The sequence below is a fragment of the Dermacentor silvarum genome, chromosome 3, assembly GCF_013339745.2.
Source record: "Dermacentor silvarum isolate Dsil-2018 chromosome 3, BIME_Dsil_1.4, whole genome shotgun sequence".
In the NCBI taxonomy this organism is placed as follows: domain Eukaryota; kingdom Metazoa; phylum Arthropoda; class Arachnida; order Ixodida; family Ixodidae; genus Dermacentor; species Dermacentor silvarum.
This window is the reverse complement of record NC_051156.1, coordinates 94,089,936-94,152,573: the sequence shown is the minus strand read 5'-3', so window position 1 is coordinate 94,152,573 and position 62,638 is coordinate 94,089,936. Positions and strand designations below refer to the sequence as shown.

General features: G+C 48.4%; 1 pseudogene; it reads left to right on the top strand.

Annotated features, from left to right (window-relative positions):
• Window positions 1-9,959: 9,959 nt before the first annotated feature.
• Window positions 9,960-10,085, top strand: LOC119446949 (U2 spliceosomal RNA; annotated as a pseudogene).
• Window positions 10,086-62,638: the final 52,553 nt, after the last annotated feature.

Here is a 62,638-nt window from a genome sequence, read left to right as displayed (position 1 = left end):
TTGGCCTTGTTGTTCCCGGCCGGCCCATGCAGTGCTTGCGTTGCCAAGGCACGGGACACGTCCGCCGTAAATGTAAAGTCCCCGCTGTTCACGGTGCAGACGTTTCGGCCATGTCGACGCTGACTGCGTGAAATCGTACGCCACCGTGACGGGTCCAGCTGCGACTGACGTTGCGGCAGAGCACGTCATGGACGTGGTGGAGGCGGAGGACGCTGCCAAAGGAGCCGGAGAACCGGTGCCACTAGCGACAAGCAGTGATTCATTGTCCGTGAGCGCAGACGTCAAGGTGGCTGAGGCTGCTGCGAAGCCGAGTGCGTCGGCACAAGTCGCGACTGCAGAGGGTCAGGCGATGGTGGGCGTTAGTAAAAACAGACCCTTTGATGACACGACGGCAATGCAATAGGACGAGGCCGTCAACGACGGCGACTGGACTACGATTCTTGGTGCTCCAGTCAAGTGCCCCCACGACGAGACAAAGGACCGAGAAGAGGGTGCAACGAGCTCCAGCGAGGGGCTGCCGACGAAGACGCCTCTTGGGAGGCGAAGGGGCTTCAAGCCAAAGCCGAATGTCCCGCCGGCGAGAACGCCTGGCGACAAAGCACCTCCCACGAACAACGCCGGCAAGCCGGAAGGTCCCGGAGGCTGCTAGCCGTGGGCTAGTCGTGAAACGTAAGCACCATGCTCCGGGCCTACATTTACTTTAGTTCCCGATGGCTCCAATACCGTCACTTATGGCATCTTCGAGTGGTCGTTTCAGAGCGCTCTGGCCGTGCTACAAAAGTGGTGAAAAATTACTCTAAAGCTGTATTACGACAATAATCGGGTATGGAAGTGATGATCCTGCTTCGTTATCATCAGAGGGACCCGTTTCTGCAAACAGTAATGCTTAGTAACCGTTTCACACGACCTTTGTAGCGCTACCAGAGCGCTCTAACACGACCAGCCGAAGATGCCATTAGTATAGCCACGTTAAATGTGAGAGGCTTTGCGGCTAGTCGTAGGCAAAGTCAGGTCCTACGGTTGGTCACTGACCACGACATAGACGTACAAGCCGTCCAGGAAACTAAAGTTACGCTAGTTGCAGTTAAACTAAACTAAACTAAAGGAGGAGACCGGAGCATGGTGCGACGTTTCACGACTGGGTATTTTTCTGTGAGTCAGCCATGCGATTGGCACGTCTGGGGGCTGCCTTCTTTTTGTAGAGAAGCTGCCTGGACTGCAGATTCAAAGTGTATTTTCGTGTCCGTCTGGAAGGATTGTTTTTTGTGATTTTGTTATGAGTGATGTTGAGTTCCGCGTACTATGCGTATATGCGCCGAATTCAGTGGATGAGCGTTTCCTTTTTTTTTTTTTTTGAGCCTTGAACAGTATGTCCGAAGTGATAAACGCGTTATGCTATTAGGCGATTTCAATTGTGTTTTAAGTGCTACGGATAGAGTCAACAATACCGGACTACGTGACAGAAGTAGTGATGTGTTGTCTAAAATAATAAGCGAAAATGAACTTGACGTTTTTGAGTGTCTCGAAGGGGGGCGTGAAGTGACTTTTACGCGCTATCAGGGCAGTAGCCACGCGCGATTACATCGCATGCACATTTCGTTGGATGCGGTTCCAAAATTTCATGGCTATTGCGTTGTACCTGTGTCCTTTTCGGACCACTGCCTTGTAAAATGTCATCACATATGTATAGAGAAGAGGGGACATGCCTTTAGTTGGGATCTGTGTAAAATGAATGCCAAGTTGCTTAACGACGAGCCATTTGTAGATGCAGTACGCGATATGGTTACTCAATTAGGCGAAAGTACATCGAAAACAATGCTAGAAAAGTGGGAATCCTTCAAACAAAATGTTAAAATGAAAGCCTTAGAAAGATGCAGCTGCCTAAAATATGACAGGGAAATGAAAGAAAAGGGTTTAAGAACACTACTTAAGCTGCTGATAACGCTTGAGTGCAGAGAACCTGGTGCGTATAAAGGTGACGTGCGAAACGTCAAAGATAAACTCGAACAGTTCGACAAGGAGCGATATCAATGTGCCAATGTGCGAGCATGTGCCGATGCACTAGCGGGAGGGGAGACGCCCACAAAAAGGGCGCTTGGAATAGAGAAGGTGCACGGATGACGAAACAATGTTGATAACATTTTAATGAAGGGCACTGTTTTTGACGACAACGAGAGCATAGGCCGTGCCTTCTTGGAGTACTACCAGTCGCTCTTTGCATTTCAGGCAGCCAATGTAGAGGGGTTTAAAGCTGATTTTCTTCATCGTATGCCGCGATTAGATGATGACACCAAAGAGCGACTAGAAGGCAAACTAACAGAAAGGAAAGTTGAAAAGGCCATCGACGATTTGAATCTGGGCAAGCCGCCGGGACCTGACGGTCTCAGTGCTGGGTGGTATAAGGGTTTTAAAAGCGAACTGGCTCCTTTATTAGCTGAGACATTTAATGACGCACATGAGCAGAAATACTTGCCACCTTCCTTTGGAAAAGCGAACACCATGCTACTACCTAAGGCCGATCAAATTGACAAACTCAAACTCGTCTCATCCTACAGGCCCATATCATTAACAAACAATGATTATAAAAGATTTATGACAGTTATAGCCACCAGATTGCAAGGTGTCATCAAGGAAATAGTCGCTGACTACCAAACTTGCGGCATCAGGGGGCGATCTGTTTTTGCGAACATCCATAAGATGCGGTGTGTTCTCGAGTGCTGTGACGTCACCTATGGCGGTGTTGCAGTCCTTCAGCTCTATCTCGAAAAAGCGTTCCATTGTGTCGCTCACGTTATTTGATTTGCCATATTGGATCATGTTACTGCCGGTTCCATCATCACTGAGGGCGTGGCCTTGGCATACCAGAACTGCACAACAAGATTAATTGTTAATAAGTCACTGGGGGGCCCCATTAACATCATGCGTTCAGTGCGCCAAGGCTGCCCCCTCAGTCCGCTTCTGTTTGCTGTTTATACCAAAGCAATGTGTATGGCGATTACAGAAAATGAAAAAATACGTGGTTTTAGACTAGAAGCGACAGAAGTGAAGCTGCTCGCGTATGCAGATGATATTGCAGTGTGTTGTACAGACATACCAAGTATAACCGAAACAATAACTGTAGCGAAGCACTTCTGTGATGTGACGGGCAGCAGCGTAAATTGGGGCAAATCCCTTGGGCTTTGGCATGGGGAGTGGTCGTCAGCTCCGGACAACTTCGCGAACGTCAACTGGCTAAAAACTCCGACGAGGTATCTCGGTGTTCCCCTCGACAGCTACAATAGCAGTGAGGAGTACTGGAGGAGCCAGACCAAAGAAACCAAAAAAAAAGCAGACAGATGGGCAGTTACTAACCTCTCCATTTTTGCAAGAGCGACTGTTTGTAATATATTTTTTATATCTAAGTTGTATTACGTAATGTAAGTGTTGTATTGTTCTCGGGCAAACGTGCAAAGGCTGCACAGAGTGCTTGCGGTTTTTATCTGGGATTCGACATGGGAAAGGTGCAGCCGAACAAACATGTTCAGAAGAGTGAAGGACGGGGTCTAGGCTTGGTTCGTCTTTTTGTTAGACAGCTGGTAAATCGATTTTTGTTTTTTCGCGATGTGTGTGACCCTTTTCTGCAGACTGTGTGCCAGCTCAGGTTGAGCGACGCATTGCCGGCACATGTTGTTAGTACGGAAAGCATGACCGGAACATTGCGTGACTATCTTAAAGAAGTGGTCGATAGTGTACGCTTCCTCTCTGTGCGTTTTTCAAATGATTATTTTTGTGAACTGAAAATGAAAACACTGGATCTAGATCTTTGTGATGCACTTTTCCCAGTGCCATTATACAGAGCTATATACAGTGGAGGGCCCGGACAAGATGTACTTAAACGGGTGAAACGCATGCAGGTACCACCAGGGGTAAAAAAAACCTTTTTTTTTTTCAAACTTCATACTGGAACGCTCACCGTCAAGGCTTTCTTGAAAGAACGCGGTTGTACCGTACCATTGGGATCGCACTGCTTGATCTGCAAGCAGCCCGAAACTATAGACCATGTTTTTTTTTTTGTTCTTTTGCACTGTTGGAAGGGGTTTTACTTCTGGGATGTGTTAAAGCGAACGCTCAAGAAAGAGTTGCCAGTGGACCCCCATGGGATCAGGTATCTGTCAATTAAGGATGATAACGGGGTTCCTTACGACAGTACTATGTTGATTCCACTCCACTGTTTATGGCGGGCTCTTATGGCAGGGTACCATTGGGATCCCGACGCGAGGACCGCGAGGATTTATTTCAAAGAATCAATTTTGTGGTTTATTAAGGTGTAGAAAATGCATGTTGATGTACCGGAATGGCTGTCAAGGCTAGAATCTCTGACAGCCATGAAGGAATTTTAACACGACAACGTCGGTCCTATACGGACGGACGACTTTCTTGTGGTTTATTTTCCTGTGCAACAGCTTGTATTTGTGTTATTTGAGTGTGTAGAAATTTGTATGTTCTGTGTTACGTCGAAGACGGGTAATAAATAAAAAAAAGTAGAGCGCTCGCTTTGCATGTGAGGAGCCCCGGGTTCGATCCCCGGTACCTCCACTCTGCTGCAATTATTTTTCTTTTTCGCTTCAGAGGTGAATACGTCAAGCAAGTCAATTACATAGGACTGCGCACATTACGGCACGCATCTGGCGATAAACTAATCGCTTTCCTTGCAGTCACGTCCTGCGCCTTCTCATCGTGATGAGTGTACATTTTAGCGGCTCAAGCGATATCATATGTGATTCGATACAAGTAGCGCACCTTTCAGTATAAACACTTCATTACGATACCGCATGAAGTAAGTATTGTCCACGCTTGCAAGCATTGTGGAGGTATGCTCAGAGGTAAAGCGCTCGATTTGCAGGCGAGAAGCGCCGGGTTCGATCACCGGTATGTCCACTCTGCTGCAATTATTTTTCTTTTTGACTTCAGAGGTAATTATATCAAGGAAATCAATTACATCCGACTGCGCACATTACGGCAAGCATTTGGCGCTAAAGTAATCGCTTTCCTTGCAGTCACGTCCTGCGCCTTCATATCGTAATAAGTTTACACCTTAGCGGCTCAAGCGATATTACATGTGATTCGATAGAAGTAGCTCATCTTTCCGTATAAAAAGAATAAACGTCATGATCAGGAAAGCCTATAAGCAAGCTCTGGGGATCCCGGTCTCGACTTCGAACGAACATTTTGAGGCACTGGGCCTCCATAACTCCTTCGAAGGATTGATAGAAGCTCACAGAACTGACAAGATGGAGAGGCTCTTCAAAAGCCAAAGCGGAAGACATACGGGTATTCTAAAACCACTGCGCATCAGCTATGGAACCAGAAGTGACATCAAGACAGATTTACTAGCAGATATTAGGAGACACCTTTACCCAAACACACGTATCCTTCGCACAACGAAGAAAAGAAAGAGCCAAATCAATAGGAAAAAGGTTTCAAAATTCTAAAGACGTGCTCAATGTAGACGCTGCCGACTACGAACAGCGAGACGCGATGACAGTGGCAATAGTGATTAATCAAGGAGATGCAACTGGCGTCCGGCACAGTGCTAACAACCACGCCAGAGGTAGAAGAGGTGGCCATTGCACTAGCAATGAAACTTCTTCCAAATACAAAATAATAATACGTGATTCCAGGATCGCCATAATAAATTACGCTAAAAGACGCATCGTGCAAAAGGCGCAAAAAATCCTGCGGGCTGGTTTCCACGGAGACCGAGCCAGGGAAATACAAATCATCTGAACACCGGCCCACTATGGCCTGCCAGGTAACGCGAATGCGCATGAAGCGGTTCGATGTGGTTTCGCAGACCGAGACGACGTCACCAACACGGACGCATTCGCAATCCGCCGGTCGGGCAGAGACAGGCTGGTGTACTGTAGAGAAATCGTAGATCATTACAGGCTAGCCAGGGCTAGATACCCGGCAGCACAGCGCTCGTTAAACAATTGAGAATCGGTGGCTGGGCTGCAAATATAAACCAACACATTGCCCAATCCCATTTCCTTCAGTCACTATCACCCACGCGTATACACAGACATATGTAAGCGCTGTAACAACAGAGCAGACCTTCTACACATAATGTGAATATGCCCAAAGAAACAATATAATAACAATAACAAGTCAGAAACATAATAACCAACTTTAATAACAAGAGATGAGGAGCAATGGGAGACCGTGCTGCTCAGTTCGGACCCGAAAGTTCAAGCAAGGCTCGTCCAAATGGCGTAAGAAGTCGCGGCGGCCTAGGGGCTGCCGGCCACCGTTTAAAGGGAGGGGCTTCAATTCGTTACCCCCCTCCACTAACCACATTTTGGTCAAAATAAAGTTATTGCGCTCTCTATCAAGGTTTTGTTTTCTGCGACACAAAGTGATGTTTTTTTGCGCGTTGTTATACACGTGAGACTGTGCGATGATATTCCCGAATATATATTGTGGCGTCATGCGCACCGAGACGTGGAACACTGAGTGGCTTTCAGCGCGAGCTGTATATCAAATATTGGAGTTGAAGGTCGAGGCTGCGCCGTCTGTCCCAACGTTACTAGACTATACTGGCTTCAGTTGTAAAACTCTCCGCCTTTGCGCTTACCGCCGCTGTCGCCACTCCTTGGGCAGCCGCCAGATGGCGGCGTAGTTCCATCGCGCTCCACTGCAGACGCCTCGCCGCAGCCTTGAGCTCGTGCGGACGAGCAGCTTGCGCGTGTGTCATGCTCGCTGGCGTTCTCCATATAGTCCGAATTAGTGATACCATGCGAAAGCGGTGTCCACCTACAGCGATAACATATATCGGGCTACTTGGTTCATACTCAAAGAACGGTAAACTGCACGATAAACAGAAACGCATACGACGAAGCGCAGAAGCTGCGTTTTTAAGTATCGTGTGTTTCTTCCTGCCGCCTAAAACTTTCACGCAGTTTACTTTTCCCATACAGCAGCTTGGCACGTTTTCTCGCTGCTTTTATTTGCTTAACGCTTTGGCCTGGGGCAGTTATACGCCAGCTAGCGAGTCCAAATTTGTTCTCCACAAAAATAACAGCACAACTTTCTTGTAAACCAATGAACGCTTTATTAAAGAAAACGAAGTTAAAAACTGTATGCCCCTATATATAGCTAAGACTTAAACTGTCACAAGGGACATAATCTAGGCAAATGATTTGGACCTACGTGGAAACCAACACCTACAGCAGCTTGGCACGTTTCCTCGCTGTCTTTACTTCAAAACTGGATCCCCGCCGCTGCTCCAGGAACCTTGACTAAGAATGCATTTTTATGCAAGGTGTGCGTGTATGCATGCGCGTGACTAAATATAAATTAGCGTAGCTTGCACAAGTGGCGCAAAGCTAAAGAAACAGCAGAGCTGATCGTCACCTGTACATGGGTTGCACGGACGTCATCACGGACGCCATATTGGGGTGCCAGCAGGTCGAGACAGGGCGTAAGCAAGGAACATCACAGCCTGACAGCAACAAAAAGCGCGTCTTCTGTCGAATGTCAGAGCGATAACAATGATAAACCGGGGAAAAGCAATCGCCGTGAAAAAGCTAAACAGTTTGCGCGTGATAATACGTTTCACTAACGTCAACGTAGTGGCCATCTTAGGGTACCAGCGCGGTGAGATATGGCTGCGTGACGTCACATGAATACTATCTATAGCTGGTCCTGGCCTTATACGGGTTATTCTTTTCCGGTATTTATGGATTATTCATCAATTATCTATTGATTGGCTATCGCAATGTATTGGCCACGTATTTGGGCTAGGCTAAGCACTTATAGTAACGTTGGTCCATCCGTCTGGAGGTGTCATTTAGGTCGCTTGACCAGAAAGAGGATGAGAGCAGCGCTGGAGGAGGGCAGGTCACGTGACCAGCGAAGGAGGAGAGGTGCGCTGGAGGAGGCGGTGACCAATGCGAGGGCATGCGCTGGGGGGAGGAGGAGAGGCGATGGGTATAATACTGTTTCACTAGTTGCGCGCAGCACTATGGAAGGTACAGGCCTTTTCAACCAATCAGGACAGCGAACACATCTTAAATGTGTCCTTCCGTGCCCTGTCGTCTGCTAGCGGCGAGTGCTGCAGCGCGGAAGCGGCCGGAGCATCTCCGAAGACTGTTGCCCTTACCAATCTCTTTCGACGTGGTGCAACGCTACGTTAGTCGTATTTGGCGACTTATCGCGTCCAAGTTAAATTATTAGTCTTTATTATTATTGTATAAGTTACGGACGCAGTGTTCTCGCTGGGCGTTCAGAATCGCAGTGCGGATACCTACAACACTTGGGCTCCAGCAGCTCGCGCTCGGCGGCTCGCGGTTCGAGAGATTGTGGTTCTGAAGAGGAAGAGGCGCTATTTTCTGCAGCCCTTTAGGGAGCACGACTCAGCGCTTTGGGGAAGGGGCAGGATCCGGTGACTCAAGCTCATTGCGACGCGATAAATGACCCTCCGAGACATGGCGTAGTAGAGCTTTCACCCTAAAGCGAAGCAAAATCGCTAATAAAATTGCAGTTGCAACATGCAGAGAAGCCTTCAAGTAAACATGTTCCGACTAGACCACTTGTAAAGGCCATTAAGAGAAGTAACGGTTTACGAACACTGGCACTACATCTCGCTTCGCAGGAATCTGCGCTCGATGTCACGTAGCCTTGGCTCTGCTGCATGGAACTACTGAAACAGACGTATAAGAGAAGGCGTTTCTGTGCGGCGCACCCTTTCGGATAACGCGCACAGCTACTGCCGATGCCGTCCGCGTTTCACCGCGTTCGCGCCGAACGCGCGCTGTGTCCGTGCATAGCCTCCTATATTTTTTCTATGGTCCGTGACTGCAGCTCTGGCGGCGGCTCGGCAGGTTTCGACCAGAGAACTGGACACTCGTCGAGTAGCGTCGGAAGTCGCTGCCTCTTCCCGCGTTGCAACGCTTCAATATAAGTTCGTGTTGTAGATCTGTGTTTACGCAATTGCATCACGTGCAACACATGCACATGTAACAATCGTAACACTCGGTGTAACTAACACAGCTTCGCTGTTCGACCATCTTCACGGAGTGGAAGGGAGATATAATCTTTTACAATAGCTACGCACAGTTCGCGTTAAGGATTATACAAGGATGTAATTGGTGTATTTTTGGGGCGAATGCCTGAAATCTATATGTTTCAAGGTCGCTGTGAGGTACAGAAAAATTGAGCGAGCTCGCCTCGCGCCTGCCTGGCGCTCGTGCCACCGCTCGCGCGTTCGTCGTTTTCCACAGCTGGCTCCGCCGCCGATCATTATGCCAGCGTTCCCATACTGTCCATCACGCTCAACGCCTGGAAAGGGCAACAACGGCGCTGGGAAGGAGGAGGGAAATTGTCAGTGGTGGCGCGGGAGTGCGTTGACGGAAAGGGCAACGGCGGCGCTGGGGAGGAGGAGGGAAATGTCAGCAGCAGCGCAGTAGGGGCGTTGTTGGCAAGCGCGGTGGCGGCGCTGAGGAGGAGGGGGGAAATGGCAGCGGCGGTGCCCGTAGAACTTCCCGGAAACGGCGACATCAAGCTCGCGTGCCTTGTATACGTCGCCACGTGAGATTAGAGCCTCATTCGACATCGTTATGGGTTCAACTATGCTTCCGTCTTCATATTCTTAGAAAGTACTAAGCATACCCGGCAATATTGCCGGTACCATTATACCGCTCCATGTATCAACTAGGACAAGAACGTGACATTTTAAAACGGGTTGAGGAAATGCCAATAAGGTCGTCATCAAAATCTTTATTTTTCCAGCTTCACACAGGCACCCTCACTATAAAACTGTGCACTGAAAGTAAAGGTATCTTTGTTCCGCAGCGTTGCACTGCATGATGTACCACAAGACATCTTCTTCTTTCTGGGGTTTTACGTGCCAAACCAGTTCTGATTATGAGGCACGCCGTAGTGGAGGGCTCCGGAATAATTTTGACCACCTGGGGTTCTTTAACGCTTCTCGGCCTTTTGGCTAAGATCAATGATAGTATCCGTTCTTTTCAGCTTAACCAGAAGAGAGAAACAATAGAACACATCTTTCTAGATTGCCACGATGCGGTTTTCCAATGGGACATTTTCGGCATACAGTTAAAAAAGAACTGTCAGTATCACCCTTTGAAATAAATCTCCATCAATCCTTTGGATCTCCCTTCATTTTAATGAATCGCCATCCTGGAGATTCATTTCAAGTGCATACGTCTTGCAAACTCACGGGCTACAATTCGTAAATGGCAATATGCGCCGAGAAGCAATTAGGAAGTTCATTTGTGAATGTTTTCGTAATAACGGGAATACGTGTTTCGATTTCACGTGCTAGCAATTCCCGCCCCTTCGAATAATTCAGCTCAAGGACAATAATTATGCCATCTGCCACAGGCAATTTTTTTTAAATTCGGGAAAGCGTGAAAATGATCACCACGTATATGGTTACAGAAAACTGTCGCCTCAGCAGCGTTGAAGCAAGCATCACGTGTTATTGAGGGTGACTTGCTATATAAATTGTTTTATTCTGAGGCTGGTTGAAGTCAATTCGTGTTTTATCGCAAAAAAATTACACGTCTAGATTTTAGCGCGCATTGAAGTGGTGTTATATTATTGGTCAGTGCTGTTGAATGGGCTCGTGGTGGTGCTGGTGTGGTTGGTGCTCCATTGGGCGTGGAACTTCGTCTTCAACAGACGCGCCCGCCTCCTAGCTCTGGTCGGGATGTCCTTGGACTGCGTGGAGGAATCCTGCGAAAAATCAAACAACGGCGAAAAATATACGTGTCAGTCACACACATGCACTGAACTTGTCACGCATTGCACGGCACGCAACAGAACCGCTTTTAAATGCGCAAAACATTGCTCGAGACCGCACTTCACGACCAATCCCAACGTCTCCGCATTGTCAAAGCTGTTGCCTCTTTTACTGCTCATTGAATTCTCCCCGGGCAGCATACAGATGTTCCTCCGTCAATCTGTGCCGCGCAATCTTCTAGAGCTCGAAATAGGACTGGCAAGACACAAGATACATTTCTGCCGTGAGAATGGTTTTAATGGTTGATGTGAACTCGGGCCCGGGACAACAATATTCCAAGCCATTCGTAGCAATGTGTAATGCAGTTTCTCATACATCTTACAAGTAATACATATATATCACTTTTTTAGGAGTTTGTCAGTCAAGGAACTATGCACGCTATCCAGAGTTCGATTTCAACGAGAAAGGCGAATAGCTTTCTTAGGTTCTTTCACCCGTTTCATGGTCGGTGGTTAGAGCAGAGGCGCCGGGCGCGTTTGTTGGAAAACGCCAACTGTAATAGCTCTTTGAGACGCACGTGCCTGCCCACCTATATTACCGCTAGAGATGTTCTGGTTGTTGTTGAAACGTATTTTGTTAAAGCACATTCTCCTCCCCTCTTGACTACCGTAATCAGGGGAAGATGTGCTGGTTAACGGCTCTGTTCTGTGAGGAATTATGCCATGACACAATCCACGCTACTTGAATATCCTCACTGCAAATAATGTATGCAGTCAAGCGCGCCATTGCTATAATAAAGCGAATAGCTTTTTTGAAGCGGTCGGCAATTGGCTTGCATTGACAATCATCGTCGATGTTTTCCGCGAATGTCCTTTTCAGATCCATGCATCAAACAAAACGTTAAAACATAATTTATGCGCCAAATATATTTTCATTTCGAACGAGCTAATTTTTCCAAGTATTTCTTACGCGATGTATTCAGCCTAGTTTCGCGCTTTTCTTTTTTTTTTTTTTTTTGGACCTGCTTCACCGGTTGCCTTCGTTCGAATTGACAGCGGTAGTGGTTTATTCCGCGAGGTACATCTGGTCACATCGGGCAGTGCGGAAAGTTCACCTCATCGTCGTCGGTGGTGCTCTTGACGACATGCGCTCGTGGCTTCTGTAAAGGGAAAAAAGGAGAGCGAATGAAAGTCTACGCAAATAACTTGAGTACGGGATTTGAAACGTCTGCACGAAAAAAAAATCGACGTAGCTTGCACTAGTGGCGCAATGCTAAAGACACAGCAGAGCTGATCGGTTCCTAGCTGGTCCTGGCTATACGAAGTGATGGTAAGTTATACGCTCTAAGAAGTATTCCGGGGAAAACGGGAGTAACTGCAGAGTTAGTCCAAAAAAGGGCACTTTCGTCCCTCAAGGGAGTAACTGCAGGAGTGTGGGTGGCGTGTGCAAATTTTGGAGAGTAAGTGTACGATCCCTGGTCCGAAAGAGAGCAACGGCGAGGACGAACTGCAACAGTTACTCCCCATGCACTCTGTTGTTTTCGTCCGTCTCGTGAAGTGATGCGGCGAACGCGGTATTGTCTATATATCATGAATAGTTGGAAGTTCGTGTACTGTCTACTGAACTAGATGTAAAGCAGCACTTTGCATCTTCGTGAGAAAATTGCCTGAAATTTAAAACGTGGAATCTGAAGAGCCGTGCACTTCGTGTGCGTGCACCCCACAAGTGAACGATACACATTAAGCGCGCAAGTCATAAATAGATTGCCAGATTTTCTTGGCCAATAGTACCTAAGGAGTTCCTTTCGTTCCAAGAAGATTATAAACTTAACTGAAGCGATGTGTAGCTCAAAAGGGGCACGCTAAGCGATAGAGAAGTTGTCCTCTGTCGTCTTGCGTTCCCCGTTTGCGCTCGCTACACGAAGATCACGTAATGTCTCAGTTTAAATCACCGTAAGAATGATCGGGCAGCTTTCTTTATGTAGTCACTTAGATTTGTAAGTATGCGCAACGTTAGACTATCCCGGCATAGCATACACCAAATGCCGAGTCTCTTCTGTTATTGCAGCACCTGCGTTAAGGTGGTTAACCCATTAATTCCCAGTCTCGGTAACCTGACTTGACAACCGACCTGCCATGGTGGAGTGGCTAGGGTACCCGTCTTGTGAGCGAGAGGACGTGAGTTCGAATGCTGCTTGCGGCGCGTTTTTTTTTTTTTCAGCCCAGTCATTTTTTTATCAGCGTATAAATGGCTAATTGAATTAATTCCATCTTCGAGAAGTATCGGAAAGAATAACCGTTACTTCCTTGAGGAGCTTCGGAAAAGATTAACTGTTAGTCCTCCGCATGGGGAGTAACAGTTCATCCCCTCTCACTTACCCCCTAAAGCCAACAAACAACGACACCAAGGACAACATAGGGGAAATTACTTGTACTTACTAATTGAATTAAAGAAATGATAATTAATGGAAATGAGAACGGATGAAAAAACAACTGTCCGCAGGTGGGGAACGAACCCACGTCTTCGCATTACGCGTGCGATGCTCTCACCATTGAGCTACCGCGGAGCCGTTTTCCCATCCACTTTCTGAGGTATTTATGTTTTACAACTAGAAATAACCCTGGGAGTGTTAGCCAGTGCCATCACCCACAAACCTAGGGGCGGATGTGGAACAGCCTTTCTGCCGCAGGCGTCACGAGCACGTGATCTTTTTGGGTGATGGCAACTGGTCAATAAACCCACATATGCTACCTGAAGGCATCAATGTTGCCGGATTCGAGCCCTCGTTATGTAATGAACGAGAAGAAAGGGAACCGAGGAGCCCGATTTTTATTATATCATAAGAAGCCAACAAACAACAATCACGTACATAGGGGAAATTACTTGTACTTACTAATTGAATTAAAGAAATGATAATTAATGGAAATGAGAACGGATGAAAAAACAACTGTCCGCAGGTGGGGAACGAACCCACGTCTTCGCATTACGCGTGCGATGCTGTTCCACATCCGCCCCTACCTACCCGCGGCCTACCCATGGAATGCATTGTGTGACGCGCGTAATGCAATTGCAGATATATATAGCTCGTCTGGGTAGGGTGGCGTTGCAGTTCTCATTGTTCTTATTGGTATAACTGCGAATGTAAACTGTAACAGCGTTTAGGAACTGCGGGAATTTTGCCAATTAGTGCCGAGCAACAATCGCTCGTTTAAAACTTATTTACCAAATAATCAACCGCCAGATCAAAATATATCTTCAACTATGAAACAACGCCAACTAGACACAAATACGACCAAGTGCGAACAAAATATTATTTCGCACCTAATATTTGAGGAATTCTTTTTCCTCTTGCTACTAGAGAATGGACCAGCACACTGTGACATATCTTTGGATCAATTTTTGGCAGCAGTCCAGGGTTACCGAGATAACGAATAGCGTGCACGTTAATTAGAAAGTATGAATACTTGTATCTTTTATAATTTGGCATCATTATTTTAACCTTTTTCTGTGTTTATGTCGCTCCTAGTATTATTCTTTCTCGTATTTTAACCTTCCGTTTACCTTCAAAATTTCTCTTTTTATTATGACATAGTCTCGTTATCTTGTGCAGCTGCTAATATACAAACAGCCATTTAATATTTGAGGCACTGTTCGTGTGGATTTAAGCAAGATTAGGGTTTACAACAGGTGGCCTGAATGATACACATGGTAACCTTCCACAGGAAGTATTTAACGAGGGCGAAACAATCAGATTGGTACAAGCTTTTATACTCGGCACGGTGACGTACAGCCTACCTTACCAGCACCCTACAAACACTGAAATACGAGCCATCAACATACTGATACGCACGGCGTACGCAACTGCCCTGGGACTACCTAAAAATACCGCCACAGATCGACTGGAGGCCCTAGGTTTGTACAACACGTACAAAGAGCACGCAGCCGCAGTGATAATATCTCAAAGGGAAAAACTCAATATCAACACAACAGGCAGTTCATGTACACTGTTCGTGTACATGAGCCTGCTGCTAAAATAATGTATAGGATTAGCAATGCGTAAAAAAAACCTAGGACACCGAAGGTATTCCCTACAACCCAGTACCTAAAGAAGGAAACCACCCCAATGCCCCGGGAAATGCGGAATTGAATAATAGCTTCTCCAATACCAAAAAACATGAATCCTAAATATCATCAACCTAGAAGGCAGGCAAGGAATAAGTATCTACAAAAGCACTTCGGCTCGCATCCCGGAACGATCTACATGGACGTAGCTAAAATACAAAATAACAAATACTGTCTAGCGGCTGTAAGCCAACAATCGACCATAACGGCCTCTACCAAAGCAAAATCAACCAGTACGGTAGAGGCGGTAGCAATCTTCCTAGCCACTAAGAATAAAGAGTGGAGAGGAGAGTCATCCTTGCTACTCACAGACTCCCAAGTAACTTGCCGCCTATTTTTAATTGGAAACATTCCCAAGGCGGCCTTAAACATTTTGGGACATGGCTTAGAAGAACATCATGCCATCTAGTGCTGCCCTGCACACATGGGCCTAGGGGGAAACGAAAGGGCGGATCGGCTAGCTCGCGCATTTCAGATCCGAGCGCCGACGAGTCCTACGACGAACTTCTAACAAACTCACGTGACGTCTTGGAAAACCAACGACGTGACCGCCAAAAATATAGTTATCCGCACCCGGACCTTACCGGGGAACAGACTCGTGACTGGCGCCGACTACAAACGCGGCCCCCAAATATCAATTCACCCAAATTGGAGCAGATACCCAGAAACAGGCAATGGGAGACCTGGCTTGCTAGCACGGAACGGGAGATAAAACTGGCTCTCCTCGACCAAGCCCGGAGAATCGCTTAGGCCAGTGGAGCCCTGGACTAAGGGCCCCACCCACACACCCTTCAATTTCCTTCATGGAATAAACATTTACTACTAACACTACTACATTACTACTACTACATTACTACATTACTAATACTACTACTAATACTACTACATTACTACTTGCTGCTGCTGCTGCTGCCGCCGCCGCCGCTGCTGCTGCCGCTGCTGCCGCTGCAGCCGCTGCTGCTGCTGCCGCTGCTGCCGCTGCTGCCGCTGCTGCTGCTGCCGCCGCCGCCGCCGCCGCCGCCGCCGCCGCCGCCGCCGCCGCCGCCGCCGCCGCCGCTGCCGCTGCCGCTGCCGCTGCTGCTGCTGCTGCTGCTGCTGCTGCTGTTGTTGTTGTTCGTGTGCATGAACCTCCTGCTATAATCATGTGATTGGCAGTACATAAAAAAACCTAGGACAACTAAGCCCTTCTTACGAGTTGCGAATGCGAAAGCATTCAAGTCCAATTGAGTGCCGCTGAGCGGTCCTTCGAGTTATGGACTCCTCGAGGGCACCGAGTTCGTAGAGACGCTTGTCGAACGCCTCCTAGATAGCACAGGGCCAGTGCACTTCGATCCGTGAAGTCACGCTACCTTGCCCTATTGCCATAGAGTCTAATGGGGAAGCTTCCGAGTAAGCCGCGTTGATTTTGACGTTCCCGATTTCGTCATACCAAGATTGGCAATGGAAATTTCGGTCCAAGATGCGTGATGCCATAAAGCAGAGTGCACTGGTCTTCTATGTAGGATCTGCTGGTTTAGCTCAGCGGCTAAGACAGTCGGCTTCTGAGCGTGGGGTAGTTGGTTCTAAACTCACTTCTGCGAACGATTTTACTTTAGAATATATTACTTTTTTATTCATTTATTTCTGTATAGCGATTGCCGATGTTAAGTTAGAAGGCAGACGAGAACTTGCGCGGACAAGGAACGCGCGGATACCACAGGCTTCCGCGAACGAGATTTCGCCCACTCTGCTCCGTCGAGGTGCGCACGTGGCGTGGCGTCGCAGCTAATGGCACTTTAGATGCCGTTTCGCCACAACAGACGCCGGCTTTTTCCTTCAATGGCCCATTTGATGCTTTCCCATCAATAAATAAAATCTTGAGCAACGCGCTTCGCAGCGTAACGTGCCTGTCGGGCAAGACGCGGAGACCCCCCAACGCACGACCCATGAGACCGCAGGTTACACTGTGTCCTAGATTAGCCAAGCTTTCTAACCGCGCTATCTTCCGAACAGGCCCACCTTGCTCGGTCAGAAGCCGACCGAGAAGACGCACCAAAGCGTGGGAAAAAAAGGCACAGAGAGCTTAGCTTTATTTCAATAATTGTTCTATTGAACGCGTATATTTGTAGCAAGCGACGATATCTAGGTACCGTTTGTTCCGTGGAGAATTGAAGCGGTCACCTGCACAAATGTAGCAGTTAATACAGATAGCTATCTATAAGCCGACTCGTTATACACGATTTTATATTAGATTCATGGGCGCCGCCTACTTGGGCTGTTACACAAACAATTTTTCAGTTTTATGAGAAGCGAAGTCATGTACCATTGGTCATGAAACGCTGAACACATTTATGCAACTATTTTCATGCTTGCGAATCAACTATAGTGACGTACACTTCGTTAATAAAGACAGAAACCAGTAGCGTTAACAGTCCAAGATGGCGGCGCATAAATGCTTCCGTACAATAGTCTCTACGAGTGCTGTTATGTGTGCAAGCTACTCGGCAAGACAGCAGCAGCAGTACGCAGGAGCCACGGTCAGCGATGTTCAGGAGGGTTCCTGAACATCGTACATTCTAGCCACAAGCATTAAAGTCTCTCGTTGCAAGTTGAGTGCAGAGCTGGAAGCTCTCACCCCACAGCGTGAAGCCCTCACAGCGGTTAGGCCAATACAGCGCGGCAGGAGATCCGCAACGACAATTAAACTTCGGCTTTGACCTGATGAGAAAGAAGCGTTCTCTGTAGTATTCTGGAGTACGAAACTGGAGTACCAGTTTCGGCAGCGCCCTGGGGTACAGTGTCGGTGTTTCAGACGAACACTAGCCACTTGTCGGATGATTTTCGTTTTGGCTGTTTCAACATCCCAAAAGGCAATGGAAATTCACACTGAGGCTATGTAAGAGACGCCATGTAGTTGCGTGCTCCGGAATAATTTCGAACACTTTTGTTTTTGTGTTCTTGCTAAAATTTATTGTATAGTCCCCCTCACATAATACTCCTACGTGGAGCCTGTGAGGTATCTGTAAATAAATGAATAAAAAGTAAACACCTGGTGTTCTTTCACGTGCAGACAAATATGAGTATGCACGAGCCTTTTTTCACTGCAAATCCATCGCAGTACGACCGATGGAGCCGGGAATCAAACAAACTGCTTAGCAGCGCAACGCCATAGCGACTGCGGCACCGCGGCGGGTTCCCTTTTGTAGCGTTAGCTACACTGGCCTAGCCAAGCCCGTTTCGCGCGGCACATCAAGAGCCGTGCTGCGCATGCGCAAGGATCAGTGATGTCACACGGCTTGCGCACCGGAGCCGGCACCTCTCGCGCACTCCGCCGCCGCCGCGCGCGACTCACCGCCGCCGGTCTGCGCATTCCAGAGGAGTGACGTCGTAGCCGTGGTAGACGCACTGGCGCCGGCCCGCGCTCGCTGTGGAGTCGCCGTCTGACACTGCGCTGGAGCCGCTGCGCTTCTGACTGGCGTTTGCCAGTGTGGTATAGCCATGGAGAAGGAGAGCGCAAATGCTGCTCAACAGCGCAGAAGAACGGAGAAGCTTGACTCATCGGATCCCGAAGTAGTTGCCTGGCAATTAGCGGTTGAGCGTAGGAGACAACCAGGAAAGCTAAGAATAATCAGCTGAACCTTTGCTAACGCTACGTATATCCTGGCATAGCCGAGCTAAGCCACTGCAACTTTTTTTTATTTATTTTTCATGGTTTTTTTTTTGTTTTTTTTTTGTTTTGTTTTTTTAGAAATTGACCTCCACATTCTGAATTGTCGATGTGAGCTAATTACGATTCGGCGGAAAGCGAGATTTTGAGGTCAGTGTAGAGCGTACAACTGGTTTTATCGTTTCATTCAGAGAAGAAAAAAAACAAAGCTCATGTTATGAGAAACAGGAAACGATATAGCTCACATATGGTGCTGAAAGCTTTCGTTATTCATAATGCGAAAGCATTAGATGGCTCAAGAAGCGGAAATCCGGCGGCGTCCCAGGAGATGATACAAAAAGTTGTGTGGTCACAGCCGATCAACGGGAGGTGCGCGGCGTGGGCGCTGGGTTCGTTGAAGACCCACCAGATGGCATCGGCGTAGGTGGCATCCGTGTAGGTGAGCGCATGCGCGTGACTTACATTTGGTAATGCGGTTGTTTGCTTGAAATTAGGGCTACAATCAGCACTCGATGGCAACCAAAGAATAGTGGGACGCCTCGAATTGGGCGCTCACGGGAGGACTGCAAATGAAGCTGTGCAGGGTGATATGGGCTGGACAAGTTTTGAAGTGAGGGAAGCTCAGAGTAAAATTGATTATGAACAACGTCTGAAGAATGTGGAAGGAAGTAAATGGGCTGGGAGAGGTGTTCAGATATTTTCATAGGAAAAACTTTTATTCAGAGTGGAGGAGATGAGCTATGAAGCTTACGAGCAAGTGTGCGACCGCTATGGTCAGCAACACGGCAACAAAGAACGTCAAACGCAAAGTGAGTGAGGCTGAGACAATGTCATGGGTGGCGGCAATGGCAATTGAAGAAACCTGCTATGACTAACTACCTCAAAGGAAAAAATGAAATCAGGAAAGAAACAATTTATAATAACTCAAAAGAAAGCTCCTTACTTTTCGAAGCGAGATCAGGATGCCTCAGAACGCCTAGGTATAAGGCGAGGTACACAAAGACGAAGACGCATGTGCTTGCAACGGTAAAGCTAGAGAAACGATGGAACCTGTTTTATTGGAATGCGAAGATATCTACCCAGCTGTCAATTTAGGCTCCTCTGGCCTCCTTGAAGCGCTTGGGTTCAGGAATAGCAGGGGAAAAAATTAAGATGTCCGCAATAGAGATCAGTAAAAGGCGCTTGGAGGGCCGGTGGCAGAAAAGTAGGGAGACCATAAACAACGGAGACGTACAAACACATAGTTCCCAGTAATGCTTCAATAAGTTTGATACGGGGAAGTCTTTGTATCTGTGTTTTCTCAAAAATATAGGCAGGAAATTAGGCAAATAATAACAAGAGGTTGCTGGCGCAACCCATCACCCCGTTTCAAAGGGGACTCTCATAGCATCCATCCATCCATCCATCCATTCATCCGCGGCAGCGGCGGCGCCGGTCGTGCGGGAAAACAGAAAGAACCATAAGCTCGACTTCGCGAGTAGCGTTCGCCGCAGGCGTTTCTTTTCTAAGTCTGTAGCTGCGCCCGACTCACTTGCACGTGCACGCAAGTAAGCGATTGAGGCCGAGGCGTCATCGGAGAGACGTCGCACTGCTCCCGCATTCATCCACGTAGCTATACCTAAGTGCCCTTGATTGTTTCCTTTTCAGAGCCGTCGTTGTAAACTCGGTGGCTATGGCGACGCTGCTTGCGAACACAAGGTCGCGGATTCGAGACCTTAGTGGCCTGACTCGGATGTGGACGTCGCACGAAAACTCTTGCGTACCGTGATTCAAATGCACGTTAATGTACTCTCGTGTTCAGCACGGCCTGCAGCGCGCGAAACATAGCCGTAGCGCTCTATCGGTCACTATTCCAGTCTAGAAGGTGGCGTTAACCTGCGGTGCTCTCAGGAAAAAAAAAGTTACGGTAACGCTTCACTTCGTGACCACGGGTTACGCGTAGGCGTATCGACGTCTCGAACATGCACAGCGAGCACCGCAGCGTCAAAGCACAAAAGAAAAGGGCGCGAACGCGGCGATTCTCTTCTCCGCCTGTAGGCGCCTTCCTACTCCCGCGCATGCTTACCTCGCGGCGACAAACATAATTTAGCCTATTTTACAGACGGAGCATCTACGCTTGCGCGTAAAAAGTAGAAAGGCTTGTCGCCATTTTAGCTGCTGCCATGCATAGATGCCTGTTATTGCACGTTACTGTCTTGTTTCTGTTACAGTACAATTCTATACGTGCTTGCAATGACGACAAGGGAGGAGGAAAACGCCATAAGATATTGGTATTGCAGCTTCATTCCAAGGTGTTACGGTGCTCACAAAATTCACGGGCGTCTAAGCGCTGCTCTGTACTGCAAAATTTACCGCCGCCCGTGTGAGGAAAGCGAAGCAAGAAAACAGCGAGAAACCAATAATTTGATTTTTTCGGCGCACATTAATAATACCCACGGTTAAGTGTATATTAAACTCGTAACGCTAGCGATTTGTGTCCTTAGATGCCTGTGCGCCATAAAGCACTATCGATAGCTAGAGATGGCTAATTATCTTTCGGTTTGTCTGTCTGTTTGTTTGCTTGCTTGTTCTTTGTATTATACTCACCATTTCGGCGACGGTCGCGTTAGTTACGCTGAAAAGTGAAAATAGAAATTGACGTAATTTTCTTTTAGGTTGGTCGTTTCAGGTTTACGGAAAACACGGCTGCTCCATTGGAGAGCTTATTCGACCAGTTTCTGAATTGTTGAGCAGTGGGAGAAAAAGGGAAGACTAGGCCTGAAGTTATCATTTCGACAAGGAGGACATTTCTTCTTCACTGCCCGTCGGCCTGACGAAAATTGTCCCCGTTGTCCAAATGTTAACTCCCGTTTACAGCTTCCCTTATACTCCACCGTTGTTCATCACTTCATCTCCATTCATCTGTGAACATTTCGTCTCGTCTGTTACCAATGTGTACGCTTAAGTGTGTACAGTTACCTTCACACAATGTGTACGCTTAAGCGGTGTACAGTTACCTTCACACTTAACCGAACAAAACCTATATTCGTGCCACACATGCGAGGTTAATGGCATTGAATGTCCCGGACCTTGAGTTTCATAATGGCGTTATATCTGAAGATTCTACAAGCTATGGTGATGTCGGCCACATGGCAGCACCGCTGTGCCGCAATCATCTTCATCGGAGCTGGGCTTACGCGCCCGGCCCAGGCGCAGCGAGCCTGAGGTCGGAGCGGCGATCAGGAAGCTGGAGGCAGCTGGTCGGGGCTTTCGGCAGTAAAGGTTGTCCTTTGCTTGATTCCCGTAGTCCGTGTCGTCTCTGAGAGCCTCAACTGGCCGCTGGCTCTAAAGCCACGGTCCTAAGCCCACATTTGGCACCCAACGTGGGAATCGAACCCGCGACCCTGAGATTAAGAGTCTCACGCCTTACCGACTGAGCTAGCCGGGCACACACTGAGCTAGCCTGAGCCCACAAAGCATACTTTATTAACGTTATACACAATGCGACGACTTCAGCTCACGTGAAAGCAATAAGTTGGTGCAGTAATCATAATACCATATATATATATATATATATATATATATATATATATTGCCACTAGGTGTCACGAGCCAGCGCTGAGAAAGAAGTTGTGACTGGGACGCGCGCTCTGCAAGATGCGGGCGCTGAAGAAGAAGTAGAGGCTGAGGACGCCGGCTTGAGTATTTCCACACCATCTTGTCCAGCTGTCTGTCTCGCCGACGCCGGGTACACCTTCAACTGTCTTTTCGTGACATAACTGGTAGTAGTGCTGGGTACGGTACATCCGATGCCACAAACGCCTCCTGGTAACAGGAGTACCAGCCCTATACTAGTGAACACACCTGTCCACCGGGTCAGCAGGAGAATCCGATGATTGCCTCCGGAGCCTCATCTCTCCGAAACAACATCGACGCCCCCACGGACCATGTATGGAAGGAACGTCGGCATCTCTACCGACCATTATGCAAGGTACGGCCACAACGACAACTCAGTACCTGCTGCAGAATCTACGAGTGCCGAAAGTGTTTCACGGGGATATCTTCGAGGATGTAGAAGACTGGTGAGCCTAGTTTGAGCCCATTGTCGAGATAAACAAATGGAGCGACGCGGCGAAGTTGAGAAACGTCACTTCAGCTTGGAAGACGGTGCTGGCACTTGGTACGAGAACCGAGAAGGGCTCCTCAAATCGTGGCTAGGAGTTCCGCCGTGCCTGTCTGGAGACATACACCAATGCCGCGAACGAGCTGAACGGGCGCTCCAATCCCGCATTCATGTCAGGCTCTGTCACGGAGCGGCATATTTTCGAGAGTTCGAGGGGTTATTGACGCCATTTAACGGCCGCCAACAACGTGGTGCACTCAATATGCGGCGTATAAATTCGATTAGCGACTGCCACGGAGCGACATATTTTTGAGAGTGGTTTTGACGCTGATTAGCGACACGCCGAATTACGGGCGTCAAAAGCGTCGTGGCCTCACGGGCGGCATCTCGATTCGAGACGCGACACGCCGATTACGGACCCCGAAGTGTGCGTGTACGGCCACGTGGTAGTGCCGGGCTCGACCTTGGCCCTTGACCTTGGGGGAGAGGAGAATCTGCGTTTGTCGCCCATGGTGAAAAGGGGCGCGGCCAAGACTGTTGGGAGCTAGGAGCCGTGAATACGGAGAACTCTACATACCGGCAGTTTCCCTACATAGGTAACTAGGGAAAGGAGAGGCTATTGAAGCGCAGGTTTTGGGCCCTGCTGATTAGTCTAGAAGCTGAACCTATGCGCTGCTGAGGAGGCGTTGGCGGGCTAGTGCCGTCCAGTATCGCCTGGGCCGCCTGGCCACGTGGGAACTCCGAGGAACTTGTTGACGTACGAGACGTCAAACCAGCGTCTGCAACGAAGCTCACGGTAGTTCACCTCAATTTAGCTCAACCTGCTTGGGGGAAGTCGTCAGATCTAGACTCCCGGGAAACCCAGCTCAGCAATTCGCATCCACCTCGACAAGATCGGACCGCCGGCATTCTTCGGGAAAGATTTCCGCCGTTGACTGTCATACGCATTGCTGCCCGGCAATGCGTATGACACCATTTGTTTTCTTTTGAACTTTGTTTTAGTGAAAAACTGTTAAGTGTATTCTTGTGTATTTGATCCTCGCATTGTTTCATTTTTATATCTACTGTTCATTGCTCGAATTCATTTGTCTTCATCATTGTGTTATATTAAGTTCAGGTGTGTTAGTCTGTCTTGTGTTTTTTATTATTGTATTTTATTAATTTGTGTATATTTATCAGCCGATAAATATCTTGTTTTTTTGATTACTCCCGACTCTGATTCTTCTCACTGTGCTCGCTTGCGTACGGAACGACCAACCGGCTTGTCTACCCCGTCGATCGACTTCGCGCCGACGACAAATCGGGGACAGCTGTGACAGGCTCAGAATGAGAGCGTGACGTCGTACGTCGAGGATATGACGCACCTCTTTCGTCGGGTGGACCCAACCATGTCAGAGGAAGAGAAGCTGCGCCATTTAATGCGGGGAGTTAAAGAACAGCTATCTTGTCCGAAGCTCGCCGAAGACCGTGGCTGAATTCTTGACCGAAGCCACCACGATGGAAAAGATGCTACAGCAGCGCTCAGCTTTCCTGTGACAGCACAGCTGCAGCGGGGATCGTATGCGGAAGTTTTCGGGGGCGAGTCCCTGTCCCCGCTCCGACCCATTATTCCCCCGTATACAATATACAATGTAATAAAGAGAAAGATGCACCTAGGCTCGCGCGCTCGAACTGCGGGCGCGGACAGAGAGAAGAGGCATTCTGGCTGGCTGTCCGCTTCTCTCATTACAATGGCGTAGTCGACGAAAGCCCAGCGCAGTCTTAAGGCGCTCTAGCCTTAAACACCACACTGCGGAGGACTTGCGTCCTCCTGCATCTCGCCATCCTGGGTCCTTCCGGCGAGGGAACGCCGTCAGCGTTTCCCTTGTCATGGATACCACACCTGGGACTACCTCTATCTTCAAGCGGTATGCCGTCAAAGGTATGCCGTCAACGCTGCCTTGGGCATGGATCCTCATCATCCTGGGTGCCTCCTGCGGCCAGGGAATGCCGTTCACGCTTCCCATGCCCTGGATCACTGCACCATGACCTCATCGACATCTCAGCCAGCAAGGTATGCCGTTCACGCTCACCTAGCCATGCTTCCGGCTCCAGTGGGAAGCATGGAGCATCCGGGCTACCGCGGCCGCCACCAGCCGTGGCTCAACGGATGCCATTAACGCTCCCTTGGCCACTTGTCCGGCTGACCCGAGCACTGCGGCCGCTGCCACCGCCTCAGAGTGCGCGGATTCCGCCCCTGGCTCAACGCGCGGCTCAGCCGGTAGCTTGAAGGACGTCATGCGAATCATCTCGCTGCTGTCGCAGCAACTAGACTACATCGTTTCGGCCAGCTCCGGTTTCCTGCTAGCAGCCTTACCATCACCGGCTGCCTCGGAACTACCGGAGTTCCACGGATTTCAGAATGACCCTATTCTGTGTCTACAAGCAGCCAACGCGCTCGGGGCACGCCATGCCTGGCCAGACAACATGATATGACTGGTTGCAGCGGCGCGACTGCGAGGTGGTGCCAAGGCGTGGGGCAACTACGAAGGCTACAAGTACCGTTCCTGGGCAGAATGGAGCGCTGCTTTGATGGCTGTTTTTCTCCCTCTCGCATACCTCGCCACCTGCCTCGCTGTAGACCCAGAGTGCGAGCCATTTTTACCACCACGGGTCTCGGTCTCCAACACCGTACCATCACTTCCAGAGACCGAGACCACTTTCGGTCCACAGCAGTCAAAGAAACGGCTCCCAAACACATCAACGCCGGAGCGCATGGAGGCGCCGGCGCTACCACTCCAGGCACACGACCTGTCCCCGGATCGTAGCAGGGACATGCTTCCTGACTCGTCGGAGCCACATCGTTGCATGTCCCCGCAATCATTGGCCGAATTCGTGGCCGTTCACAGTGCATTGAGGGAGACCTGGCTGAAGGTCATCATCATCAAAGACCTGGCCGCACGCGAAAGACGCGCAAAAGGCCAAGCGCGGATGATTCGAGCGCAGCGACGAGCCTCGATCATTTTGCGGCAACGTTGCGTAGAAGCACGCGACGGCTGAGCAGAACGGCTGTTCATTGTACACGATCTCCCGCCCTACGAGCCCAATTGTGACGGGATAATCGTCGACTAGACATGCGACCCGATCGCAACACTCAGTGCCGACCCCCAGAGATGCTGGTTGCGCACAGGACGGCTTTCCCTGGTTTTCCATCATCAGTGTGCCCTCACAACCACTTGAGCTATCTTCGGCAGCGTGGCCGAGTGTAATGAAGAGAAAAGATGCACATAGGCTCGCGCGCTCGAACTGCGGGCGCGGACAGAGAAAAGAGGAGGCATTCTTGCGGACCACTGGCTGGCTGTCTGCTTCTCTCATTACCATATATATATATATATATATATATATATATATATATATATAAATCTGCCTAGCTTATGCAGTACTGTTTCCGTTTACTTCAGAAATGTATATTTCAAGTGAAGCTTTACCTGCTCACAATTACACGCATTCGACGGCCGATTGAGTGCCGAGTGCGCACTTCGCTGCAAATGGCATTATGTTTTAATACCATTAGGTGTACAGCCTCCCACGTTTTTTAACTATATCGCGAGAGCGTCCATCACGCGTCATTTTAGCTGCTTTAGGCGGCGATAATCAGCGAGACCGGCAAAAATATTCTCAAGTGCACTGAGGACTTCTCCTGTGCAAGAGTCGTCTAATACGATGCTTCCTTCAGGACGACGTACGACGATATTATAGTGCTCTCGTGCGATATAGCTAAAAATGCGGGAGGCTGTACGTGTACCACCGAGCGAATTGCATTAAAAGTTAAGGCATGAAGCAGTAAAAAGAATTTTTGTGACCATGCGGTACGAATATTAAGCGCTTTTCTTACGCGATAGCGTTAAGGGCCCTGTGTCGCAGGAAATCCGGTGCCGGCGTCCGCCGCCGGCGGCGTGTTCCGTGTAAGAAAAGAATCATCCCGAACCACTACGACGCAGGCATGTCTTTAATTAATCTATACCATAAGCATCCCCGTCTTCAAATCCGCTTTTCTTATGTAATATGCCTTTGATGGGTGTCCTGATCACTAGAATATGACAAAGTTCTAAAATATGACAAATAAATTTCATTCTTTCGGCCGTCTTCCGGTTTTCCGAAAATGCCGCTCTGTATGGCGCACAGGCGTTACTGAACTAATTGAATTTCGCAGAGTAAACTGCGTAAGAAAATTCGTAAAGCCCGACACACACACAACCTGCAGACATGACGGCGTTGGATTACAACTTGAATATACGAGAAAACATACTTCTGTTACGCGGAAACTCAAACACAAACTCCTTTTTCTATGCTTACGGGGGTATGAGCCATTGATGAGTCACTGGTCGTAACCAACGTCCCTATATAAGAAAAGTACCGCCATCCTTTGATCAACGCCGCTTCTCTCTCTCCTGTATCTCCGATTGGACGATGATAGCGCGCGCTTTCACTTCTTTGTATTTGGTTTTTTTTTTTTTTTTTCGCCTCAGAGCCACGTTGAAAGTCACTCTGCGCAGCCGCATTCGCCGGCGGCGGCGGCGGCGCGCGCCCGGCCGGAAAGCTTCAACGTCGACTTTCTAGGGGCACCACCGTCGACTTGCTTTCGCAAGCAAAAAGTAAAGAAAAAACCATGCGCTTTTGAAGAGGAGACGGCGGAGGAAAGAGTAGATGGCGGTACTTTTTCTATATAGGGACTTTAGTTGTAACCTGTGTCTTACGGGGGTATGAGCCATTGCTCTGCCCTGCACTGCCGCTGGGATTGGCCCACCATTGTTTTCTATCGCGTCCCGTGTCGCAGAAAATCCGGTGTCGGTGTCGGCGTCAATGGCACCCGATAACGCTATCGCGTTCCACACCTCCAAGTTTCTTGCTTGTCCTTCTGTAGGTGCTGAAGATGTTCGTTTAGGGTGCTTTGAATGTGCTTTCTTAACGCGCTTTCCTTTGAACGGTTGCGATGTCTGCTCCTTACAGCCCACATTTGTTAAAGTTTAAGTCGTTATATACGTGTCTTCGTTGTTCGGGTTAAGTCTGACGGCGGCTGTAACTTACCTAATGAGACTGATATAAGTGTATATTTCGTGCTTACGTCCGCCCGGCAGTAATAGGGACACTGAAAAGCGATAGAAGATAGCACCAAGTTTCTGAAGCCTCTCATCGATAAGTGATGGCCAGCGGCATGAAGTGTGTGTGTTCATTTTTAAGTTTAGCTTCTGGTTAGAGCCTTGCTAGAACACGCGTTCTGTGACGATATAATAAAAAAAAATTAATTATATAATCTTGCACCTAAGGTTCTAATGGAAATCAAATGCAAGAGCTTCAATCTTAGACCGCCGTTCTATTTGCTAGAAGAGTCTGTTTGAAAAAAGCTTGTGCTGAAAAATGCCGCTCCTTACGCGTCCCGTGTTTCAGAACACAAAGTAGCGAATTTGCAAGTGAATATGAAAGTTGTCACCTACACAGTCGTAATGATGGTCAAATGTCCAGAAAGTTTTACTGTTAGCTTTAAAGAAACATTTACGGCTATAACAGCGGTTAGGCAAGATGTGATGAAATCGATGACATCAGTGTCCCAATTACGTCGGTAACAACATAAACTAAAATAATTTATCTCTGAGTACTCTGAAATATCGGTCACAGCTGCCTACTCTTCCTCCACGTCGTCGAATTTGCCGTCGCTGTCTTTAACACAAAACGTCTTGTTACACACCACATGACAGCCCAGCTCATCCAAAGGCTACACTTTGGCCATCGCACAAGCCATCCCAACGCCACGATCCAGCCATACACATCCCGTACCACTACATTTATGCAACCTTCCTGTGCACCGTCCAATACTGGAATGACTTTCCGAACGAAATGGCACTCAGTGACGGTGCCCGGTGCTTCAAAACAGCTATCGAGGGCGGAAATTACTCTATACCATTAGCATCCCCGTTATCAATTCCGCTTTTCTTATGGAATTCTCCCTTCATGGGTGTCTTGATCACTAGAATATGACAACTAGAACATGACAGATAGTTAATTCGATTGGCTGTCTTCCGGTATTCCGCTCATTTTTGCAAGCTACTTTCCTTTCTTTTTTTTTACTGTACGTTACGCTAGACAGGCGTATTCATAGCAAATGCTTGGTCGTGCGCTCGTGGCTGAAGATGTGAGATATTATCGGCGGCTGCCTGTCGGTGTTCCTGAACCTTGACGCATGTGAATATTAAATCGCCAGCAATCTGTCGAGAGATGAGTCGCTGCGCAGACCGACAATTTCTAACAATTTCATAAGAACAGTAGTTGACGTTGTAACGAGTTGCTGCGTACATGCAGCTAGAGTGCAGGCTATCTGCAAAGAGCACCGATGAATAACTGCGCCACACACGAATCAGTGCGCGTCCTTTTACATACTGCTAAACCGGTCTCTTCATACCCCCATGTGTCCAATATGAGCGTATACTTACTTGGTGAATTCTAGAAAAATGGAAGAAAGTAACGAAAGATTAATAGTCAAGCGTAGATAATTGTAGCACTCGGTACCATTGATTCGTTAAGAGGAAAAAAAATCACCATGCCAAGTCTCTAGCAGTGGGAAAGCTGTTTGTCTCGTTTTTTTTTTTTTTTGTTTTTTTTTTTCAGGCAGCTGCACCCGGAGGTAGAAGCCACATAATGGTGCCTGCTTTATGCGGAATGCTTTCGAATAGCTTCTACCATACGCTTCTACAACATTTAGCCAGCACAAGGCATTTTACTACGCACGCGTCTCCTAAGAAAGGGCAAAGGAGAATATTTTCCAGTAGCACTCGCATATATCTTGTCCAAGAGGAAAATTCCGCAGCTTCAACAAGTCAAGATACTCTTGAATGCGCTTTACCAAAAATGGCCTTTTCAACCGCGTCCACTGCTCGAAGGAAACAATCTCGTGTCCAAGTTTCATGTATCTAATTTTTTTGAATTCGGGTCTTCACCAAACGCTGAGGTAATTTTATATTTTTTACATCCCCTTATTGTCTACATCGAACAGGCTCGTCATAACGTCAGTCGGCTTTCTGCCATAAAAACGTGCTTGACTTTTGCAAGTCAAGCGCAGTGTAACTAGAAAACAAGGCATGAGATGGTGCCTAGATTAGACAAATCTATGAGCGGTCGACGTTATGTTGTTCCTAGGCAGAATGTGAAAAGGCAATTATGTGACTTTAGGCCGTTGGAGCACGTAGAATGTGACAACATTGTTTCGGCTTTGTGGCTGACTTACTCATCGCAAGAACTTAATTCACGTGTGAATCACCGTATGGCGTAAAAGTTGCAGCTCAACGCAGGCCACGACGAATAGACTTAAGTATAGGTAGCGCATGATTAGGCGCACTATGAAGCGCCCCCCCCCCCCCCCCCCCCCTGTTTTGCACAGTAGCATTTCAAGAAACCATGCGCCATGGCGCGAAAGTACGTTGCTTCAGGGAATATCGAATTTCAGTTTGTCCTGTATTCCGGTAAATGCAGACGTGCTCGGCGTGTTACGGGATGGTGGAAGCGTGCACTTGAGCAGCCGGAGCGGTGCAGCCCCCTGATGTCACAAAGCTCAGCCAAACAAGCGGAGCTAATATTGCAGTAACCAAGTGTACTTTTCGTTGCTGGACTAAATTTTTGCACCGGCGTAATTTCGTCACGGCTAGCTTCCACCGAAAACTTACACTAGCAGCGAGTGGAGTGCAGTTGGTTGCAGCAATACTAGCTATATGTTTTCGTGGTTCCGATCTGCGCCACGAGATGACACCACCTGACAAGCCGCTCACGTTTACGCCTCCCGCCCCGCCGGCAAAACTCCAAGTTCGACTGCGTTTGCAGGAATACCGTGCAACTCTAAATAGAGAGTTTTAGCGTGTCCATTCATCCGCTAAAGCGGCGGAATACCCGGTGAGCGGGGGTTCGTAAACGCGTGATGGTGAATTTATTGGCACCCCCGTTGAAACTGGGCGGTGATAAATAGTCACCTAGCCTGCTTGAGTTAATCATGTAAGCTTTACATGTTTTATTGCGATAGCAATTATATGGACACTCGAAGCGCATTTCTGCCGTCGGCGTCGCCGTGAGGTCCCGTATTATGTCCAACGGCGATAAAATCGTCGCCGCGCGCCATGCGCTATGTGTGCGAGTGAAAGGTGAAAGCGTACGGGGGTTAGCCGGCAATCGCGGCTCAATGTAGCGCACGCGAGGGAGGAAGGCAGGCCGGAAGCGCGCGGTCTTCTTTCGCGCGCGAGGCACGGGGGCGAGGTGACGGAGAGAGAGAGGGAGGGGGTGCGTTCTGCTCCGTCGGCTGCTGCTCACTGCACGGCCGCGCGGGCGCCGTATCTTGACAGCGATCTGCGATATGGACGAAGTGCATACGCCGAGTGCCGGTAGCTTCGTATGCGCGTGCTTTCGACTTTTAGTTCGCGTTGAAGCGAGACGAGAGACACCGCGAAGGTTCAATTTGCCCGCTGCTGCTGGTGCGTTATCTCGCTCCGGCGTTTTCACAGCGAGTTTCCTGCGGTCATCGAACGACATGTGTTCATGTTTACCTGTGCGCGCGTGACACTGTGTTTGTCTATTTAGTTAGTAAGCGAATGTTTACGACTTTATACGGCCTATTAGACTACTAACCTTGCTTCGTATAGCTATCTACTAATTTGCTATCGCAATCGATGCTTCGCCTTCCGGGCGAAACTGCGACTTTTTTCATTCTAGCATTTTTGCACACATCTCCTTAGTCTTTTTTCTTCCTCAAAACTTCTCTATCTACCTTGTGCTTGTACTATCCATTGTCTGAAGTTCAGGCCAACCCTGGGCCAAAGCGTTTTCACAATGAGCGACCTGAGCCCGACTTAACGCGTAGAATTTTTGTGCGCCGCCAGGAATGTTTACTCGAAGTGATAATGCACCACCCAAAGCATTGTGGCTTCTTACGCGCGTGCTATTGCAATAGCTCTCGTTGCCGATGCTTAACGCTTTGAACGCAAATGCAATTACTTATTTATTTTTATCCTTTCGCAATGCACGAAATAGTACTTTGTCCTTACCTGTACTCAGCGGTGCGTGCTGTCCACCAGCTGGGAAGTATTAAAAAATGAAACATTAGCAGGCATGTGCAAACCCATAATATTTTGAACACGCAGCACAACACTGAACTCCTAGAGGACCTTAAAGCGCTTAAAGCTTTGCAAACTCAGTCTTCGGCTTATGCCAGAATCTTCTAGAAGTACACCAGGCAATTTACACGTACAACATTGGAAAGTTTCTCAGCAGTTTATAATGTACAACGCTAGCTGCAGAGGCGGCTGGCCTGTGTAGGGAGACTTTTAGCAAATTTCGTAGTTACGAACATTCGTAGCTGAGCAAGGTGCCTAATTACAAAGGTTCGTAAATATGAGCGCTAGGGTTTCACCACTTATAATATTTGTGCAATTCATGCAAATTTCGGCCTCGATACGTTTTCTTGTCTGCGCTACGCTTTCGTTTGAAAATCGCCATTGCGCTTCCACCAGTTCGTATATCAGCGTATATCAGCCAATGGCCGCCTCTACCACGCGACGTAAACAAAAAATATATGTCCAGCATCGAGCTAGGCTGGAATTCGCGATTACGAACAATTCTAGCGTAAGAGCTTTTTTGTGAATACGGGCTACGTGTATTGTGCTTGATGTTTGCGCGTGAACGCCGCGCTACACAGGATCCTGTTTTAGTAAACTCTGCATCAACAGTCAAGAAAATGCATCCATAGTTGCATAGGCTTTTTGTATACAGGGTGCTGTTTTCTAGATGCTCCAAAATTTTTAAAAACACCCTGCGGCAGATAGCACAATTCTAACTAATCTAAATCTAACCTAACTAATTGATCTAAATTATTCAATGAGGCGGCCATTACTTATAAGAGGAATCAAAATGTTTAACTCAATAATTAACATAATTACGCTAATTACCTTTCTTATTCTTTTACTTTACGGCACATATTTCAATATACATATTGTAACTAGTGCGTATGCAATTAGGCACGTTGACCTTTAGAACGAATTCTGATGATGTCACCGGATTCGTGATATGACCAGTCAACCTTGCGGTAAAAATGCACTGTTCCACTTCCCTTTTTTAAGAAAATGCTGTTTTTTTTTTTTTTTGCATTGAAGCACGCAAAACACTGGAATGCCAGTGCATTTCGGTGGAAAGTGAAAATTAACATCTCTAATCTGGCGTAGTCCTGAGAATTCGTTCCAAGTGGAGATGCCTTGCGAACTCACCGGCTGCAGTTCGCAAATTGAAGTATGTGCTGCAAGGCAAGTAAATAAAAAGATAGTGTAAATGTGTTAATCATTCAATGAAGCATTTTGATTTCTCGTAGAAGTAGAAACCGCCTCATCGAGTAATTTAATTGAAGGGTTAGAATTGGGCTGTCTGCCACGGATAATTGTTAAAACTGTGGTGCAGCTAAAAAAACACCCTGTATGTATTATTACAAAATGCTAGCTTTGTAAGAGATAGCGCGTAAAAGTACCAAGCATATATAACTTAATTCACGAGCAATATTCTTTAGGTGTTACTTTCAATGAAGAGACCGACAATCATTCAGAAGGTGAATCGAGATAGCCCCGCTTAAGGAAACATCGTGTCTCGTATTCACTGAAACGAGTACTGTGTCGCTCATTATACAAGGATTTATGTTTTTAATTCCTCACAACAAGTCGCAATTATGATAATGATGATGATGATGATGCTTATTGACAGGCTCTTTGAAACGGGGCGGGGACAAATACTCAGCTCAACAACTAGATACGGACGAATCAAATAGCTGGCAAATAGTCACCTAGCCTGCTCGGTTTATCAAGGTTTCACTACATCTGTCCCTATCTAGCCTTTTGACTACCTGATCTCGATCTTAATTTCCTATTTATAAGTTCCCTGTATTGTACCATTAGCTACGTTTGCGATGGCTCCTGGTTCTATCGTTTTATCAATCTATTGGCTACTTTTTTCCCCACCATTACTCTAATCCTCTCTTACTTATCTCAACTTATGACTATTTAATCCTTCCACCTTCCTCGACTCCCAACGCTTCTGGAAGGTGTACATACCCTACGGATCTCTCTGGGTCAGTATCTTGGCATTCCAATGCGATGTGCCGAGATGTTTCCGGGCTTCCTTGTTTTTTTTTTTTTTGCAGCACACACATGTATCAGCCTGTGTCGCGTATTTGCTGTAGTATGTTTTTGTCCTCAGGCAGCCACCTCGGGCGTCAAATAGCAAGGCACTGCCCTCTGTGTTATCCTACAAATTTTTTCTTCTAATATCTTTCTTCACATTCTTGTAAATCCTAATGGTCATTTTTGTTTCCAGACTTTGCATCCAATTTACCGTCTTTGTTTCTCGCACTTCCTTTTCTTTATGACTCCTGGTTGTCTACTTACACTCTCAATTACCGTGTACTTGGTTACCAACTTCCTTGACCTCTTCCTCAATTCTTTGTCCACGCTTTTGACGTACAGCTAGATGTACCTCAGATAGACCATGTCACCTTGCATTGACTTATTTGTGGTTTTACCGCTGGCCCCCAGAGTCAATCGGCCCACCGTCCTCTGGCTAATCTCTAACCCCGACATAACTTCTAAATTTCGCACAGAAGTACATTTGCAAACGTTAGCGCTGGCACTATTACACCTTTTCAGATCCCTCGCACCATCGCATATTTATTGTAGCCCCGAAGAGTTCGATATGTTTCATTATAGCTGTATTCCACTTGCCTTTCACTTTTAGATTATCTTGGTGGGTGCTTAAGTCTTTCCTTCGTTTATGCATACGCCGAGGTATTTATATTGCTTGACTATGGGTATGACTTGCTGTTGAGTTGACACCACGTAATTGCTCATCTCTTCATTGAAGATCATATTTCCCGGTTTCTCTGTGCTAAACTGAAGGCCTAGTTTGTCGCTGCGTTGCCACACATATTCGCACGTGTCTGTATATATCTCGCATTGTCTGCTAGTAGCACTATGCCATCCACATAAATCTGTCGGGGCAATTTCTGTTGCACCTTTTGCCCATTATGTATGTAAGATAGGTCAAAACCTAATTCACAGTTTTTCAGTCGCCTTTCCATGCCCTTAATATAAAGTCTGCAACAGAAATGCAGAGAGGGGGCATCCCTGCTTCAATCCTCGGTGAACTTATACAACTTCATTGCACTTCTGGCCTTTCCATACAAATTGTACACGATTGCTTCTGCATATCTCCCTCAACAGCTCCACGAAATTGTCGTCTATGCCCTCGTGCTTCAGAATAGCCCATAAGCAATTCCCGGTCGGCATTGTCCCTGTCTGCGTTGTCGTAAGAAATTCTATCCATAAAGGTCCATTCTGAGCTACTAAAATCTCTGTGACTGAGTCAGTACAAACATATTCTCTAAGCAGCTTAGTTGTGTGGTTTGCTGGGCCAGTTGGTGCATAATGACAGTTTAGGGGGTTCCAGCAATTACAGATACGAGCTCAAGAAAAAGAAACACACAGGGCAACGCTGGACTTACAACTGAAGTTTATTACGAATACATTCCATAAAACTCCGCCATGCATGCGTACAAAATTAAGAGAAGTAACGAGGTTTTTAGTCAAAGATCAAAGCAAAACAAACCTAGCCACACCCCTACTGACGGAGCCACAACACGTGGATTAGCGTGGTAAACTTAAAAATTGAAAATCGATATCAATGAGATGAACCGCACGTTCACTCACTCTTTGATGCGCGCCCAACGTTTTGATGTGGAACGCATTGTCCCGAGCATTTCCTTTTATTGTGCTCGTGTCTGTAATTGCTGGAACCCCCTATACTGTCAAATTCTCTCAGCATCTGACTGGTCTGAAACCATTCTGTGGTTCATCCAGCACACCCTTTTTCTCAACCTAAGTCCACAGTTCTAATGTTATGGCTTGCATTGGCATTCTGTATATCACTGACGTTACGTCAAGTGGCCTGTACGAGCTCGTCTTACCCTTACCACATTTGCCCTTATAGATAATATAATCCTGCTTTCCACCACCCAACGACAATTTTCGTCATTTTAATATCTTGCTTTATTGCACCTATCAGCAGTGCCTTGCTGTATTTAAAAAGCTGTATTAGGATTTCATCGGGTCCGCCGGCCATCTTAGTCAAGACATTTTCTTCAGCTTTTTCCGAGCAAAAGCTTTTTACGCTAAATTTTTTATCCATCAGGCACATCTATTGCTGGGTCTGTTTCAGTCTGGACTACGTTCTCTTCCTAGCCGAAGTTATCCCTAACAACGTCAATGATGCAACGCTGCGTGTCGTTTCCTTCGAAGCGTTACCGCCTTCATCCCTTATAGCCGTTCGCGAATATTTAGTTGGAACTCTGAGTGCTCTTACATGGTCCCAGAACCTTTTTTGGTGCGCCTTTAACTTTGTTGCGAGGTGTCCTCTACCCAACTTTCACTTGTACATTTAATTTTTTATTGCACTAGCTTGCTCGCCACCTTTTCTTTTTCCCTGTACCTGTTCCATCTAAACAGTGCCTCATCTTCGCGTAATCCACATGTTTTGGCTTCTTCTCCGCGAGAAATTACTTTTGGCGCCTCCACGCGACAAAAGCATGATATAAATAGGATGGCCTATTACGTGACTATTTATTAGCCTGTGCGGCTCCTGGGTCTTGTTTAAATATCGAAACGCATTACATTTTTCATATTATAAGTTTTTCTGTAAGACACAATGTGCAGCTAATTCTTCCGATTGTTGCATGCGAAGAAAATGGCACCGTGGCCTGCGAGATTAACGACTTACGCTGTATCCCAATCTCGGAGGCGAATGTGACGCTGGGAGAACTTGCATCCACAGCCAAAAGATGCCATCTAATTTCCGCTAGCACCAAGGAAGTTTGCCTAGCACTAGGATTTGCAGCATTTACAGGTGCAGAAACTTAGTGCAGCAGCCTATTACAGCAGCTTATTACAGCAGTTCATTGCAGCAGCTTTTAATTTTCAGAAGTAGCTGAAAAGCTCGAAATGCGGATGGGTTAATGAAAGCTGCACTCACTACTGCGAAAGCAGCCCATCGTTCTGCTCAGGGGATTTGCGAGGCGGCCTATCGGCATGTGTCTCACTTTTCAGCGTTGCTGGCAATGGGACTCGTATTCCTTAGAGAGTGCTCAGGTCGAAAAATTATGCTTACAAATTTTCCACACGCTTTTGGACGGAGTCGCTGCAGGTATAAACACTTTAGAGAGTGAGCTTTTCGTTGCGCCATAATAAACCGGGTCCTTAAAAATCCATTGTATTTCCCTTCCACGAACAATGTCTTAAGTGTGGCCGATCGTACAGGTCAGCCAAGTAATAAAGTCTTCAGATCATGGCTTTGTGTTGATGCGCATTTCTCAGTGTGGCGGCCGATCATATAAACTATATAACCACCTCACGGCTGCAGGTGACAGGATGGAGCCGGGGTCAACTGGGAGAAAATTCGGTCGAACTTCGGGAAACGCTTACATTATGAAGAACAGCTTGCAGTAAAAGATAGTGCATGAATAGTCCTTTCTTGCTTGAACACGAACGAGCCATCAGCAACAAAGGAAATCTTTTTGTAATAAAGTTTTTCGGATTCGGTTCTCTCTTTGTTTTTCAAGTCTGGGCCATGTGTTTGAAGTCGTTAGCTGCGGCAGACCTGAAACATTTCCGAGAAACGCTTCGGCGCACTATATCGCACGAGACACACATAAGTGGCGCTCGCCTTACAAAGTGGTGCAAGCAAGTTTCGCATCGCTCACCGACGATGTAGCCGATCAGGAGGACAGTGAGCAGCAGCGTCGCGGCCGCACCTAGCAGGATGTTGATGTTTATGGTGGTCGGCTCGTGCACGTCCTTCTCGTGCATCCGCTTCCTGCACCGAGCAGAGCAATTGCGGAGATAAATTACGACAATTAAGGCAGGATGCCTACGTTCTCGTTCGTGATTATCAATTAGTCAGAAGTGGTTGCTTCTGCGTACACTTAATCTAAGATGTTCCTTCTATTCACTATTCCTTCTGTCTCTAAATTGTGCAAATACACACGCGATATTGTCATGCTCAAATGTTTTCATATTTTGTGCGCTCAGTATACAGAATTATTTAATTTGATTGTAACATTTTTGTTCAAGAACGCTGTTGTGGACAAATTTGACAGCGATCGTTTAATCATGTTAAATATCGTAATACTAACGTCTACACTATATTTTGATTCCTCGCGTTCTGTAGCCTGCCAGTGCCTCCCTGGCTGTGTCAGGCTGTTTGACACAGCATTAATGCCAAAGAGACCACCCACATACGTACATGTGCTCAAATATAAAAAAAATTATCGAATACAGGGCCATGAAAACTAAGGAAACTACGAAGTTCCGGCATTGATTGATGTGATATTCACAGCGAAGCAGACGGACAAGCACGAAGTAATAACAAAGGACTCTCCCACACCCCTGGTGCAGTCCATCTACCGATAAAATTCAACTACACTTGAAAAATTAGTCCCGTGAGGTGCGGAAGTGTGCAATACATAGTCCCACTGGCTGGACCCACAGAACGGGCAGAATCGCAGAATAAGCCTACGTATACCGGGTGCCAGGCGCCTCAACTACGACGACTTGCGCCGTGAAATGCTAATGAGCATGCTTCGTTACTTAGTTAACCGAATAACGGGGCTAGTTTTTGCACGTTCCTGATTGTGTTGCGCTGAGTTTTAACACTGAAATAATTATTGACCACGAGATGGGGATAAAACGAAGCGCAAACTACCTACTCTTGTTTCAGTGTTAAAACTCGGCGCAACGCAATCATGCTTCATCGTGCGCGATCTAGGCCGCGATTTTGTAGTAATGCCTTCTGACTTATTCTACACTAGTGTTATCATCCACCGCTCACGGCCGGCTGATCCCGTTGATAACGCGAGCGGACCGTCGCTCTGACCACTCGCAAAGCGCGATAAGCGCGAAAAGGCATTATTACCGGAAAGGCATCCCTACAAGATACCGACCGAAATCTGGCGCCTCTGAGCCACGTCACACTTAGTCCGCAAAAGGAATCGCCCACTGTGTCCGTCGTGTGAACGCCCCTTTGCGCGCTTCTAACTATCTAACTAGCTATCTTCTAACTATTTCAAGAGGGCTTATGTATAGAGCCACCGACAGAGGGCACCTAAGTTATCTAGATATCAGGTACCAATAAGCCCAACATATGTACAGTTGTATCTGACTACACTAACCCCTCGCTGTAACTAAACGACCTTTCCCAAAATATATCGAGGTGTTGCGAGATTCCGTCCGCAGTGCATGAACGTGCATATTTGGCTTAAATTCTTAGAAAGAAAAACGTTTTTTGGCGCTTACCGTCGCTCTGTTCTTGCTGCAATTTCGCACTACGATGGCGTTTCATAGTCTGTATTGTTCAACGTAACACTTTACTTACCTGGTTTTCACGAAAGGAAGTGAGAATTAGCATTCGTCTATGCAGTAATTCAGCTGAATGCTGCCGAGACAACGCTAGCATAAACGTATGTCGCCGCCTGTCGGCAGCTGAGGAAAGCAGTCATTCCAGGTAGGTTGTCACGTGTTTCCCGCTCCTCTGGAACACGCAGCAACCCTCCCAGAACAGCTGCTTTCCGCAGCTGCTGACAGGCGGTGATGCAAATTTCTGCTAGCACGGTCTTCGCAACAGCTACGCTTCCCCATAGACGAATCGAGCTTCGATTTTTTTTTCTTAAATAAAGAAATCAGAGAGGCTATAATTTTTGACAGGTACAACCCTACAAAAAAAGAACAAAAGAAAGAACAGGCACGAAAGCCAGAGAAAGCCTACAGGTGAGTTATTTTAATGTACCATTGAACTGTGGAAATTTTAAGGAAAATGCAAATAAAGGTGGGCGACAGACAACTCCCTTCATAAGGTTGGTTCTAACAAAAAAGGCGAATCAACAGCTGTTGACCTCGAAGAATGACCAGCGCTTATGAGGCGCATTAGTGTACTACGTGGTTGATTTAGCCTGCACTACCTTCGAGAGCATGCAGCCCCCATTTTTAGACCGCACTATCCGGGGATCGGTCCATCTGGGCCATCTGCGTTAATTTCTGCCTTTCTGCGCTAATTATTCACTATTCATGCTTGTAGATAACTCTGCGCTAACTTGGTGCGTCTTTTTCGTTCGAAGCTTAATTTTGACGCCTACTTCGCTGTCCTGCGTGCGCTAGAGGGCCTCAGACCGTCTAATTTACAAGACGAAAGTGGCCAGATCCACGCATTCTACTAACCCCAAATAAATCTGAAGTCACCAAAGAAGACCTTGTCTTCAAGACCAAGGAAGTACATGTGCCAAATATTACAGTGAACAATATGGAGCATAAGATGCTATCTTTCTGCAAAACTTGAGCAAGAACCAAGCAGCGGTAAGCAAAAAATTTTCTTTTTAAGCGAAATATTCACGTCCCTGTACTATAGACTGGATTATTCGAAGTGCCGTGGCGTCGGACACTGCTTTGTACTAAGCGGAAAACCTGCAAGGAACCACTCAGCGGCCTCTATGCGTTGAACCTTTGCGTTTCCTCGAATCCACCTGCAGAGGCAACTCGCGCCATGAAGGTAGCTCCACCACACGGTGCCAGCTCTAAGAGCTTATAGTATCAAGTAATGATAGCCGACAGACAAAGCAATTTCTCACGGATATCAGCAGAATTTCTGCACTGTCATGTGCCCGCTATCGAGCGCGGCTCGGTAGCGGGCACATGACATTTTACGAGCTTATTCAGCGCTACTGCGATGCACTTCCTGCGTCACAACTACTTATTTGGAGCTCTCCACTTTTAACAAAATATTACTTGCAAGGACGTCCAATTCCTGAATTCGTTATGTATAGGGTCTACTGAATTTCGATTCTGAAACAAAGTGACTGGATCTCGGCGGCAGCTGTGTATGTGGAGCACCATTTCACAAAACACCGATGTGAGTATAGCGCATCTCGTCAAAGACAGCCTTTGAATTTTGTGGTAGTAGTGACATTATCGTAGTTGCAGGTGCTTGATTGGAAGAAACCGGGGGGCTTTGCGAAAGCAAAACACTGGGAGGGTGCGAGAACTACGATTTACAGTGCCTATACGTGGCATGACATAAAGGAATGAAAGATTAAGGAAGGCGTGCGACGAACTCTTCGCAAGGTGCACAATTCGTTGCAACGGCGAGCCAACACAGACGACAGGATCTCTCGTGAGGCACACAACGTGATGGGGCCAAGGTCCTGGCGACGCGGCTACGGCGTGGTACAATGAATTCTCAATGAGGCTCAGTCATGTGATGCGAAAAAGTGCTTTCTCTTTCCTTGTTACGCTGGTTTGACAACTCTAGAAATAAAACAAATACGCCTTAAGCATTATAAAGCACTGTCAGTGACCCAGTACGAAAAGTTGTCGCAGTTTCACCTGAAAGGCGAAGCATCAATTGCGATAGCAAACTTGTAGAGAGCTATACGGAGTAATGATATTAGCTTTATCAGCTGTATAAACTTGGACATGCAGCAGCATCGGCAACACGCAGAACTGTTGTCGACGCCATCGGCGTTTTGCCCGCGTTCGCTCAAAATGCGTGCGGCGTTGGTGACTGTTGCCGGAGCCTCTGAGTAGTAGTAGTGATTTTATTGAAGAAGAAAGTGACGCTTATTTCTGCTGCCCAATTGCACTTCATTGCACTTCTGGCCTTTCCATACAAATTGTACACGATTGCAAATTGTACACGATCGGCGCAGCGTCAGGGGAAGGGGAAAAAGGAGATAAAGATGTTGAAACGAAGGGAAGAGAAGAAGAAGCAGCAAAAGTCTCATCCGATCATGGAGGAGGGTGGTGATGGAGGCGGTGCCCTGCTAGGGACGAGCGCTTAGCGATGGGCGGAGATTCCGTTCAGTTCCACAAACTCCAAAAGGCTATGGAGAGCTCGGAGGTGGGGAGGCGACGGGAACAGGAGGTCGCTGGTTGTCGCAGCAGGTAGACCCTGTTGTCTGTAGGCAGTGATGACCCTTGAGCGGTCCTCCTGGAAGGCGCAGGTTGGCTGCAGCAGCGTAGACCTCCTGCAGAGCAAGCACATCGTACTCGCTCCGCAATAGGTGCTTGGAGAGGTCTGCCTGCCGCCGCCGCAACGAGTTTGCGTTCCACTGGAGCACGCTCGGGCGGCGGCGGCAATGTCCTGCTGCAGGCGGGAGGGGACTAGCCATGTTGACTACTGGGTGAGGGCGCGCCACCTGCCTTGAGGCAGATAGAACGCAGCTGTTGGTTCTCTGGAGGCAGCAGGTCGGCGATCGCCCTGAGGAGGAGTCGCAGGTTCTTGTTCTCCTCATCGCTGGTTGACTTAGGAGCCTCCTTCGGGGACGGCCCTAGCTTGATGCTGCCCCGCTTCTTTGCGCCTGCCTGTTGTACATGTTGCTGCAAGCGGGGTTGGGGGTGGTTGATAGAGGTCGTGGCCTCCTTGTCAGGAGCACCGAGTGCTGCAGCGTAGGTTTTGCCTCCTGTCGGTGTAACACGTGGCGGTCCAGAAGCAGCTGCTACTGAGCTGGTGGGGGTAGCCCGTAGGACCGCCTGGGCCTCGCGATGCGACAGGTGTGTGGGAGCTGACGCCTTTATCGTGGCCAGTCGCCGTTCTCTCTGCCATAGCTGGCAGTTAGGCGAGTCAGCTGGATGTGGTCCCCCACAATGCAGGCATCTGACCCTGCTCGAACAGCACGATTCCGTCTGGTGTGGGCCACCGCACCGCAGGCACCGTACCGGTCTCTGGCAGGTTGCTGTGGCGTGCCCGTAGCACCCGCAACGTAGGCACTGCAGAGGGCGAGGCCGGGAGGGCCGCACCTCGAAGGGCATGCTGAAGAGGTAGATCCTTGCGGGGGGGTAAGGGGCAGCAAAACGCAGCACCAGGGTGGTGCCCTGTCGCTTAGCCGCGACCACCCGTACCTTCGACGATACGGCAGCCAGCAGGTCCTCATCGGCGTAGTTGCCATGTACGCCTTGCACCACGCCGCTGCTCTGGGTGCGGTCGGTTGGAAGGCGCGCGGTCACGGGCATCCCGGCGATCTCTGACGTGGCCAGCAGGTGCTCCGTCCATTCCGGCGATGCCGCGTCCGCAGCCACAATGTTCTTCTTCGTGTTCACGCGAACCTCCTTTACTCCAGGCAGCGCGGAGAGCGCCTGCGCGATGGCGAGGCGGGAGGTACGGGGAAAGGCGGCGCCGTTGTGTGCCGGACGAAATAGCACTGTGCGGGATGTCAGTGGCGAGGTGGGCACAGAAGTTCTGGGAACCCCGGCAGTAGCAGCGGGATCCACGTCAGGAGGTGCAATAGGCGCAGGTGAACTACAGGGAGCCGTAGGTCGTGCGGCAGGAGCGACGGCAGGCTCGGTCCCGGGAGAAGGGACGTTGTTCCCGGCTAGGCCCGGTGGTAACGCAGAACGCTGGCGGCGTTTCTGCGCCTTCGTCAGAACCTGCTGAAACTCGCCTTCGGTGGTAATGCCACTAGCCAGGGTGAGGTGGCGATCGTCTTCACCTGTGACATGTGGCGGCAATTGAGTCGTCGATGCATTGTGTGGCGCAGTCCCGACTGCTTGCACCTTGCGCGAGGCACCCTCATCATCACTACCGAGCTCGCTGGGACGCGAACGCTTACGTGTAATAGTGGTGTCCATATCTTCGAGGTTTGCGTCTATCGGCAGTGGGACGTACTGCGGTTCGACGAGAGACGCACCCGGCAACCCAGTAACAGCGACGAAATCCCCTGCAAGCAGTACATCCGAAGTGCTCGTAGGGGTTGTCGAAGGCGCAACGGCCGTATCGAGTGTGCCGGCCGATAGTGTCTGCCGAGCCGCCGCAGTGGCCAGGGACGCCGCAGTGGCCAGGGAGGCAGCAGCGGCGGTAGCGGAGCAGGAGGATCCCGAAGTAGGCGGGTTCCCGGCGATCTCGTGCAGCTGCTCGGCCGGGTCATCCGTCAAAAGAGGCGGCGTCGCGAACATCCTCGTTCCGGAGGTGGTCGTTGAGGAGGCACTGGCAGTAGATGTCGGCCGTCCGCTGATGGCCCGGCACAGGCGTTGCGCCTGCTCGTGTTGCAACCGCACTGCCTCAGCGCTGGCGATGAGCTGCCACAGAGATCGTGGGCAGGCGGCGCTCACCGCGCGTTTGCGTGACGAGCCGCGTACGAGGGAACGCCGCGGGTGGTCGGTCGGCTGCGCCGGTGAAGCTGGGGGCGCCCCTGCCATCCCAGCCGCGAAAACGGCTGCGTCAGACAAGCGCACAAATGGCAAGAACCAAGTCCAGCTCGTGGATAGCAAAAGGCGAAGAGGAAATCTGCGGAGACGACGTCGTTGACCGGGCGAGCAGGCAGCGAGGACGACGGTCAGGCGAACGGGCTCGGCGAAGTCCACTCACAGTTGCAAGAACGCACCAGTACGTAGTAGAAAGGGGGGAGCGTTGCATGACACGCCACAGCGTCTCCCGCAGACGCGAAAGCTCCGAAAAACACGTCCGATCTCCTCGAACGCTCGAGCGAAACTCCCGGAGCCTCTGATATAAATAGGCACTGCGTGCCGCAGCTAAACGTCGCCTCCCTTCCCTCCCCCTCCCCCACGGCCTCTCGCGCGTCGGAAGAAGGCGCGTTTGCTCTACATACATGGTGATTGTAAAGGAGAACAGAGACGCCTACTTCTGCAGCCCTTAAGCGAGCACGGCGCAGAACGCGCGTTTGTTCTCCGCCGTGCGTTCACTCCCCGTGAAAGACGCGCCCCTCGCTCCCTTTCACTCGCACATACAGCGTTCGGCGCGCGGCGACGATTTCTTCTCCAAATGACGTCATATGGAACCTCACGGCGACGGCGACGGCGACGGCAGAAATCTGCTTTTGAGTGTCCATATAATTGCTATCGCAATAAAATGATCTCTGCCAAGGCTTCTATGAGCGAGAAAATTGAACGCGCGCTGGCACGCCTCTTCTAGGTGCAAACTGCCATTTCTCGCGAGACGCGGCAGCCGCAAGGCACGTAGACGCGAGTTTGCGCGTGTCGGCAAGCGTTCGTGTGGTCTGGCCTTAAGAACAGGACGGGAAAGAGGGCCACCCGCAACTAAGTTTATTCAGAGCAGACTGGTTCACATTTGATGCGAACGATGATTGCGGTGCACAGATGTGTTTGCGCACGATGGTACTTTTACCATAAAAAGCTCTGTTGTGAAGAAGTCTGTTCTGAATAAACTTAGTTGCGAGCCACCCTCTTTTCTGCTATACATTCATCTTATTACATTACAACATGGAATAATCTATGATTGCTTTCTGGTGCAAATAACTCTGCAGTTTTACCTGCAAAATTTTTGTAGCCGTGCATCGTGTACGGTGTTGTACTACATATGGTAATATTCGCATATAATCCCGTTAATCGCGAAGTCTAGCTTTTCCCATGCAAATGTGTTTTGCTCACCTCAAGACGACAAGCGAGTCCTTCCTACCGAGCCTTTCGTCACCTGCTAGAGGTGGTGCTTCCGCCTGCAATGGAATGCGGATAATTTAGGAAAAACTTCATCGGCGATTAGCGGTAAACGCGAATGAAATGCGTTAGCATTACGTCTCACCTTTTGAGATTCCGGATCCATGATTTAAACCGCGTTCACAACATTGCAAAGTGCAGTTGAAGATCTCACTCGACACACGTCCTGGCTTTTCCAGGAGCATAGTGCCCCTGACGTAGGTCCGGAGCGGACAACCGTCATTTGGACTATGTATGTATGTATGTATGTATGTATGTATGTATGTATGTATGTATGTATGTATGTATGTATGTATGTATGTATGTATGTATGTATGTATGTATGTATGTATGTATGTATGTATGTATGTATGTATGCGTGTATGTATGTATGTATGTATGTATGTATGTATGCATGCATGCATGCGTGTATGTATGTATGTATGTATGTATGTATGTATGTATGTATGTATGTATGTATGTATGTATGTATGCATGCATGCATGCATGTATGTATGTATGCATGTATGTATGTATGTATGTATGTATGTATGTATGTCTGCATGTTACATGTATGTATGCATGTATGTATGTATGTGTGTATGTGTCACAAAAGAGCGCGTAATCCAAGCGCGCGCTGAGGGTCACGCAAGCCAGCAAAAGAACGCGCCGGCCCCGCGGCAACTTCAACAGAGGGGGAGAGCGCATACGCCTCAAGCAACAACGCTAACAACGGCGCCGAAACGTCTGGAAGAGACTCGACGAAGCGACGTTAACCAGAGAGAGAGAGAGAGCAGACGCGCGCGCCGAGACACCTCCTCACCCGGCGAGTCGACAGACATTACTACCGCGTGAGCATACACCAACAGGATGAATCATCATCACCCCTCGAGAATGCTCCGACAGCGGCGGTCGAAGGTACGAGAAAATACGCGAAGCTTCCCAAGCTTTGGCCATGCTACGAGATCACGACACCGATAGGAAAGTTCGAGAACGCCTGTCGAAGCTATATAACCGCCGTGCGAAAGTCGTTTAGTGGAATTCAGGGAATTCAGGGAGTTCGCGAGTTCAGTCCGCACCGGGGAAGTGATGTAACGTGAAGACCGAGTGTCTGCGGAAGAAGGGGATTCCCCGGCAAGCTAGTCGACGAGTTCATCGAGCGTCTGCATTTCCGGAAGAAGTTCTTTCTTCGAGATCTGCCCGAGCTACGCCGAGATCGTCTGACTCCAAGACCAACCCAGCACGGTGAATACGATTGGACACTTAGTGTTCCTATTCCTTTTGTACTTTACGTGTTGGACTCTTAGTGCTCGTCGTTAATTATTTTCCTGTGTTTTGTGAATACCCCATCTGATTTGTATTTTGTTGTGTCTAGCCTAAGTGTGCAAGTGTGTGTGTAACTGCCTTGTGTGAAGAATATATTTTGTTGTGTTTTGACAACTCTGGGCTCTGACTCGGTCTTTGGACAGCAACCGGCCTTCGCTGTCGCACTAGAGGGCCCACTCTTAATTGTCCTTGCTTTCGTGGGATTATTTTCGGAAGCTCATAAGTCGGCTTTGGAATTTGGTCCGGCGTCTGCACCTCGTTCACGGTGTCTGTCACAATATTTCTGGCGTCCGCTACACGACCTTTCTGGTGCAAATTGTGTGTCCATAGTAGGGAGAAAGAGCCTAGTGTCGTTTGTATTGCTATTGTAAACGATTTTGAGTGTTGCACCACGTTTCGCTAACTTGTCTGCTGAGAGCAGTTCGATTGTTAAAATCTAGGCAGATAATTTTTTGCACGCGGCTAGATTTTTGAAGGGCATTATGGATCTCGAGAAATTAGTTGCCCTTGCTGAGAAGATGGGTCTTTCCGGAGCGGAACTACGGAAGTGGGTTAGTCAAAAGGAAAAAGAAGCTGTAGAAAGAGAGGAGCTAGCGGCCGAACGGGCCAAAGAAGAAAGAGAGGCGATGGAGCGAAGAGAGGAAAGAGAAGCAAAGGAGCGACAGATAAAAGAAGAAAGAGAGGCAATGGAGCGAAAAGAAGAAAGAGAAGCAAAGGAGCGACAGATCAGAGAAGAAAAAGAAGCGGAAATAGCTGAGAGAGAAAGACAAAGACAGCATGAGTTAGAAATCGAACGACTTTGTTTGCAGCAGCGCACAGACGCTCCCGCTCAGGCAAGAGTAGACAGCACTGAAAGGGAAGACACTAGCTTCCGACTGAACCCAAGCAAGCTGCTTGTTGCATTTGATGAAAGAAAATATGACCAGGATGCTTATTTGCATAGATTTGAGACAGTTGCTAAAAGCCAGAATTGGCCAGAGGATCAATGGGCCACTGCGTTGAGTACGTGTTTGAGTGGCGAAGCACTTAGTGTGTACGGTAGGCTGACGCCAACCGATGCCTCTAATTATGGAAGGGTGAAAGCTGCTTTACTGAAGAGATTTGGGTTCACCGTAGAAGGCTTCCGAGATACGTTTAGGACTGGAAAGGCAGCCGATGGCGAGACTGCCACGCAATTTGCCGCGCGGCTCAGTCACTATTTTGATAGGTGGACCGAACTTTCAGAGACTGCACAGGAGTACGGTGCGCTTAGAGAGCTTCTGATCAAGGAGCAGTTCCTCATCAGTTGCCACCCGAGCCTGTCACTCTATCTGAAAGAAAGGAAAGCTAAGTCGCTTCAAGATATGTTGGATTTGGCAGACCAATTCTTGGAAGCACAGGGAGGCACTAATCTCTCTAAGATCAAAAAAGAGGAGCCAGAGGTCTCAAAGATACCGGCATCCGATGAAAGGAGAAACCCTCAGCAGCCTGGTCCGAGGTGTTATCTTTGTAACCGACTGGGCCACCATGCTAGCAATTGTCGCACCAATTTTACGCGCCCCAATGACGCCAAATGTTTTAAATGTGGGCGAACTGGGCACAAAGCTGATACATGCCGCAACGGAGAAAGAGAAGTTCCCCAGGCATCCTGTGTGTATGCCCCGCCAAAACACCAAGAAGACATAAACGCCGACTTTGTAGAGCTCCGAGACGGAAAAAGAATTCCGGTTGTTAATGCGGTTATGACTCAACGCCCAGAATTTCCCGTTAAGGGAATGCCTGTGCGTGTCGGAAGAATGGCAGACAAACAAATCACGGTGTTACGAGATTCCGGCACCAGCACTGTGATCGTGCGAAGGGACTTAGTCAATGGCGAAGAGCTCACAGGCGAAACCAATTTAGTTTACCTGATCGATGGCACGGTTAGGAAGCTTGCCGAAGCCAACATTGAGGTCGAGACCCCATATTACAGTGGGAATGTCACTGCTCTTTGTATGGACAACCCACTGTATGACCTAATTCTAGGATACATCGAGGGAGTTCGCGCCCCAGACGATCCGAAACCTTTGGAAGAAGAGTCGAAAATCGAACCATCGACGATTGAAGAGCCACGCGGAAAAACATCAACTGCTGACGAGAACAACGCGGCAGCTGTCTTCCAAGCTCGAGCGAAGACTCCGGCAAGACCTTTCCAGCTCCCTTCCACGCCCGATTCAGAAAATAAACCGACCGGGACTCATAGCCACAATCCGAAATCCTACCATCGAAAAACCAAGAACAGAAAATTTAAATTTAAGAACCGTTGGCGATTATCCGTGGTGCAAAGCGTTTTAATTGTGTGCACCAAGTGTTTATTTATGCACCATGGACATTGTGTTTGTTTGTGTTCTGTAAACTACCCTGTCATAGTTTTGTATACTTGTTGCACATGTTATATTTCAAATGTTTGCCTTGTCACGAGCGATGTGTTATTGTGTAGTCCAAGTGTACTTGTGTTACTTGTGTTTGTCTCAATGTATCGCGAGTGAAGTGTGAATTGTGGTGGATTGATTTATGGACTTACGCACTCGTGTGTAGTGGGCTTTTGTGCGCGATTCTTTTGTGTTTTCTTGAATATTATTGCATAATATTCTTAAAGTGGGGGGCAGTGTCACAAAAGAGCGCGTAATCCAAGCGCGCGCCGAGGGTCACGCAAGCCAGCGAAAGAACACGCCGGCCCCGTGGCAACTTCAACAGAGGGGGAGAGCGCATACCCCTCAAGCAACAACGCCAACAACGGCGCCGAAACGTCTGGAAGAGACTCGACGAAGCGACGTTAACCAGAGAGAGAGAGAGAGAGCACACGCGCGCGCCGAGATACCTCCTCACCCGGCGAGTCGACAGACATTACTACCGCGTGAGCATACACCAACCTGATGAGTCATCACCCCCCCTCGAGAATGCTCCGACAGCGGCGGTCGAAGGTACGAGAAAAGACGCGAAGCTTCCCAAGCTTTGGCCATGCTACGAGATCACGACACCGATAGGAAAGTTCGAGAACGCCTGTGGAAGCTATATAACCGCCGTGCGAAAATCGTTTGGTGGAATTCAGGGAGTTCAGGGAGTTCGCGAGTTCAGTCCGCACCGGTGGCAAGACTCCATTTGCTAGTAGATACAGCGTTTGACCGCTGGCACCACGCTGCGCCGCTCGCGCGTACCGTTTCTTGGTGGTTCCGTTCACCGAGGGCGCTTGAACGCAATTACATGGTTCGCACGAATGCAACCCTTGGAAGCGTGGCTGTATGGCTGAGTATGTTTTGATCATGCAGTTTCAGCCCTTGATGTGCTGACATGATTGTACACCGTATTTCTGTGTGAATTGAATAAAGGCAATAAAGAAAGAAAAAAGGCTGTATGGCTAAGTGCTTACGGCGCTCGCCTCGGGATCATGCGTACGCAGGTTCGAAACCCGCTCTGGCTCGATTTTTTTTATATCACGCTTTTCCCTTTTTTTTCCTCTCTGTTTGCCAGCGCGGTCGCTTGAACCCCGGTGCCACGGGTCAGGTAGGCTGCTCACGGTCAGGTAGACTGCTCCCTCCCTGATAGTGAGATTATATTTGGATCATCAAAACAGTGATGCGTTTATAATACCACGGATCCCAACAGCAGGCTAGTCACCACCAGCCTAGCGTTTTCTCCGTTAACGCCTCCTCCGTTCCAACGGCGGCGGCTCGAAACATGGTACGCGCGAGCGGCGCAGCGTGGCGCAAGCGGTCGAGCGCTGTATCTACTAGCAATTGGAAATACGCGCACCGGTGAAGTGATGTAACGTGAAGACCGAGTGTCTGCGGAAGAAGGGGATTCCCCGGCAAGCTACTCGACGAGTTCATCGAGCGTCTGCATTTCCGGAAGAAGTTCTTTCTTCGAGATCTGTCCGAGCTACGCCGAGATCGTCTGACTCCAAGACCAACCCAGCACGGTGAATACGTTTGGACACTTAGTGTTCCTATTCCTTTTGTACTTTACGTGTTGGACTCTTAGTGCTTATCGTGAATTATTTTCTTGTGTTTGTTAATACCCATCTGATTTGTATTGTGTTGTGTCTAGCCTAAGTGTGCAAGTGTGCCTTGTGTGAAGAATATATTTTGTTGTGTTTTGAAAACTCTGGGCTCTGACTCGGTCTTTGGACAGCAACCGGCGTTCGCTGGCGCACCAGAGGGCCCACTCTTAATTGTCCTTGCTTTCGTGGGATTATTTTCGGAAGCTGATAAGTCGGCTTTGGAATTTGGCCCGGCGTCTCCACCTCGTTCACGGGGTCTGTGACAGTGTGCATGTATACATGTATGCATGCATGCATGCATGTATGTATGTATATTGTGGGCATTTCTTAGGCACTTCATCATCTGCGCATTATCATTATCACATCGGGTTCTTCGTCTTCATCGCTTGTGGGGACTCATCTTGAGATTGATCTGTGCGTTCAGTGTGATCGGTCCGCCACGTCTTCGATGCGTATTAAAGGTCGTGTTCACAGCTACGTCACACGTGGTGAAAGTTGCTATTTCCAAATTTCTTATTCCCGTTTCATTGCTTAATTAATTTGCCCGGCAATGAAACGAAAATTATTTGAAGTCCGAAGTCCGGGCATCTTCATTAAGAGGCGACAACTACATTAAGCTGTGATAATTCTGTAATGATCGGCCGCGCTCGTCGCATTAAGCAAAAGTCGACACAGGAGAGGTTCTTGCTAAAGTATATGCTTACTGCGCAAGACTAAGCCTGCACATAGACAAGAAATTTAGCCTTGCGCTGCAAGGATTTATTTTAGAATGACCCACCAACTAGTCCATACTTTTACATTGAGATTCTTCAGTTGCGATGATTCGAATAATTAACACAGTCACTTGCTAAGATCGCTGCTATGCAGTGCAGGGCTGCACTCTGCGAAGTGTCTAATGTATTAGCGGTGACGGGGTGCGTGTTCAGCTGGAGGACACAATGAGGCTTAAACGACCATGACAACAATAAGCTGCCGTTTCACAACCTTGACAGCCAAGAACAGCGCCAAACGTTGGTGCATTTCGTCCATTTTCGTAGAGTAGAATGTTGGTAAACGAAAATCGCTAATACGGAATTGTCGCTTAGACGGAACAGCCTCAAAATTGGTTGGTATTGAATTTGGGTAGTGCAAAAAACTTTCGTTATTCGTAACCAAAATGTTCGCAAGTATCTAAACGGAAGCAAGGAATCAACTCTAAAGTTTAGATTTTTTTGTCAGAAAAGGGCAGGATATGAAATATACTTTTTGCGACGCCTGTGTTCCATCTATAGGAAGCCATCCTTCAAAAGCGGTGACAAAGACTCAAGCGGGCAAAACTTCGATAGATTCTTATGCATAGCATGTACAGGCCTGGACAGCTTCGCCGCACCGCCAACTTGCCCATAGAGGACCACAATAAGTTAGTTAGCTAGTTAGTTAGGTTGTGTAAAGTTTTATGGCGCAAAAGCAACTAAGGCTATGATGCGCCATGCACAAGATGAGAATATATAATATATATAATATGTATAAGCAACAAAAATCATTACTTTAGAGTTTGTTCAAGAAACCTGTTTCATCTAGAAAGTTAAAAATATTGTCAGGGGATACGAGTGAGTTTTGAAATGTGATCATACAGGGATGAAATGGGGTTAGTGCTTTGTAAAGTTCACGAAAATATTGGCGTCGGAGGAAAAAAGGGCCAAAATACGGACGACCGAAATTTTGGCCGGCATTGCAGCGCACCGTTCAATAATTTAAACTCCCTCTGCACAACCGCGTGTTATTTGCGCACTGAATGGAGCCGTAAGAGCTATATTTTTTGTTTTGATAAGTCGCTGGGGGCGCCTCCACGAAACTGAAACTAAGGAAGCCTGGGCAATCCAGTAGCCGTCGGCCCCGCCCAAACCACGAAACAAAACTAGCTTCTACATTCACTTCTTTATGCTTATCAAAGGTAACAGTGTTAAGAGGGTACATGACATGATTATGCCTCTCTAGACATCTCGCTCAGTAAATTAAACTACTGTTAATAGGAATATACTTAAGCGGCTGCGTTTTCACAAGATACAAGATTTCAGCGTTTTGTTCTTACAGCACGTGGGCAGGTGTTTATTTGTCCATTCAGGACATGGATACAGCAACAGGATCCGTATTCTCGATTCATCACGCTTGGCTTGCTTTTGTGTTTACGTCATGTTGCACCTGGCTCGACGTCATGGGCTAAAGGGCGCACTGGCCACTGTCTTATCCAATTCACTGAAACAGATATTTTCGAAACGTGTAGGCCGGAAATACCGCCGCTCGAATTTATGTCCTTTAGTTTAGCAACAGAGGGAATGAAGTAGGACGAGTAAAGCATCCCATGATTGCGTTTCGATGAAATCGGACATTTACTAACTCGTTCAGCCTTCGCTAAATACTAGTCAAATCAACGAGGCTTATAATTGAGATAGATTACCAAAGTAAAACAGGTCCAAGCAGAGTAAATTAGGAAACACGATTTTCAGTAGTTCTTTCGCAAACGAAAATTGCGTCATTGTTGTTGTTTTTTTCAGTACCGAGCGCTGTTTCCAGTGTGCAATAGGATGACATCAACTGCATGTGACCTCTTTAACGCAAGTATCATCAACGCACTTCGCGGTACCACGTTATCGTAGCATTCTGCACAGGATCCGGAGAAGTATACCGCAATAAGGCTAAGTGTATATCGTTTTCTTTGGGGCTCGTACAAAGAGGGCGCGTTTCGCTACTCTGAGACAAGGACCGCTCACCACTGTAATGCCGTGCTGCTGGCCTAGAATGAATTCCGTCATGATCTGAGCTTCCGATGGCACGGCAGGCTACGAAACAACGTCTTCTTTTTCTTTGTCTTCGCTCAGGCGCTAGAGGCGCTCGGAGCGCTAGCACGCGCGCGAGAGGGAAGAAATATGCTGGACTTCAAAAGTAACGACTTTTAAAGGCACTGCAATTAAGTGGGCGGTTTCACCAGGGAAGGCAGTATGCAGTATGGCATTCAAGATTGCCGTAACGAACAGCGAAGACAGTATGAGAGCGTGGTGTTGTGAACATTTGTAAGAAGGTCATTATGAATAGCAACACTTATGTAAAGACGTCAGCACCTTCTCTGTATCCCGAGTGCCAGGCTAGAATGCTTTGTCCATCATACGTGTTTCACGAAAGTAATTTTTTTTTCATTGTGTCCACCAGCGACATTTTGTATGGATGTGCTTCGTATGAAATCCACCTATGGAATCCTATCCGCAGTCACAAAAATGAGCGTTTGTATTTGTACGCAACGAATCTACTTGAAATAGATTCAGCGGCGACCACACAATGGCACTTCTCTGTTGCGTATAGATTTCACTAACGAGGGCGAAGCTTCTTACTAAGGTGAACGTAAGACTTACGGAAAGCAAGAAGAAGGCTGTCAAAGGTTGAATGCTCACACATGGAAAACAGTGTTCTGTGACGCCTATTAATTGTTCTTGTTTTTTTTTCTTTTTCTTTTTTTTTTTACCCGCCGCGGTGGCTTAGTCAGCTAAGGCGTTGCGCTGCTGAGCACGAGATCGCGGGATCGAATCCCGGCCGCGGCGGCCGCATTTCAATGGAGGCGAATTGCAAAAACGCCCGTGTGCTTGCGTTGTAGTGCACGTTAAAGAACCCCAGGTGGTCAAAATTAATCCGGAGCCCTCCACTACGGCGTGCCTCATAATCAGAACTGGTTTTGGCACGTTAAACCCCAGAATCAAATCAAATCAGTTCTTGTTTTTTTTTTCGCCGATCGTCCCACCTTAGACACCATGACATGTGTACCTCGGTCAGCCATTCGTTTGTTTGTAGCACCTTTCAGATTAAACCAGACGCGAGTCAGCGCTTGTGCCGCGTGCTTCCTCAATTTTCTTCGCGCTAGAACCAGCCTACAGACAGGTTGGTTTATGCTGCGCATGCACGGCTTTTTATCATAGGCAGGTTGTCATCTGTATGTATATTCGTGTATTTTTCGAATAAGCTTTTAGTTGAGAGTCAGCGCTTGCGTTTGCTTGCTTGCTTGCTTGCCTTCGAGAGTGGCTCGTACCCACTATGGGGGATTGGTCAAGAATCGGGTGGTTGAAGGAAAACAATTATCAGAGTCTAATAAGGATCACTTTTGGAAAATTTTGAATGACTAAAGGGATTTATTTATATAAAATTTAAGAATTTAGCAAGTGATCCTCTTTTCTTCGTCCTCGTCTAGTTAGCGCTGTTGCTTGTCAAAATATGAATTTCCACCAACTCGGCCAAGTTCCCATTCTATTGAACTAATACCATGAATTTGTAGAAACTCGCCCGGCTTTCAATCTTTTCGTGTGTGTTCAGTTTGATGAAAGTAAAGTGTTATCGAAGACATAGGACGGCAGCGCTCAGGAAAGGGGGGAGAGTGAGGGACGAAGCTCCCATAACAGCGTTTAGCCACCCCGTGTTACTTTTTTTAACATTTTCTTTGGGAGTGTGGTGGGGAGGTACAAACTCTTTTTCAAATAGAAAAGCCATACTATGAACAATCAAAAACAAAGCTGTGAAAAGCTGACGTGTCTCAACGTGTCCATGTCGTTCTTGTTACTAAAGATCTGAAGCACCTGCACTACATCTGCAGGGCCAATTTCTCAGTTTAACAGACCGGATCTTTTGGCTAGAGTATTTGTTGGCCTGGTTACTATATATCACCATATAGACGATAAAACGATCGCCAGACGGCGCTACTGCGCCTCCTGACAGCGGCCCCCAATGTGGAAATGTCAAGCAGCGCGGTCGCGCCGTGGCACAGTCGTTGTTGTTGTTGTTGCCTCAAAACATGGCTCGTACCCACGAGGGGGATTGACCACACTGGCCACAGTCTCCGCTTTGTTTACATTGTTTTGCCCACGCTTTCTTTCGCTGCTCGTGCTCACGGCGCTCCGTTTTCGACGGCGGCAGATGGCCTGCTTGCGGAACAGCGATGGAAAGATTGCAATACGGTTTCAAAAGGTTGCCGACGCCGACAGCTTTTTTTTCATGGCGGCAACCTCAAGAAAGGGGAGCGTCTGCTTCACGGTGTATACACCATGGTCTGCTTCCACACGCATATGGCGTTGAATAAATTGTCGGCGGTGATGTGACAGTGAAAGCCAAGTGCGTGTCGCAGGTGTCCGACAAGATCGTATACGACGTCGAGTTAGAGGTATACACCGAGTTTAGTTATTTACTCACTTTTATTTCTCTATGATGCAGTCACGAAGCGATCATGCATGCTTGTACAGATGTGCAGAGACGGTGATGATTGCCGTTGGTTTCGTGTAGCTGAGCGCGCACGCACGGCTGCTCTCATTCTGGCTCCCAGGGAGTGGCATCAGCACTGTCGGAACAGAAAGAACACATGCATTAAGCACCAATAAGCTAATAAAATTAATTAACGATGTAAGTAATACATATGTGCATAATGCCTTATATCGTGCTGTATAAATATTTAATGTATATCATGCCTTATTCAATGCAGACGTTAGAGTCATGGCAACTCATTGCATTATTGAGCAAGGTATCTTTTCACTGGTCGTGAGAAATCACTGGTACAAACTGCTCCGCGAAATGAACCCAGGTCACTGGTAACCAACGATTACCTCGGGACCAGCAGCATGAGCGCAAGAATTAGCGATACATGCCTCATCAAAGCGAATCTAGTTTCTCGTCGGGCGAATGCTCCCGCCGCAGCTAAAGTAAGCTCGCACCGATCGCCGGCTACTACACGAAACGAAGATTCTTGACAGGAAGAGTGAAGCAGGAAGAACGTGCAAGGTGGCAATTACCTTAAAGCATGCTTGGATATTGTGAACCTAGAAAGCATGGCCCAGCAACATAACGCCCACGCCTCAAGCGGCTGCTTTCCGATCTACCGCTTCCCGACGCACGCGGTGACCGCAGCTTGCATTAAATACGGATTGCCACCACACAAAATACAAGTAGCGCGATGCCCCTTTCGTTACCTGCACAACTAGTAATTCAAGTTCCAGCGTTTTGAAAAAGGAATTAATTATTGAGCTCGTCCTTGCCGATCGCGAGTCAACGCAAATACAATACATAAATTCGGGAGTTTACCGTGCCAAAACCACGAAATTATGAGGCACGCTGTAATGGGGGGGTCTCAGGAATAATTTTGACCACCGGGGCTTCTTTAACACACACAAAAATCAAAGTACACGTTAACAAGGGTGTTCTTGCATTTCGCCCCCATCGAAATGTGGCCGGCCTGGCCGGGACTCGAGCTTGCGTCGTCGAGCTTAGCGGCGCAACACGTATGCATTTACCGCTAAGCTAACACGGCGGATGTCACTGTACGATTCACCTACGCGACACGTCTAAACAAACGGCCATGCGGTAAATGTAGGCATATTACTATTGCGTTTTTATCGAGCGGCCGTGATATTGCACGCGAATGCGAAAGTACGTGACTTACTTGGCTTGGCGCACTGCAGTTATCCACGCTTGTCGTCTGTCCTTCTTGTACCTCCTCCCCAGAAATCTGTAGAACTTCACGGGCGGCTTTCGACCTTTCGTCTTTTCGAGGCTGTTGTGGCAATCAACAACATTACAGTATTGCGTGCCACCTTTCCTGGTTGATGAGGTCGCCCACGCCATCGCGAAAACAACGCGCACGAGCGCTCGCGCCGTACATAACACGGGCGCGCGCTGGCACAGCGACGACCTTCTACACTTCCATCCATCCGCTAGGGGAGCATTCGGCGCTGGTGCCGCGCGGGCAAACTTTGGGTTGCCTCATCTATAGAGGACAGAATCTCGTGCCATAAAAGCGAATAACAGCGCGAGACAGGTGACATAAGAAGGAGATTGATTAAGCGCTGATTGTCAGGCAAATTTTATTGCGCACAGAGCAAATATATACAGATGCGTGATGGGGAACAAATAGAGGAGAGACAGGGTAAGATGCATGGCATGGAAGAAAGACATGATATTGAAAATCGAGATCACAAATATCACAAAGTGAGCGCCGTCATCAATGTGCAAAAACGCGGTTTCCTTGGTGAACAGCAATATCGACTCCACACTCACGCAAGTGTCGCCTTTTCCGTCGATGCAGAAAGCCTCATATATATCACGCGCACAATGGCCACGATGGCGCCTTAGGATAATAGGAGACTTGAGCGCATTTACATGTGTGTCGGAATTCTGCGTATACAACTCTCCTCGCAATTCTTCCCTCGACGAACGACCGACATCATCTTCGTTGTCGTGACATGTCAATGTTTACATCTAACATTCTGCATGCGCCGTGTGCACCTCCGCATAGCTTGAGAACGATGTAATGTATAAACATAACCATTACATGACACTGTGTAATGCATAAACGTAAACATTACATGACGTCAAAGTTGCGACCTGCGTGGTGCATAAACTCATATTCATTGCAAGATATTAAATGGTGCAAGCGTTAAAATAAAGACAATTGCACGCCCCGAATTAAGTTACAAATACAACCTAATAGCCCCTTCAAGAACACTTCGTTTTAACATGTGCGTTTGATCTGCATAATTTATTTTCATTTTTATTTATCCTTTAGGTGTGATGATTGGGGCATTTCTGATACACTTACGTTTGGCTTTCCTTTTAAGCATTCTCTCTTAAAGACGTGTTTAATGGCATCTAAGCTGTGGCCTCTGTTGAGAGAGCCTATTTTATGTACCGTCATATTATTTCATATTCTAATATGTCTCGCTTAGGTTTCTTTCGTTTATTATGTCGAAAAAGCACGTACTGCTTGATTACCTTTGAAGCTCCACTTAATGCTTGTCTGCGTGTACACACACGGCGAAACGTTCGCAGTTGTAGTCTTGTCAAGTGCGCAGTAAGCATTTGGTTCAATGTTTGCCGCCAAAGCACCTATTGAAAGCAATCATTCGCCATGCGAGACAATAGATTCCATACTAACATTAAATATGATTAAGCTAGCACTAATTTTCCGTAAAAGAATTATTCGCAGGAGGAACTTCGAAGTTTTTGCTCGGAAACAAGCATTTATCATCGCGCGCAATCATAAAAAAGTAATCAAACACGGAGAATAAGTCACCAAGTTCACTTGCATGCGTCTATAAGATGAAGCTGCAAAATGTACACAGGAATAAGTCAACTCGAATGCCTTGCACTCGTTCTAAACGGTGGTGCCTTAGTGATCGCAACTTTCCGCGTTATGCATTAGAACAAAGTAAGCTTGGACCAGATGCACGGCCAGTCAAGGAAGATAAGGGTGGACATTGAAAAGGTTCGCGTCAGTGCTGGCGTTAAGCACGTGGCGTAGCAGAATGTAGCGCTCGCTGCCTCTGCAGGGCTCTGCGTATGCGTCCATGTCGAGATCATGTACGAGGACGCACATGTCGCGGTCACGAGGGCCTTCCTTGCCGTACGACAGTTTTCTCCTCAGGGACTCGTAACTATCCACCGAATACCACGTGCCATCCTCCGCAGCCGCTCGCACAATAGCCTTGGACGCGTTTGCAACCTGTCGGAATGGCGCGTCGGAGCACAGTTCAGAGAGAGCCCTGTACCCCACCCTCCGGCTCACGTTGGTGGCAGGCAGAGGACGCTCCGTCTCTCCTCGTCTAGCGTAGATGGCGAGGGAGAGGCTGACGCATATCTTTGGCCTTAGCTCCGCGTAAGCGCGGAGCCTCTCGAGAAAGCTCTTCATGGCACGAAAGGAGGCCATGGGTCCTTCGGCCGCGGGTACCACCTCGGTAATCATGTGGGTGGCAAGAAGCAGGATGTCGACTCGGTCTCCGAGTTGCGAGAGCATCGAGTTAGCCAGCGGGACGTCTGCAGGCACCATGAGTCCCACGAGGCCAGAGCCGTCGGGGAAGTTCAGCGCCAGAATGTCCCGCAGGTCGGCCAGCAGGTCCGCGAGCCACGTGAGTGGGTCCTTCATGCGCTCCCGGCATAGTTCGCTGCCATGCGCGACCCAGTGGACCACGACGCCATCCAGCCTGTGCCGCCTGATGTTCATTAGCACGTCTGCCACGAATAGCGCGCGCGTCGGTGGGCTGACGCCGAGAAGGTACATGTCTGCGGCGTCCTCAGCGTGACCTCCGACCGTCACATACACGGGAATGGCCGAACCTTGCGCTGCTCGAACCCTGTGGAGCTGCTCGATTCCGTAGCGTCGCTCGAACTCGGGCACCCGGCTGCTCAGTCGGCCGGCCGCCAGTCCCATGGACCAGTAAACGAGGCCAGAACAAAGGTTGAGAGGCAAGTGACGCGGCAGGAAGTCGCGACCGTCAGCGCGCCGATAGAGCGAATTGTTGTAGAGGCAGAGCACGGGAGCCGACGGACGTACGGACAGTCGCATGGCGCCGTTGTCGGGGTAGTTATCATTGATTCCGGTAAGGTCATCGGGGCTGACAGGGCTGGCGCCTCCCGCACGACAAGAAGTTGGCAAGCCCAAGAAAAGGTCGTCATCTGGGCCCCTGCTGGCGTTGTCGGGCAGGACAGCGTTCCTCGCCGAAGCCTCCTTCCACGCACCGACTTTAGTGTGACCGATCCAGTAGGGAAGCAGGAGCAAGAAGAGCGGCACGATAAAGAACGAGGTGCACACGGCGCCGAAGACCCACAGGTGCAAGAGGCGACCTACTGTGACGGACGATTGCTCTGAGAGCTGCTCAGGAAGCACTTGCACCTCGGAGGCGAGTTGGCGCAGCACCGACGGTTGGTCATCAGGCTGCTGTGCCAGGGCCGAGGAGCCTTCGAGGAGCGTGGTCAAGGCCTTGTTGGTGCTTGTACTGATCCAGGTGAAGGAGGTGGGCTCGCTATCGCTGCCTTGGACCCGTGGCGGGGGCCTAATCTCGTCCGATGTCGTATACGAACGCCTAGAGGCATTCATGGCGTTCATCACAACGATCTTCTTCTGCTAGCAGACACGAGTTCACGTGCGTATATGCACTACGATTCGAATGGCCTGATATCGCGAAAGACGACGAGGACTGGCGCATGCATGGTAGCCGGTCTACTGTAATTTTTATGGGCCCGGATAAAGTAAAACCATCCCAGTCTGCTTTTTTTTTTTTTTTTCAAATGCGCCATCAGCCGTCCGCGATAGGTCAAAGTGGCTCGGGTCCAGCCCATATCGGCGGCACCCGAGCCTGGGAACGGCGGTTAGTTTGGCTAAGAACCTGGGGCCAGATTCATAAAGCTTTGCTTTCGCAAGTTCGCTTTGCCATTGGCTCGTCGCATTCGCTAATGATATGTCCGGCATTCGGATTTGCTAAAATTCTTTCTTACGAAAAATTCTAGCGTAAGAAGTCTTTGTAAATTCGGGCCCGGGAGCGGAATTCACTAAGCGAACTTACAAACAAATTTTGGTGTAAGAAAAATCTTACGAAAAAAAAATTGCCGTGGTTGAACGCGGTTAAAAAAGTTGTCGCAGTTTCACCTGAAAGGCGAAGCATCAATTGCGATAGCAAATTTGTAGAGAGCTATACGGAGTAATGATATTAGCTTTATCAGCTGTATAAATTTGGACATGCAGCAGCACCGGCAACGCGCAGAACTGTTGTCGACGCCGTCGGCGTTTTTCCTGCGTTCGCTCAAAATGCCTGCGGCGTTGGTGACTGTTGCCAGAGCCTCTGATATAAATAGGCATTTGGTGCCGCAGCTAAACGTCGTCTCCCTTCCCTCCCCCTCCCCCCCCTCCCCCACGGCCTCTCGCGCGTCGAAAGAAGGCGCGTTTGCTCTACATATATGATGATTGTTAAGGAGGAAAGAGACGCCTACTTCTGCAGCCCTTAAGCGAGCACGGCAGAGAACGCGCGGTTGTTCTCCGCCGTGCGTTCACTCCCCGTGAAAGCGCGCGCCCCTCGCGCCCTTTCACTCGCACATACCGCGTTCGGCGCGCGGCGACGATTTCATCTCTATTGACGTCATACGGAACCTCACGGCGACGGCGACGCCGACGGCAGAAATCTGCTTTTGAGTGTCCATATAATTGCTATCGCAATAATAAGTTTGCCGAGCGATATCACGGTCTTGCTGGTTTTGGCAAAGGACACAGACGCTGCTCGGCACCGTCAGCAGCTATCGCATCTATCATTGCACCACAAGACAACACACAGACGCTGCTGGGCAGCGGCATCAGCAGCGAGTGAATTGACCTTCATGTTGCATCTCGCTTCAACGGGAACTAAGCGTCGAAAGCACAGCGCCTCCGAAGGTACCAGCACTCGGCTCACTTTGTACACATCGCAGATCGCTATCAAGATACGGGCGCCCACGCGGCGTACGCAGCAGCCGCCGGTAGTGGCAGGCTAGTACCAGTTTGACCTTGACTGAGCTTGAATGTGAGATTTACGGAACCAGGCATTTCTGGGTTTGTACCTGGAGTAGTAGAGGTATTACCCCAAAAAGCGTATTCACAAAGCTAAAACTGGGGTGTTATAACGTAAAGATATTCCAAACTTTTTTTTTGAAATTATGCAATCAGCCCTCAACGATTGACCAAAAGAATTTCGAGCCACCCCCATTTCGCCTGTTTGTCACGCGACGTAACGAAAACTGCGAAAGCGCCCCATCGGATATAATGTGCGCACACTGATTATGCATGATTCGACCTAACGAAAGAAAAAATTATTCCTGATGCGACGTCTTTTTCGATATGAGCTCGTTGCTATTGGTCAAACGTTTTCGGGCTACGCACACTTCGCACGTCTGTCACGCGAAGTGACTAAACCGCTAAAACTCACCGTGTCAAAGTGACGTGTACGCGTTAAAAACGCATTAGTATGCCGAACAAATTTGAATTTTTTTTCTGAATAGCCGGAGACAGCCCCGTTCCGAAAGGAATAGAAGATGGCTGACTGCCGATAGTTCTGGCACTGGGTAGTCGAAGCTGCCGGGGAGCATAGATTTATTTGCGTACAATAACAATTCTTGCGTGACAGTATATAACGCTATCCAGCCTTTTCGGCACGTATACGACATCGCCCTGCCAACTGTTCTTTGCTGAGGATCTGTCTTAGCGGTGTTCTTAACCTTCCGTTGCACGCCGCTGCGATTTGGACGAGCCACCGCAAGTAACGGGAAGTGAACCAATCACGGACGCCGGCACAACCCGCTTTATCCAGTTAACTACTTTCGCTATGCTGGCTCGGCCCCATCGAAA